General features: G+C 36.8%; 4 protein-coding genes across 4 annotated transcripts in view; 1 reads left to right on the top strand and 3 right to left on the bottom strand.

Moving 5' to 3' along the window:
* Nucleotides 1–21,128: 21,128 nt before the first annotated feature.
* On the bottom strand, nucleotides 21,129–41,276 carry LOC306639003 (olfactory receptor 10J1-like; the record flags this gene model as incomplete). Its single annotated transcript, XM_079102448.1, has 4 exons — nucleotides 41,238–41,276; nucleotides 23,329–23,477; nucleotides 22,200–22,421; nucleotides 21,129–22,075 (listed from the first exon to the last, which is right to left on the bottom strand). Exons 3-4 carry the CDS (start codon nucleotides 22,225–22,227, stop codon nucleotides 21,129–21,131), a joined length of 975 nt encoding a protein of 324 aa, XP_078958574.1. The 5' UTR covers nucleotides 22,228–22,421; nucleotides 23,329–23,477; nucleotides 41,238–41,276.
* LOC306639077 (olfactory receptor 10J1-like) lies at nucleotides 40,329–41,261 on the bottom strand (the record flags this gene model as incomplete). Its single annotated transcript, XM_079102512.1, has 1 exon — nucleotides 40,329–41,261. The coding sequence occupies one exon, from the start codon at nucleotides 41,259–41,261 to the stop codon at nucleotides 40,329–40,331; it is 933 nt and encodes a 310-aa protein (XP_078958638.1).
* Nucleotides 41,277–64,974: 23,698 nt separating the features above from the next.
* Nucleotides 64,975–65,916, top strand: LOC306639034 (olfactory receptor 10J3-like; the record flags this gene model as incomplete). The annotated part of the gene is made up of 1 exon (XM_079102478.1): nucleotides 64,975–65,916. The coding sequence occupies one exon, from the start codon at nucleotides 64,975–64,977 to the stop codon at nucleotides 65,914–65,916; it is 942 nt and encodes a 313-aa protein (XP_078958604.1).
* Nucleotides 65,917–69,614: 3,698 nt separating this feature from the next.
* Nucleotides 69,615–72,089, bottom strand: part of FCER1A (Fc epsilon receptor Ia) — a 5,988-nt gene continuing 3,513 nt past the window's right edge. Inside the window, exons 4-5 of the mRNA XM_079102561.1 lie at nucleotides 71,758–72,015; nucleotides 69,615–70,003 (exon numbers count right to left, since the gene is read on the bottom strand). Coding sequence (XP_078958687.1) covers nucleotides 69,816–70,003; nucleotides 71,758–72,015 — 446 coding nt within the window. The 3' untranslated portion in view covers nucleotides 69,615–69,815. The remainder of the gene's footprint in view (nucleotides 70,004–71,757; nucleotides 72,016–72,089) is intronic.

Raw genomic sequence — 72,089 nt, 5'->3', positions numbered from 1 at the left:
CATACATGTTTCATGTAGAGATGGAAGTTCTAGACACTAAGATAAGGCAATCAAAGGAAATAAAAGGCACAGATTAGAAAAAAGAAATAAAACTATCCCTGTTTGCAGATACCCTCATATTTTTCCATGTAGGGAATCATATTGTCTGCAAATAGAGAAAAACTCCTAGAATAAATAAATGAGTTAAACAAGGTCATAACATACAATATCAACATAAGAAATCAATTGCATTTCCACTTTTCAACAATGAGCATGAGAAATCTGTCAGTAAAACACAGTTTTAAGATTTCTCGAAAGAAAATGAAAACTTAGGTGTATACTTAACAAAATATGTACAAAGTTTGTGTGCTGAAAATTATAAAATGCTGATAAAAAAGGCCTTAATGATAATATATTAATGAACTGGTAGATACAAAATGGCAAAGATGTCAATTATTTTCAAATTGATCTTTAGATTTAGTGCAATTCCCAAATTCTAGCAAAATTTTTAAAAGACAGAAAAGTTTATTCTAAAATTTATAGAAAAACAGATCTTAAAATAACTAAAGAAATTTTGACAAAGAAGAATAAAGAGAAGTAAAGCAAGGGGATTTACTTCACTTACACTTACTACATAGCTACATTAGTTAAGACAGTAGAATCAATTAAACAATAGGCACCTAAATCACTGGAACAAAATAGAAACCCAGAAATGGATTCATAGAAAAATGCTCAAATGACATTTGACAGAGATGCAAATTGATCAATGAAGGATGACAATCTTTTTTATCCCACATTTTTAATTGGTGCATTATAGTTTTATCTATTGATGGAATTTGTTGTTATATATTCATACATGTACACAATATAAAATGTAACAATAAAATTTGGCCAATATCATTCTCCAGCAATTTCTCCCTCCCTCCCCACCTCCCACCCCTTGGTCCCTTTCATCTATTGATCTCCCCTTTTTTAATTTATAGTTTTTATTTAAAATTTTTTATTTGTTCTAATTTGTTGTACATGACAGTAGAGTGCACTTATACATTTTGGTAGATCATACATAAATGGAGTATAATCTCTCATTTTTCTGATATATTTTCATGAGATCTACCTCCATCTTTTTTTCCTTTTCCTTTCTAACTTCCACATATGAAAGAGAACATATGACCCTTGACCTTCTGAGTTTGACTTATTTCGCTGAACATAATGGTCTTGAGTTCCATCCATTTTCTTGAAAATGACATAATTTCATTTTTCTTTATGTCTGAATAAAACTCCATTGTGTATATATACCACATTTTCTTTACCCATTCAAAGGATGACAATCTTTATAAAAGATTGGCCTAAAGCAACTGAACTTCTACAGGAGAAAAATAAAATCTTGACCTAAGGCTCACAGCTTACACAAACTAATTAAAAATCTTAAATGTAAAAAACATAAAACCATGAAAAAATGTTTAAAATTTCATGGAAGGATACAAAATTCTTGATCCAAAAGGAGACTCAAACCAACAGAAGATTAATGCTGTTTTTTTATTAGGGAGATTCAAAAATCATTTAGATGTCAATTTTCCATGAATTAATTTATAAATACAATGGGATTCCAATAAACTACCACTGGAGTTTGGTTTGCTTGCAAGTATGACTGTGTTGCAAAAGGGAGCAGATTAGACAAGCTGCTTCTAAAAATCATATGAAAAATGTTAACAACAACAACAAATCCAAAAATATTCTGAAGAGGAATAATGACAGACAACTAACTCTATTAGATGATAAAACATTAAAAATTATGATAATTAATGTGCTTGACACATGGAATAGATATTTAAATGTAACAGAATAGATACTCTATGAATAGACCAAAATTCCCAGGAGAATGTAATATATGATATTACCAGCATTTTAATTTGAAGTGGAAACAAATGTTAAAAAAATCACAGGAAAAAAATGCCATCTTCAAAAAAGGTTTGAGTGTTGAGAAATACTCATATTTAGAGGCAAATAGGGGGAACTACAATGAAAAATTAACTGAGATAAATCTACATTTAAAAATTAAAAACCAGGCATGGTGGCACATGCCTGTAATCCCAGCAGCTTGGAAGGCTAAGGTAGGAGGATTGCAAGTTCAAGCCCAGCCTCAGCAACTTAGCAAGACCCTGAACAACTCAGTGAGACCCTGTATCGAATGAAATATAAAAAGGACTGGGGATGTGGCTTGGTGATTAGCATCCCTGGGTTCAATCCTAGTACCTGCCCCCTAAAAAAATTTTAAAAAGTGCTGAGCATGGTGGCACACACCTGTGATCCCAGCTACCTGGGAGGTAGGAGACTTTGATGTATGACAGCAAAAGTAACATAGATTTCTCTTTCTTTCTTCACAATTTAATAGATAAAAGATTTGTTCTTACAGTAGTTCTTAACAACTTCAGGTTCTTATTAGGTAAAAACTTTCAATTTTTCACAAACGGAATGCACTTTTCAGCTTTTTTTAAAACATAGTCTAATGGACAGAATCACTACTTTTGTGCTTAGGAATTACTAAAGGAACACAGCTGTGATGCTCTGAAGTTGATCTGGCAATTGAGATGGTTGCTAAATGACTGCTACTGTTTGGATATAGTCTGAGTATCTTCCAAAGGTCCATGGACTGGAAGCTTGGTCTTCAGTGTGGCAATGTTGATGTGGGCCTTTAAGAGGTGAGAGCCAGTGCAAGGTGATTAGGTCACAGGAGCACAGCCTCAGAAAAGTCAATGCTGGTCTCACTGAGTAAGTTAATTCTTGTGAGAATGAGTTGTTATAAAAGCAAGGCCACTCTATATGCTTGGTCCCATCTGAATACAGCCAGTTCCCCTCCTGTTCCTCTGCTATGTTGTGATGCAGTAGATAAGGCACACCAATCATTAGACATTCAACCTCCAAAACTGTGAGATAGATAAACCCTTTTTATTTATAAAGTACCCAGCCTCAGGTATTCTGTGATGGCAACACAAAATGGACTAAAATAGTGACTAACATGGGTACCTAGCATGGATAAAGGGATGGTTCATGTCCCAGATGGGAAGGAGCAGGATGCTACTGAGAACAGCATGCAATTCAAAACTTTTGACTTATTTCTGGAATTTTCCATTAAGATTTTTAGATAGACAGGCATGGTGACACATGCCTATTAGAATTCTAGTGTCTTCATATGAGTCTCCTTAAGCTCATTTTACTTGGAACTGTTGAACTTCCTGATGTGTATATTCATATCTTTAATAAAATTTGGGAAAATTTCAGTCATTATTACTAGAATATTCTCTTTACCCTTTCTTTTTTCTTCTCCTTCTGGAGCTCTACAATGCATATGCTGGTCTACTTGATGGTGTTCCATGGTTCTTGTAGGTTTTGTTCACCTTTCTTAGCTTTTTTCATTCTATTTTCAGTTCAGTAATTTTTTCTTCAAGTTTGTTGATACCTCTTCCTGATCATATCTGGCTTGAATATCACAAGTGAATTTTTCCTTTCAGTGTTTTTACTTTATAGCTCCAAGATTTCTTTTTTCTATTTTTTTCTCTTCTTCATTAATATTTCAATTTTTTTATGTTTTCTTAGCTTTGCCCACTCTTTTTTCTTTTTTGAAGGGGGAGGTGTTTATTGTCTTTTTTCTTTATTTTTAATTTTAAATTTAAAAATCATAAATTTACATAGGGCAATGTTGTTTGATTCATTTGTTTTTTTTCCCTTCCCCCCTCCCCTCCCACCCGTCTTTTCCCTATATACATTCCTTTCTTCCTCATTCTTACCACCCTCCTTATCCCTAACCCTAAACCTAACCCTAACCCTAACACTAACCCCTTCTACCCTCCACCCCCGTATGTCCTCATCCGCTTATCAGCGAGATCATTCGTCCTTTAGTTTTGAGATTGGCTTATCTCACTTAGCATGATACCCTCCAATTTCATCCATTTGCCTGCGAATGTCATTCCTCATTGGCGGAGTAATATTCCATTGTATATATGCACAGTTCTTTATCCATTCATCAACTGAAGGGCATCTGGGTTGTTCCACAATCTGGCTATAGTGAATTGAGCAGCTATGAACATTGATGTGGCTGTATCTGTAGTATGCGTTTAAGTCCTTTGGGTATAGGCCAAGGAGTGGGATAGCTGGGTCAAATGGTGGGTCCATTCCAAGCTTTCTGAAGATTCTCCATACTGCTTTCCAGAGTGGCTGCACTAGTTTGCAACCCACCAGCAATGTATGAGTGTACCTTTTTCCCCACATCCTCGCCAACACCTATTGTTGCTTATGTTCTTGATAATCGCCATTCTAATTGGGGTGAGATGAAATCTTAGGGTAGTTTTGATTTGCATTTCTCTTATTACTAGAGATGTTGAACATTTTTTCATATATCTGTTGATTGCTTGTACATCTTCTTCTGTGAGTGTCTGTTCATTTCCTTAGCCCATTTGTTGATTGGATTATTGTATTCTTGGTGTAGAGTTTTTTGAGTTCTTATAGATTCGGGATATTAGTGCTCTATCTGAAGTATGAGTGGCAAAGATATTCTCCCACTCGTAGGCTCTCTCTTCACATTACTGATCGTTTCCTTTGCTGAGAGAAAGCTTTTAGTTTGAATCTATCCCAGTTGTGATTCTTGCTTTTATTTCTTGTGCTATGGGAGTCCTGTTAAAGTCTGCTCCTAAGCCAACAAGTTGAAGGTTTGGGCCTACTTTTTCTTCTATAAGATGCAGGGTCTCTGGTCTGATTCCGAGTTCCTTGATCCATTGTGAGTTGAGTTTTGTGCAGGGTGAAGGGTTGAGAGATAAGGGTTTAATTTCATTCTGTGGCATATGGTTTTCCAGTTTCCCAGCACCATTTGTTGAAGAGGCTATATTTTCTCCATTGCATATTTTAGCCCTTTGTCTAGTATAAGAAAATTGTATTTATTTAGGTTTGTGTCCGTGTCCTCTATTCTGTACCATTGATCTACCTGTCTATTTTGGTACTACAATACCATGCCGTTTTTGTACTATTGCTTTGTAATAGAGTGAAGATCTGGTATTGCGATACCACCTGCTTCACTCTTTCTACTGAGGATTGCTTTAGCTATTCTGGGTTCTTATTCTCCAGATGAATTTCATAATTGCTTGCTCTATTTCTGTAAGGTACATCATTGGGATTTTAATTTGAATTCATTGAATCTATATAGCACTTTTGGTAGTATGGCCATTTGACAATATTAATTCTTCCTATCCATGAACATGGGAGGTCTTTCCATCTTCTAAGGTTTTCTTTAATTTCGTTCTTTAGTGTTCTGTAGTTCTCATTGTAGAGCTCTTTCACTCTTTTGTGAGATTGATTCCCAAGTATTTTTTTTTTTGATGCTATTGTGAATGGGGTAGTTTCCTAATTTCTCTTCTGAAGATTCATCACTTATGTATAAAAATGCATTGGATTTATGAACATTGATCTTGTAACCTGCTACTTTACTGAATTCACTTATGAGTTCTAAGAGTTTCTAGTGGAATTTCCAGGTCCCTCTAAATATATAATCATGTCATCAGCAAACAGGGATAGTTTGAGTTCCTCTTTTCCAATTCGTATCCTTTAATTTCTTTGGTTTGTCTAATTGCTCTGGCTAGAGTCGCAAGAACAATGTTGAATAGAAGTGGTGAAAGAGGGCATCCCTGCCTTTTTCCAGTTTTTAGGGGGGGAATGCTTTCAGTTTTTCACATTTAGAATGATATTGGCCATGAGCTTAGCATAGATGGCCTTCACAATGTTAAGGAATGATCCCACTACCCCAATTTTTTCTAGTGTTTTGAGTATGAAGGGATGCTGTATTTTATCAAATGCTTTTTCTGATATTGAAAATAATCATGTGATTCTTAACTTTTAGTCTGTTGATATGGTGATGACATTTATTGATTTCTGGATGTTGAACCAACCTTGCATCCCTGGGATAAAACCCACTTGATCGTGATGCACTCTCTTTTAATATATTTTTGTATGTGATTTGCTAAATTTTGATGATGAGAATTTTTGTGTCGATGTTCATTAAGGATATTGGCCTGAAATTTTCTTTCCTCGATGTATCTCTGTCTGGTTTAGGTATCAGGGTGATATTGGCTTCATAGAATGAGTTTGGGAGCGTTCCCTCCTCTTCTATTTTATGGAATACTTTGAGAAGTATTGGAATGAGCTCTTCTTTAAAGGGTTGTAGAACTCGACTGAGAACCCATCTGGTCCCGGACTTTTCTTTGTTGGTAGGCTTTTGATGACCTCTTCTATTTCATTGCTTGAAATTGATTTATTTAAGTTGTGTATATCCTCCTCATTCAGTTTAGGCAATTCATATGTCTCTAGAAACTTGTTGATGTCTTTGAGGTTTTCTGTTTTGTTGGAGTATAGATGGCTGTGTGTGGCATAGAATATGGTCTGTTTTAGAGAAGGATCCATGTGCTGCTGAGAAGAAAGTATTCATTCTTTGTTGGATGGTATATTGTATATATGTCCATTAAGTCTAAATTATTGATGTGTTGAGGTCTGTGGTTTCTTTGTTCAATTTTTTGGAAGATCTGTCCAGTGGTGACGAGGTGTGTTAAAATTGCCTAGTATTATATTGATCTCTGAGGTCTATTTGATTTCTGGAATTGAGAAGGATTTGTTTGATGTACATGAATGAGCCACTCTTGGGGCTAGATATAATGATTGTTATGTCTTTGATTTATGCTTCCCTTAATCGGTATGAAATGTCCTTTTTATCCCTTCTGACTAGTTTTGGCTTGAAGTCCACATTATCTGAAATGAGGATGGTACTCCAGTTTTTGCTGAGTCCGTGTGCATGGTATGTTTATTTCCCATCCTTTCACCTTTAGTCTGTGGGTATCTCTTTCTATGAGATGAGTCTCTTGCAGGCAGCATATTGTTGGATCTTTCTTTTAATTCATTCTGTCAGTCTATGTCTTTTGATTGACAAGTTCAGGCCATTAACATTCAGGGTTATTATTGAGATATGATTTGTATTCCCAGGCATTTGACTCATTTTTGTTTTTTGACATGATTTGGTTTCTCCTTTATTTGGCTATTCCTTTACGCTAGTTCCTCCCTTTGATTATTTACATCATTGCATTTCATCTCCTCCTCATAGAATATTTTGCTGAGAATGTTCTGTAGTGCCAGTTTTCTTTTTGTAAATTCTTTTAGCTTTTGTTATCATGGAAGTATTTATTTCATCGTCAAATCTGAAAGTAAGTTTGCTGGGTATAAGATTCTTGGTTGGCATCTATTTTCTTTCAGGGCTTGGTAAATGTTGTTCCAGGCCCTTCTAGCTTTTAGGGTCTGGATTGAAAAGTCTGCTGATATTCTTATTGGTTTCCCCCTGAATGTAATTGATTCTTTTCTCTGCAGCCTTTAAAATTCTGTCTTTATTTGTATGTTCGGTATTTTCATAATAATGTGCCTCGTGTGGGGTCTGTTGTAATTTTGCATATTTGGAGTCCTATAAGCCTCTTGTACTTGGTTTCCATTTCATTCTTTAGATTTGGGAAATTTTCTGATATTATTTCATTGAATAGATTGTTCATTCCTTTGGTTGTTTCTCTTGCCTTCCTCAATCCCAATAATTCTTAAATTTGTCCTTTTCATGATATCCCATAATTCTTGTAGATTCTGTTCATGATTTCTTACCATCTTCTTCTGTTTGGTCAATTTTGTTTTTCAAGATTAAATACTTTATCTCAATGTCTGAAGTTCTGTCTTCCAGGTGTTCTATCCTATTGTTTATGCTTTCTATGGAGTTTTTAACTTGGTTATTGTTTCCTTCATTTCAAGGATTTCTGTTGGTTTTTTTTTTTTCAGTATCTCTAACTCTTTATTGCAATGATCTCTTGCTTCCCGTATTTGCTCTTTTAAACTGTTGATTGGTGCAAATCATTTAATGCCTGCATTTGCTCTTTCATCTCCTCCCTCAATGCCTGCATTTGCTCTTTCATCTCCTCGTTTGCTTCCCTGATTGTTTTAATTATGTACATTCTGAATTTCCTTTCTGACATTTCTTCTGCTGTGCTGTCATTGGGTTTTCTTGATATAGTATCTAGGTTTGTTTGGGACATTTTCTTCCCTTGTTTTCTCATATTGGTCAGATATCAGTGGGACTCTGAGATATTGCAGATTTCCTCTATTGGCTTATAGTGTCCCTGTAGATTTCCAGTATATCTCCTCCCAGCCTTCAGTAGCCTGAAGTCTTGGAGGAACTTGATAATGCAGTGCTTCTGAAGAAAGCTGCCCCTAGCCTGCTACTGGTTCCAGGGCTTGAAGCTGGTTCTGCATGGAAATCCTCTTACTGGGCGGTCCTGCTCCTAGATGCTCGCTATAGACAGGCCTGTCCCTGCCTGAGGGAGCCGGGCTGCTCGGGGAAAGCCTTTCTCTGTCCTGCCTTGGTCTCAGAAGTCACCTGCGGGCCGGAGTCCTCCACTGGGTCTGGGGCTTGGGGTTGGCTCTGTGCGGAAAAGCTTTCACTGGGCAGGCCTGCTATGAGAACCTGGCTATGGACCGGGCCTCCTGTGGGAGGGAGCAGGGCTGCCTGGGGAAGTCTCTCGCGGCCCTGCCCTGGTCTCAGAAGCCCCCTGCAGGCTGGTGTCCGCCACTGGGTTCAGGACTTGGGGTTGGCTCTGTGCAGAAAAGCTCTCACTGGGCGGGCCTACTCCTAGAAGCTGGCTGTGGATTGCACCTTGTGCCAGAAGGAGCAGGGCTGCTTGGGGAAGTGTCTTGCTGCCCTGCCCTGCTCTGAGAAGCTGCCCACTGTCTGGGCCTGCCACCCAGGCCGAGCTTCACCTGGTGGGAGAGACTCACTCTGCGGCTCTATGTTTGTCCGAGTCTCTCAATACCTCCCCTTCTTGAATCCTGAGTTCTGGAGTGACAGGTGATGCAGTCACCTTCTAGTCTGCCATCTTGGATCTCCTGACCTCTGGTTTCCGACAAGAAATCTGATAATAATTTTGTTGAGAATAACTTGTCTAATAGTCCCCATTATCTGCAGATGATACATTGCAATATCCCCAGTGAACATCTGAAATTATAGGTAGCACCAAACCTTCTACATACTATGTCTTCTCTAATATATACATACATAAATTTAATCTTTCCTATTTTAACTAAGCTTTATCACTTGCTGTCTAGTAACTTCTGCACTTTGATGTATGACAGCAAAAGTAACATAGATTTCTCTTTCTTTCTTCACAATTTAATAGATAAAAGATTTGTTCTTACAGTAGTTCTTAACAACTTCAGGTTCTTATTAGGTCAAAAACTTTCAATTTTTCACAAACGGAATGCACTTTTCAGCTTTTTTTAAAACATAGTCTAATGGACAGAATCACTACTTTGTGCTTTAGGACAATTACTAAAGGAACACAGCTGTGATGCTCTGAAGTTGATCTGGCAATTGAGATGGTTGCTAAATGACTGCTACTGTTTGGATATAGTCTGAGTATCTTCCAAAGGTCCATGGACTGGAAGCTTGGTCTTCAGTGTGGCAATGTTGATGTGGAGCCTTTAAGAGGTGAGAGCCAGTGCAAGGTGATTAGGTCACAGGAGCACAGCCTCAGAAAAGTCAATGCTGGTCTCACTGAGTAAGTTAATTCTTGTGAGAATGAGTTGTTATAAAAGCAAGGCCACTCTATATGCTTGGTCCCATCTGAATACAGCCAGTTCCCCTCCTGTTCCTCTGCTATGTTGTGATGCAGTAGATAAGGCACCCAATCATAGACATTCAACCTCCAAAACTGTGAGATAGATAAACCCTTTTTATTTATAAAGTACCCAGCCTCAGGTATTCTGTGATGGCAACACAAAATGGACTAAAATAGTGACTAACATGGGTACCTAGCATGGATAAAGGGATGGTTCATGTCCCAGATGGGAAGGAGCAGGATGCTACTGAGAACAGCATGCAATTCAAAACTTTTGACTTATTTCTGGAATTTTCCATTTAAGATTTTTAGATAGACAGGCATGGTGACACATGCCTATTAGAATTCTAGTGTCTTCATATGAGTCTCCTTAAGCTCATTTTACTTGGAACTGTTGAACTTCCTGATGTGTATATTCATATCTTTAATAAAATTTGGGAAAATTTCAGTCATTATTACTAGAATATTCTCTTTACCCTTTCTCTTTTTCTTCTCCTTCTGGAGCTCTTACAATGCATATGCTGGTCTACTTGATGGTGTTCCATGGTTCTTGTAGGTTTTGTTCACCTTTCTTAGCTTTTTTCATTCTATTTTTCAGTTCAGTAATTTTTTCTTCAAGTTTGTTGATACCTCTTCCTGATCATATCTGGCTTTGAATATCACAAGTGAATTTTTCCTTTCAGTGTTTTTACTTTATAGCTCCAAGATTCTTTTTTCTATTTTTTCTCTCTCTTCATTAATATTTCAATTTTTTTATGTTTTCTTAGCTTTGCCCACTCTTTTTTCTTTTTTTGAAGGGGGAGGTGTTTATTGTCTTTTTTTCTTTATTTTTAATTTTAATTAAAAATCATAAATTTACATAGGGCAATGTTGTTTGATTCATTTTGTTATTTTTTCCCCTTCCCCCCTCCCCTCCCACCCGTCTTTTCCCTCTATACATTCCTTTCTTCCTCATTCTTACCACCCTCCTTATCCCTAACCCTAAACCTAACCCTAACCCTAACACTAACCCCTTCTACCCTCCACCCCCGTATGTCCTCATCCGCTTATCAGCGAGATCATTCGTCCTTTAGTTTTTTGAGATTGGCTTATCTCACTTAGCATGATACCCTCCAATTTCATCCATTTGCCTGCGAATGTCATTCCTCATTGGCGGAGTAATATTCCATTGTATATATATGCCACAGTTTCTTTATCCATTCATCAACTGAAGGGCATCTGGGTTGGTTCCACAATCTGGCTATAGTGAATTGAGCAGCTATGAACATTGATGTGGCTGTATCTCTGTAGTATGCTGATTTTAAGTCCTTTGGGTATAGGCCAAGGAGTGGGATAGCTGGGTCAAATGGTGGGTCCATTCCAAGCTTTCTGAAGATTCTCCATACTGCTTTCCAGAGTGGCTGCACTAGTTTGCAACCCCACCAGCAATGTATGAGTGTACCTTTTTCCCCACATCCTCGCCAACACCTATTGTTGCTTATGTTCTTGATAATCGCCATTCTAATTGGGGTGAGATGAAATCTTAGGGTAGTTTTGATTTGCATTTCTCTTATTACTAGAGATGTTGAACATTTTTTCATATATCTGTTGATTGCTTGTACATCTTCTTCTGTGAAGTGTCTGTTCATTTCCTTAGCCCATTTGTTGATTGGATTATTTGTATTCTTGGTGTAGAGTTTTTTGAGTTCTTTATAGATTCGGGATATTAGTGCTCTATCTGAAGTATGAGTGGCAAAGATATTCTCCCACTCTGTAGGCTCTCTCTTCACATTACTGATCGTTTCCTTTGCTGAGAGAAAGCTTTTTAGTTTGAATCTATCCCAGTTGTTGATTCTTGCTTTTATTTCTTGTGCTATGGGAGTCCTGTTAAAGAAGTCTGCTCCTAAGCCAACAAGTTGAAGGTTTGGGCCTACTTTTTCTTCTATAAGATGCAGGGTCTCTGGTCTGATTCCGAGTTCCTTGATCCATTGTGAGTTGAGTTTTGTGCAGGGTGAGAGATAAGGGTTTAATTTCATTCTGTGGCATATGGTTTTCCAGTTTTCCCAGCACCATTTGTTGAAGAGGCTATCTTTTCTCCATTGCATATTTTAGCCCTTTGTCTAGTATAAGAAAATTGTATTTATTTAGGTTTGTGTCCGTGTCCTCTATTCTGTACCATTGATCTACCTGTCTATTTTGGTACCAATACCATGCCGTTTTTGTTTACTATTGCTTTGTAATAGAGTTGAAGATCTGGTATTGCGATACCACCTGCTTCACCTCTTTTCTACTGAGGATTGCTTTAGCTATTCTGGTTTCTTATTCTTCCAGATGAATTTCATAATTGCTTGCTCTATTTCTGTAAGGTACATCATTGGGATTTTTAATTTGAATTCATTGAATCTATATAGCACTTTTGGTAGTATGGCCATTTTGACAATATTAATTCTTCCTATCCATGAACATGGGAGGTCTTTCCATCTTCTAAGGTTTTCTTTAATTTCGTTCTTTAGTGTTCTGTAGTGTCTCATTGTAGAGCTCTTTCACCTCTTTGTTGAGATTGATTCCCAAGATTTATTTTTTGATGCTATTGTGAATGGGGTAGTTTCCTAATTTCTCTTTCTGAGATTCATACTTATGTCTAAAAATGCATTGGATTTATGAACATTGATCTTGTAACCTGCTACTTTACTGAATTCACTTATGAGTTCTAAGAGTTTTCTAGTGGAATTTCCAGGTCCCTCTAAATATATAATCATGTCATCAGCAACAGGGATAGTTTGAGTTCCTCTTTTCCAATCGTATCCCTTTAATTGTCTTTGGTTTGTCTAATTGCTCTGGCTAGAGTCGCAAGAAACAATGTTGAATAGAAGTGGTGAAGAGGGCATCCCTGCCTTTTCCCGTTTTTAGGGGGAATGCTTTCAGTTTTTCACACTTTAGAATGATATTGGCCATGAGCTTAGCATAGATGGCCTTCACAATGTTAAGGAATGATCCCACTACCCCAATTTTTTTCTAGTGTTTTGAGTATGAGGGATGCTGTATTTTATCAAATGCTTTTTCTGCATCTATTGAAATAATCATGTGAGTCTTAACTTTTAGTCTGTTGATATGGTGAATGACATTTATTGATTTCTGGATGTTGAACCAACCTTGCATCCCTGGGATAAAACCCACTTGATCGTGATGCACTATCTTTTTAATATATTTTTGTATGTGATTTGCTAAAATTTTGTTTGAGAATTTTGTGTCGATGTTCATTAAGGATATTGGCCTGAAATTTCTTTCCTCGATGTATCTCTGTTCTGGTTTTAGGTATCAGGGTGATATTGGCTCATAGAATGAGTTTGGGAGGGTTCCTCTCTTCTATTTTATGGAATACTTTGAGAAAGTATTGGAATGAGCTCTTCTTTAAAGGGTTTGTAGAACTCGGCTGAGAACCCATCTGGTCCCGGACTTTTCTTTGTTGGTAGGGCTTTTGATGACCTCTTCTATTTCATTGCTTGAAATTGTTTTTATTTAAGTTGTGTATATCCTCCTCGTTCAGTTTAGGTAATTCATATGTTTCTAGAAACTGTTGATGTCTTTGAGGTTTCTGTTTGTGGGAGTATAGATTTTCAAAATAGCTTCTAATTATGTTTTGTATTTCACTCATGTCTGTTGTGATTTTCCTTGTTCATTCGAATTTTAGTAATTTGAGTTTTCTCCCTTTTCTCTTTGTTAGCATGGCTAAGGTTTATCAATTTTGTTTATTTTTCAAAGAACCAACTATTTATTTTGTTAATTTTTCCGATTGTTTCTTTTGTTTCAATTTCGTTGATTTCAGCTCTGATTTTTAACTATTCCTGTCTTCTACTGCTTTTCGTGTTGGTCTGCTCTTCTTTTTCTAGGGCTTTGAGCTGTAGTGTTAAGTCATTTATTTGTTGATTTCCTACTTCTTTTGTTGAATGTGCCCCATGAAATAAATCTTCCTCTCAGTACTGCTTTCATATGTCTCAGAGATTTTGAATGATGTGTCTTTGTTCTCATTTACTTCTAAGAATTTTTAATTTCCCTCCTGATGTCTTCTGTTATCCATTCATCATATAATAGTGTATTATTTAATCTCCAAGTATTGGAGAAGTTTCTGTTTTTTATTCTGTCATGTATTTCTAATTTCAGTCCATTATTATCTGATAGAGTACAAGGTAGTATCTCTATCTTCTTGTATTTGCTAACAGTAGCTTTGTGGCATAAAACATGGTCTATTTTAGAGAAGGATCTATGTGCTGCTGAGAAGAAAGTGTTCGTTCTTGTTGGATGGTATATTCTATATAAGTTGGTTAAGTCTAAATTGTTGATTGTGTTATTGAGATCTATGTTTCTTTTATTCAATTTTGTTTGGATGATCTATCCAGCGGTGAGAGAGGTGTGTTAAAATTGCCTAGTATTATTGTGTTGTGGTCTATTTGATTTCTGGATTTGAGAAGGATTTGTTTGACGTACATGGATGAGCCAATGTTGGGGGCATAGATATTTGTGATTGTTATGTCTTGCTGATTTATGCTTCCCTTAAGCAGTATGTAATGTCCTTCTTTATCCCTTCTGACTAGTTTTGGCTTAAAGTCCACATTATCTGAAATGAGGATGGATACTCCAGCTTTTTTGCTGTGTCCGTGTGCATGGTATGTTTTTTCCCATCCTTTCACCTTCAGTCTATGGGTATCTCTTTCTATGAGATGGTGAGATGGGTCTCTGTAGCAGCATATTGTTGGATTTTTCTTTTTAATCCAATCTGTCAGTCCTATGTCCTTTATTGACAAGTTCAGGCCATTAACAATTCAGGGTTATTATTGAGATATGATTTGTATTCCCAGGCATTTGACTCATTTTTGTTTTTTGACATGATTTGGTTTCTCCTTTATTTGGCTATTCCTTTAGGCTAGTTTCCTCCTGTTGCTGATTTACATCGTTGTTTTCATCTCTTCCTCATGGATATTTGCTGAGAATGTTCTGTAATGCCGGCTTTCTTTTAGTAAATTCCTTTAGCTTTTCTTTATCGTGGAAGGATTTTATCTCATCGTCAAATCTGAAAGTAAGTTTTGCTGGGTATAAAATTCTTGGTTGGCATCCATTTTCTTTCAGGGCTTGGTAAATGTTGTTCCAGGCCCTTCTAGCTTTTAGGGTCTGGACTGAAAAATCTGCTGATATTCTTATTGGTTTTCCCCTGAATGTAATCTGATTCTTTTCTCTCGCGGCCTTTAAAATTCTTTCTTTATTTTGAATGTTAGGTATTTTCATAATAATGTGCCTTGGTGTAGGTCTGTTGTAATTTTGCATATTTGGAGTCCTATAAGCCTCTTGTACTTGGTTTCCATTTCATTCTTTAGATTTGGGAAATTTTCTGATATTATTTCATTGAATAGATTGTTCATTCCTTTGGTTTGTTTCTCTAGTCCTTCCTCAATCCCAATTATTCTTAAATTTGGCCTCTTCATGATATCCCATAATTCTTGTAGATTCTGTTCATGATTTCTTACCATCTTCTCTGTTTGGTCAACCTTGTTTTCAAGATTAAATATTTTGTCTTCAATATCTGAAGTTCTGTCTTCCAGGTGATCTATTCTATTGTTTATGCTTTCTATGGCGTTTTTAACTTGGTTTATTGTTTCCTTCATTTCAAGGATTTCCGTTTGGTTTTTTTCAGTATCTCTAACTCTTTATTCAAATGCTCTTTTGCTTCTGTTATTTGCTCTTTCAACTGTTGATTAGTGCGTTCATTTAATGCCTGCATTTGTTCTTTCATCTCCTCGTTTGTTTCCCTGATTGTTTTAATTATGTACATTCTGAACTCCCTTTTGGACATTTCTTCTGCTGTGCTGTCATTGGGTTTTATTGATATAGTATCTAGGTTTGTTTCGGACATTTTCTTCCCTTGTTTTCTCATATTGGTCAGATGTCAATGGGACTCTGTGATATTGTAGATTTCCTCTACTTATAGTGACCCTGTAGATTTCCAGTGTATCACCTACCAGCCTTCAGTAGCCAGAAGTCTTGGATTAATTTGATAATGCAGTGCTTCCGAAGAATGCTGCCCCTAGCCCGCTACCGGTTCCAGGGAGAGAGACCTGGAGAGGTCTCTTGTTGCACAGCCCTGGTTCCAGAGGCTGGTTGTAGGTTGGAGATCTCCACTGTCTTAGGGTCTTGTGGCTGGCTCTGTGTAGACAGGCTCTCACTGGGTGATTTGCCCCGAGAAGCTAGCCTAGAGAGGCGCTTCCTGCTGGAGGGGGGCTGGGCTGCTTGGGGAAGTCCCTGGCGCCCTGTGCTGGTCACTGAAGCAACCTGTGGGCGGGCTGTAGCTGGTAGTGGGGCGGGCTGGAGCTGGCTGGGGCGGGCTGGAGCTGGCCGAGCTGCTTCTGTGCAGAAGGGCTCTCACTTGGGGGCCTGTTCCAAGAGGCTGGAGGATCTGTCCCTGTGGGCGGAGCCCACCGCCAGACTGCACCGAGCTGCCTGGGGGAGATGCTATCTGCCCTGTCCCACTCTACTAAGCCACTCAAATCCGGGCCTGCCACCCAGCTGAGCTTCACTGGGTGGGGGAGACTCACCCCGTGGTTCTATCTTAGTCCTAGTCTCTCAATGCCTCCCCTTCTTGAATTCTGCGTTCTGGGGCAACTGGAGATGCAGTCACCCTCTAGTCTGCCATCTTGGATCGCCCCGTGGAAAAAGCCTGCAGCTGGAGGGGGACAATGCTGCCTGGAGAGGTCTTTGGCTGCCCAGCCCTGGTCCCAGAAGCCACTTGCGTGTCGAATATCTCCACTGGCTTGGGGACTTGTGGCTGGCTCTGCGTCGAGAGGCTCTCACTGGGTGGTCTGCCCTGGGAAGCTAGCCTAGATAGGCGCTTCCTGCCGGAGGGGGCTGGGCTGCTTGGGGGAGTCCCTGGCGCCCTGTGCTGGTCACTCTGTTTATTGTCTTAAAGTCTTAATCTGAAAAATCTGCCATAATATCCCTTTCAAGGATAGTGAATTTATTTTTGTCCTTTGATTGGAATATACTATTCCATTTTTTTTTTAAATTGATTCACTGAACATAGGTAACTGTCATCATTCTGGAAACCAGATTCTTCTCATTCTCCAGTTTTCTGCTTTTTTCATCTTTATTTTTTTGTTGTAGAATCTGTGCCAAAGGTCAGACTGAGTATGCATCTTTCCTTGGAAAAGAATGGTAATTTTCTAATTTTCCTTGTATGTGCAATTGCTTTTGAATGCTCAAATCTTCAATGTCTTATTTCCAAAAAGGAAAAAAAAAAAGATAAATAAAATGGGTAAAGGGGGGTTGAACTTTTAAATTCCCAGGAAGCCATGTCAGCTGGAAGGTCAAGGCCCTTGCAACCACAGGAGAGAGATGAGGCAACAATGACTGTTCACTTCTTTGTTAGCATGTGTATGATCACAAGCAGCGATAAGTGATCAGAGCACAGATCCTTCATATTTAGAGGGCAGGGTCACCCTGGCTTCTGAAAACGGTGTGCAGTTTCTTCCAGCAACATGTGCATAGCTCTCTCTGGGTTGCTGGCAGAGAGGAATGGCTAGCTGCTAGTGTGCTAAGAGTTGATATTGATGGGAACTGACTGCAATTTACAGTCATGACTTCCCCTGGAAGTTGCAAGTCTTCAATAGACTCTGGGGTTCCAGAGAAATTACATCAGGCAGATTCTGTTGTTTAGGTCAGGAGACAGGTTCTAGTGCTCCTTAATCTTCCAACTTCACCTCACTCTGTCTCTGCTAATGCATTTTTAATTTGTAAAGTATCTTCATACATCTCAGAACTTGACTTTTATATAGCACTCTACTTTTATTTCACTGATATTATCTTGACATCCTTCTGAGAATGTGAAATGTATGTTTTTTGACAGACTTTAATAGACACCCTGCACTGTATCTGATTCTTCTATGTTGTTTTTCCTTTGTTATTTTTTATTATATTGATATTTCCTTTTATGTTAGTGACTTCAAATTTTTGGTGATCCCTATAAGTTGAATCATAACTAAGAGTGGTTCTGTAACAAGCTCTTTGGAAGCTCTGTGTGCATGTGTGTGTGTGTGTGTGTGTGTGTGTGTGTGTGTGTGTGTGTGTGTCTGGGGTGTAGAGTGTGGATGTTCTTTACTAGAGTGATAAAACTTGGCAATGTGATAAAACTAGTTTTTTAAGGATAAACTTGTTTTTTTTCCCAACATAGGGCATTGAACCCTCTAGACCTGTAAGTCTTTTCTCTCAAAATGCTAAGTTCCATAGGGGAAAATTCTGTATTCTCTGATTGAGAATTATAAGCCTTATTGGGAGTTTTACTGATATCCTTTTACCCACCCCCCCCACCTTTTAAAATAGTTATTGGTCCTAATCAATCTAACAACATTAATAATGAAAAAACAAGTCATTTGGACTTATAATAATATTTGAACACACATTTTCAAATGTAATTAGTCATTCTATCTGTGGTTTTGACTAAATTAGCTTTATCTACTTTTTATATTGAAATTTTATCAATTTAAATATACATTGTATTTATTGTAAGAGTAAAATTCAAGAATAATTTAATAAATTATTAGATTGTTAACTTTTTGGACAAATTTAAGAGTTTTAAATAGTTAAATAGGAAATAAATACTTCATGGTAATATTAAAGAAGAATATGTTGGCTATTGGATAGGTTTAGAAAAAACATCTTTGTAAAGCACTCAGAAATATTAAAGTTTTTTCAAGTACTGTGTTATTTTTAATTTCTTAATTCCATTTAAGCAATGAATCTTTTATAGATGAATTCACCGCCTGATTTTAATTTTACATCCCAAATCATACAGAACAATATCCACTGTGAATTATTTTTTTTACTGTGAATTATTTTTAATCTACATATAATAAAGAATATGAAGCAAAGAAGAAAGTGCTAAAGAATGATGAAATATTTTACCCAAGATATTCTGTTTCTCCACCAACCTCAGTTTCTCTGTTGAAAAATGAGCATCTACCTAATAATGGAAATGCATATTTTAGTGACTGCTGGAATGATTTAGAAGCTGACAATCATGTTTAAACATCTTTCTTCTAAAATGTCAACTGTTTCAGCATGATGAATAAATGTTTAATAGTAAAAATCCGTTTTTCTAAAGTAACATTTTAAATTTCATTGTAGTATCTCAGAAATAGTCTTTTTATACTGGACTTTAGTATTAACTTCAGTTGAAAACAGAGTTTAACTCTCAACTATTGAGCGAATAGTCAAAATGTGTAGTAGGTATGTCTCTATTCATAAAAAATTATTTAAATAAAATGAAATAGAAGGAAACATAATAGACTTGAATGAAAAACATGAAAATATGCTGCATGAGTTAAGGTTGACTACTGTTCTGTGACTGTTGTGCTTCAGTTTGTACATGTGTACACACACACAGATGAATACATATGTATTTGGTTGTTATAACATGCATTTTGTATTGGAGACCATGAGTCATGATAAAGAGTTTGAAATTCTTAAAGTACAAAGGGGAAAGTGCTTGATGTAGAGCAGGAAGACAGGCATTAACTACCGGGATTGTTAACAACACAAAAATGTAAGGTTTTGGAAATATTATTTTTGTAAGAGACCAAAAATATATGACCTACAGAGTTAATGACAGAGTGGAATAACAATTAGGACTTAAAAGTACATGGGAGGAAGATAAGAGTCAAAAGAGATCAGTAAAATAATATAAAATGGCTAGAAAAATTTGGAGATATAAGAGTGTGGGGATTTTGTTAGCTAATACTAGTGATGAAAGCAATAATAATACATTGTAGTTCTGAATACTTCCTGCAGTTCTCACAGCTGTTCCTGCTGTGTTTAGTCTAGTGTTGTTGATTCATACAACAATTCAATGGGGAAAACAGAGCAGGGATTGGTAACCCCATTTTGCAGATAAGGGAAGATGAATTTATGGGAAATATAGCTATTTTCTCATTCTAACAAGAATAAAGGATATTTGTCTTTTATTTCTCATTTCCAAAGGACTTTTGTGTTTGAGAAGAAACTTTGCATATAGGTTTCACATATGAGGAAACTGAGGTTCAGAGAAATTTAAAGATTCATTGAAATGTATATGGTGAATAAGAAGTAGAGTACAAAATTAAATCTTTTTATTTCAATGTTTGTGTTATTTCCACTTACTTCTGCCAACCTTTAAAAACTGCTACCTACCATTTTAGTAACAAAGTTTGTAAATATAGACTTATTACTGAGAAGGTTGAAGGTACAGGGCAGCATTTTCAAGGCTACCAAAAAACAAAAATAAAACATATTTATTTATTGAGTGAAAGTAAATGTAACCATTGGAAAATACAGGGTAACCCCAGTTTGGGGTTCTCTTGGATTTTACCAGAAATTTTCCAAAGTAAGTAGTTGAATCTATGTAAGACTAAACCTTAATGGGTTATTTAAAAATTTTAAATATTCAGATGTAGCATTAGCTTTTGCAATTAACATAAAGGAGGATGTGTCCTGTGAAAAATACATCACCTGGTACAAGTGGGCAGAATTGTCCTTTCAGCTGACTCTGGGGGATTATTCACTGCTCATTTCACCCTGTCATCCATAAAGAGCATGTGAGATGTTCACTATAGTTGTATGTATGACTTGTGTTCATTAGTAGATTATATTCACTCTGCCCGGATCTCTGAAGCCAATCACAATGATCCAGAACTTGTCTATACCCTTTCCTCTCCCTAAAAATAATTCCTTACATAGAGTATCATCAATAATATTTGCATGTTCTTACAACATAAATGAAGTTATGATTATATTTCTATCTCTTTAAATAGATTTCCAAGGAATTTTAATCACATTCCAAAAATATTTCTCTTATATGATCTTGAAAACACCTATGGAAAATAGGTATTTTCCTATCTGTCAACCTAGAACTTATACAAAAAAGATCCAAACTTTTTGCTGCTGAGTTTTATAGATGCTTATCTCTGTAATCACTTGATTTATGGCATCTAAGATGCAAAAAAAAAAAAAAAAAAAAAAAAAAAAAACCTATAATTGTCCATAAAGAAATTACTTCAGTTAGCTTTTAAACCTACGTGCCTCCAAATGGGTAAGGAGAAACTCCATGTCCAAAAAAAAAAAAAAAAAAAAGTGTTACATATTTAAAACTTTACCCCTGCTTCAGATCAGTCTCCCCTCATTAGTTCTTTCTACAGCCCTGATTTCATTCAATTCCTGGCTCTCCAGATAGCCATCCACCTCCCAATGCCAGTGAGTTCTTTATCTTTGTTCTTGTGAGATGCAGGCTTGTTTGATCTTTGGAGAGCTGCCTTCCATTCTCAAGTGTCTGGATTTGTAGTGTCTTTGTTCTCTCCTCTTCTCACCAAACCACAGCTTAATGGACTCCAGAATTTTAACTCTAGTGACTGTGGGCACTGCTCCACTTTTATGGCCTGGAGAATCTTGCAAGACTCTGTTTGAAACAGGACCATCCTGTCAGGAGAGTTTTTGGCCAATAGCCCTGCACAGAGCATTCTTGACCTCTTTGTTTCTCAGGGTGTAGATCACTGGGTTCAGGAGGGGCGTGATGACAGTGTAGGTCACAGAGATGAGCTGGTCCTCATCCCTGGTGTTCTCTGACTTGGGCTTAAGGTAGGCAATGGAAGCACAGCCATAATGGACGATGACCACCGTGATATGAGAAGCACAGGTGGCAAAGGCCTTCTTTCTGCCCTCAGCAGAGGCTATCTTGAGTATGGTGGAGATGATGAGGATGTAGGAAATGAAAACCAAGCCCATGGGAATCAAGATCACCAGCACACTGATGATTAAAGTCAGGATCTCATTAACAGTGGTGTCAATGCAGGAGAGCTTCATTACAGGTCGGATGTCACAGAAGAAGTGGGCCACCTTAGAGGCACAGAAGGGCAGTCTGAACACAGCTGACACCTGTGTCATTGCTACAATTAGGCCAATGCTGCAGGCCCCTCCCACCAGCTGGAAGCACACCCTCTTGCTCATGATGATTGTGTATCTCAGGGGATTGCAGATGGCCACATAGCGGTCGTACCCCATTGCTGTGAGCAGGAAGCAGTTGTTAATTGCCAAAGTGATGAAAAAGAACATTTGAGTGGCACAGCCAGCCAGGGAGATGGGCTGACGTGCACCCCTGAGGTTACAGAGCATCCTTGGTATAATGACAAGTGTGTACACTGTCTCTGAAGCTGACAGCATACAGAGGAAGAAGTACATGGGGGTGTGGAGGTGACGATCAAGGCTGATTATAGTCACAATGATGACATTGCCTGCCAGGGTTAATATATACAGTGCAAGGAACACAACAAAGAGTGTAAGCTGGTGTTCATGGAAGCTGGAGAACCCTTGAAAAACAAACTCACTCACCAATGTGTGATTCTCTTTCTTCATTACATTATGTATGGTATCTAAGAAAGAAAAAGGTACATAAAGATCCTGGATGGGTGGTTTCTGTCAAACAGTAGGCTGGGCAAACACTTATGGTTAATTCAACACAGGTTCCTGCTTATTTATATTCACATTCATACTTACTTCTTTGGGGAGTGGAGAGTGGAGACATGTTATCTTTTATTTTTTCTCAGTGAGACAAAAGTACATGGCCCTCAGAGGCAACTGTTGTAAACTCATTTCCTTCTTCTCTCATGTGCTATCTTATCTTGGGCAAGGATTGAACATCTCTAAGCCCAGTTTCCTCATCTTTATGTGGATGTAGTGATGATACAATCATAGAATTGTTGATAGAAGAATTTTATGCTGTTAAAATTAAAATTTATATTTGAAATTAAAAATTGAATACATTCAAGTTCAGAGGTGTCATGCTAAATTCCAGGTTCTGTAGGTACATACTAACTCCTGAACTTCTAGTGTTTGGGTAGAGCTTTTGCTTCTTTGGCAGAGAAACTGCTTTTTCATTCCAATCTTTTGACTGCTCCTCTCAACTCTGTCCTACATTCCTCTTCCCTAGATACCACTCATTTTACAAAGCCAAAACCAAGTCCTTTTTAATTTTTTTTTCTCCTTACCTCCCACCTCTCTCTCAGACCTACATGTCTGTGCACATTCAGTTAGCATAGAACTCTTTACTGACTTTTTAGCATTATAAGCCCCTGATAGAACATTTACAGTTATAAAACATATTCACATACATTATTTAATTTTATTAACACCCAATGGAGCAGGGAAAATAAGGCTTAATTTTTCTTCAGACTTGGGAACTGAAGTCATCTCTTCTTAGGGAATTGCCCTTGGACTTACAGGTGTCAAAGAACTAAACCAGGACCAGAACTCATATCTTCTGATCCCTTGTACTTGTTCCTCCCACCCCACAAAACTATAGCATAAACACAAAAATTACCCCAGTACAACTAGAAAGGGACCATGCATTCCTAATCCTTATGGTCACACAGTGACCACTACAATGTAGAATACAAATATATACAGGTCGGATCATTACAAATCATTTCTCCATCACACAAACTAGCCACCATGAAGCAAAAATGCTGGAGCATCACAGTGAAATTTCTTTTCAAAGAACCAAAGGCAAAAATGTTTTAACCTTTGTCTCGTTTTCCTGATGGCTATGCCTATGACAGCAACGATGAAATAATTGGGTTATATTTTAACATTGGAATTATAACATTATAACAGGAGAAAAGCACACCATTATTAACATATAATTGGCAAATATAGTCCAACTTCTCCAGTAGCCTTTACCCTCTTAGGAGCCAGCATACAATTATATAATAGGTTAGTTGTAAAAAATCCAAATTCAGTAATAGAAGGATGGAGTTGCTTCAAAAGTGCATTTTGCTAGAAGTAAAGCAAATAAATCACATTATACAATGGTTTGCTATTGGGCAGATTTCAAAGGTAAGCTTATTTTGCACTTTTAAAATTACATTTAATTTATCTATTTTTCAGAAATGCACCACTTTCTATAAAAAAAAAATCTACAAAAAGGTATTTACAAGGGATCAGCATACAGTTGTGCTTCAACACCTCAGAGCATTTCAGAGGAAATTAGATGGGGTTGCAAAAAATAAATTTTATGTTAGATGCCAGACACTACTTCTTGATAGGAAAAGTTGTTTGACCCTGATGTGTGGTTAGTAACTGTAAACATGCTTTATGAAGCTTTATAAACTTTCTCAGTGGACTATGAATTGTCTGAAGACAAGAATATAGACAAGGGAGCATAGCTTGTATGTAGCAGAGTCACATTGTTTATCACCATATCAGTTGAGATACCCTTTAATCCTGGGAAGCCATGATTTATTGGGATTAACAGAAGATCTCTGTAAGTAATAAATAAAGGAAAAAGAAGAACAGATATTCACAGACATTAGGATCATTTCTAGCTTAACATAATTTGACCCTTTCATAACAACAAAAGTCATACATGTATCTTATTCCTCACATGGCACCTCTGTTCACTACTAAAATCTTTCCCCATATCTCACTTACTTCTCTTCCTGTGAATCTGTGATTCAACAGAAAAATTGAGGTAGAGGTCAGAGAGGTGGCCCATGGATCACCAATGTTCACAAACCTGGGTCATGAAGAAAAGTCAGCTGAATGTGGTCATTTCACTTCCAAAAAGGATGGAGGTGGAAGGAAAGATAAAGGGGGCTCTCTGTACGCTACATATACTCTTTGGCTGGTGGAAGAGCTTCTGACACCAAGGAAAGGCTCTCTGAGGAGCAGTTTCCAGGGTCTCTAGGTGCTATTCACCAAGCACCTACAGAGTCACTGGGGGACTAGGAAGCCAACAGTTTATGCCAGGGGACCTTGTTACATGAGGGGCACATTCACTAGATTGTGCTCTGGGAATCTTGAGGCAGTTTTCACTGCAAGTAGAAACAGCAGTGGCTTAGTCGTCAGGTTTTATTTTTTAATAAATATTCTATTTTTATACAGCGAGGCCTTGGAAACCATGGTTACAAAGCCCAAGTGAGCTCCAGCTAAGAATCACTGTGTAGGATTCCAGGAAACCATGCAACTCTCCCTGCTGTATGCTAGAAGATTTTTGTTGGGTTAGTTGGTTTCTCTCTCCCTTAACTGAAAAGTCAATTTGGGCATTTTTTTGTCCTGTAGCAATCAGAAGCGGGAGATACATGCAAGTTCAAGGCCAGTCTTAACAACTTAACGAGGCCCTGTTTCAAAATGAAAAAATGAAAAGGGCTGGGAGAAGTAGTTAGGTGGCCCTGTGTTAAATCCCCAGTACAAAAAAAAAAGGAGATCCAAACTCAAAAGTCAATAGAAGCTTTAGAAAGCCAAAAGGGCGCTGAATATTCAGACTGAGCCAGGGCTTCATCCTCAGGGACCATCAGGTAAATGATTCTAAACACACTAGTTTTCAAGACCCCAGGTTTTTTGTTTTTGTTTTTGATTTTTCCCTCACTACTCCAGGTGCTATATTTTTCCTGAGAGCATTTTATTCTAATTTTCCTTTCATATCCATCTCCCCACCAGATCCTGCCAGTTCTCCCCAAAGTTAATTTTCACATGCTTGGCAAAAAATCAAGTGCCTGAATTCATATCATGATGAACTTGAAAAATGCCCCTTGGGCTCATCCTTTTTGTTTGCTTTTTGTATTAACTATTCTTCTTCTCTACAGAATTTGTGGTGACTGTTAAATTTAGAAAATTATACAAGGAAAAAAGTTTATGGCAATATAAAAATGTTAATAACATTTGCTCTTATCTCTATAAGTTTCAGCAACATAAAAAATAAAGTAGTAGCCAACTAGAGTTTCTTTAGAAGACTCAAACATTTTAATTAAATTATCGTTGACAGAGTTGGTATCCTGACTTCTTCTTGTTTGCAGCTCAGTAGTATCTTCATATGCACTGTAACCTGCAATTGGGGTAAGAGTATGATGGACAGTTTCCTGCTTATGTGCCACTGTTGATTAAATATAAGCTTTTCCACTGAGCATGGTGGCATATACCTGTAATCCTAGCAATGCAGAAGGCTAAGGCAGGAAGATTGTAAATTTGAGGCCAGCCTCAGCAACTTAGTGAGATCCTAAGCAAGTTAACAAGACCCTGTCTCGAAGTAAAAAATAAAAAGGGCTGGGGATATGGCTCAGCACTTTTTCTGAGGAGTCTTTTTTCCCCACTGATCTACAATTGTTATCTCTGTCATATATGTAATTCCATATGTATAAGCATAGATCAGTCTGAACACTTTCTATTCTGTCTCTGGTAATTTAACTCCCTGTACCCAAGCCACACTGCCTCAATAATCAGAATTTCATAATAAGTCTTAATTAGCAAGAAGACAAACTTTCCTTATTTTATTTATTTGCTTGTTTATTTATTTATTTATTTATTTATTTTTGTGGTAATAGGGATTGAACTCCAGCCCACCCTATCCCTGAACTATATTCCCAGCTCTTTTTATTTTTTATTTTGAGACAGGGTCTCACCATGTTACCAAGACTGGTATAGAATTTGCAATCCTCCTGCCTCAGCCTACAGAGTTGCTGGGATTATAGGTGTGTGCCACCAAATCCAGATGTACCTTGTTTTATTCTTTAGTAGTTGAAACTTCACTTTTTCATACAAACTTTAGAAACAGTTTTTTTTTTTTTTTCAGTTGCTTTAAATTAAAAGCTCACTTGGGATGAATTGATAAGGGTTCTCCAGTTATTTAAATCTTAATGTTTTATACATCAAAAAGATAATACACTATGATTAAGTGTGTTTCATCTCAGAGATACAAGGTAGGTTCAACACAGGCACATCAACAAATATAATTCACCAAATATATAGAATTAAGGATAAGAATCATATTATCATCTCAATTGATGCATAAAAGGCCTTGATATAATCCAGCACCCATTCATTTAAAAATTCTGGAGAAACTGGAGATTAAAAACCTCAACATTATAAAGACTGTATATGACAACCCCAAAGCCAATATACTAAATAGAGAAAAACTGAAAACATGTTCTCTAAAATAAGAAACAAGTCAAAGATGTACTCTCATCATCCTATTCAAAATAGTTCTTGAAACTCTAGCCAGAGCAATCAGACAAGAGAAGGAAATTAAGGGAATACAAATAGAAGAAGAATTAAAAATTATCTGTTTGTTGATGACATGATCCTATGTCTCAAAGATCCAAAATATTCCACTAGAAGACCTCCAGAGCTGATAAACGAATTCATCAAAGTAGCAAGATATAAGCTGATCTTGGTTATGGTTTAGATGTGAGGTGTACCCCAAATGCTCATGTGTGAGACAATGCAAGAAAGTTTAGATATGAAATGATTGGGTTACAAAAGCCTTAACCTAATCAGTATGTTAATCCATTGGTAGAAATTAGCTGAATGGTGACTCTAGTCAGGTAGGGTATAGCTGGAGGAAGAGAGTCCCTAGGGGTGTGAATTTGGGGTATATGCTTTTTCTTGCTGAGCAGAGCTCCCTCTCTCTCTGCTTCTAGGTGCCACATCCTCAGCTGCTTCCCTCTGCTACACATTTTGGTCATGATGTTCTGCCTTGCCTCAAGCCCTGCGTAATGGCCAGCTGTCTATGGAGTGACGCCTCTGAAACTGTGAGCCCCCCCAAAAGCTTTTCCTCCTTTAAAATTGTTCTTATCAGGTCTTTTGTTCACAGCAGTGGAAAAGATGATTAAAAAAACACTGATATATCAAAATAATTTTCCTATATTCCGATAATGAATCTGCTGAGAAAGAACTTGAGAAAATTACCCAACTCATAATAATCTTCAGAGAGAGAGAGAGAGAGAGAGAGAGACACAGAGAGAGAGAGAGAGAGACAGAGACTTGGGAATAAATCGAACTAAGAATGTGAAAGATCTCTATGATGAAAACTATAGGACACTGAGGAAAGGAATTGAAGAAGATCCCAGAAGACTGAAAGATCTCCCATGTTCTTGGATAGGTAAACTTAATATTATCAAAATGGCCATATCACCAAAAGTGTAATATAGATTCAATGTACCAAAATACCAATGACATTCTTCACAGAATTAGAAAACTATTCAAATTCATTTGGAATAACAGAAGACCCAGAATAGCCAAAGCAATACTGATCAAAAAGGGTGATGCTGATGCATCACAATCACTAATCTCAAATGATAATATAGAAGCAAGACAGCATGGTATTGGCATCAAATTAGATATGAAGAGCAATGGAATAGAAGACACAGAGAAAAATACACATAGTTACACTTACCCGATAGTTGACAAAAGTGCCAAAAATATATATTGGAGAAAAGAGCATTTTTGACAAATGGTGCTGGGTTGGATATTCATATATACAAGAATGAAACAAGATTCCTATTTCTTACCCTCCACAAAAGTCAGCTCAGTGTTGATCAAAGATCTAGGAAGTATACCAGATATTTTGCAACTGCTAGAAGAAAAGATAGGTTCAACAGTCCAACATATTGGCCCAGGCACTGACTGCCTTAACAAGACTCCTAAAGTACCAAAAATAAAATCAAGAATCAATAAGTGGGATGGCATCTAATTTAAAACCTTCTTCATAGCAAAGGAAACAAAAGCATGAAGAGAGAGAAAATTGTTGCCCGCTACTTTTTCAACAGGGGATTAATATTCAGAATGTATGAAGAACTAAAAAAACTTAACACACACACAAACACACAAAAGCCAAACAAATAATCCAGTCATTGAATGGACAAAAGAACTGAAGAGACATTTCTCAAAAGAAATGGCCAACAAATAAATTTAAAAAATGTTTAACATTCCTAACAATTAAGGAAATGCAATCTCAATCCAGTTGTAATGGCAATCATCAAAAATACAAATAATAATGATAAATGCTGGTGAGGATGTGGGTGGAAAGACACAATTAAACACTGTTGGTGCGACTGTAAATTAGTATAACTACTTTAAAAAGCAGTATGGAGAGTCTCAAAAGACTAGGAATAGAACCATCATATTATCCAGCTAGCTCACTCCTCAGTTTTTATCCAAAAGAACTAAAATCATTATACTACTGTATAGAGGGTAAAGAGGGGTGGGAGGGGTGGGGGGAAGGGAAAAAATAACAGAATGAATCAAACAACATTACTCTATGTAAATATATGATTACACAAATGATATGCCTTTACGCCATGTACAAACAGAGAAACAACATGTATCCCATTTGTTTACAATTAAAAAAAAAATCATTGTACTATAGTGATACAGGCATATCAATGTTTGTAGACGCACAATTCATAATAGCCAAATTATGGAACCAGCCTTGGTGCCTGTCAATAAATGGGTGGATTAAGAAAATGTGACATATACACACAAATGAAGTTTTACTTAGTCATAAGAAGAAATAAAATTATGGCATTTGCTGGTAAACGGATGGAACTGGAGAGCATCATGCTAAATGAAATATGTCAGACTTAAAAAGTCAAATATTGACTATTTTCTCTCATATGCAGAAGGTAGAGGGGAAAAAAAATGGGTGGGGGCAGATCCCATGAAAATAGAGGAAAGATCATGGCGTTGAGGAAAGAGATGGGAAAAGGGAAGAAAATAGAGAATGAAATTGAAAAAAATTAAGCTATCTACATATATAAATATACCATAGTGGATTCCACCTTTATGTGTATCTATGAAGCTCAACCAAAACACCAATTCATAAATGGAAGGAAAACCAGTAGAGTAGAGGAAAGGGAAGAGGGTGAGAGAGATTCCCTTTATATATAAGTTATTTGTAGGATGAAATAGATTAATATCTTACTCATCATCAAATTTTACCCTCTAGTTTTTGAATTCCTTAATAACTTTCTACAACATTCCTTCAATAGGTTCTTGACAATTGGTTGGCATTCAACTATAAAGAAGAGATGGAAAAGAGGGGTGGGGGGTGGAGGGCAAGGGAAAAAAATAACAGAATGAATCAAACAATATTGCCCTATGTAAATTTATGATTTTTAATTAAAATAAATAAATAATTAAAAAATTTCAATTTAGAGCTAAAAAAAAAGAATAGATGTTTACATGTTAGTAGATTTAGGTATTATCAATACTATGAACATTATGTATATTGATGTGTAAATCACCACAAAATTGGCCAGTGGAAATTGCTTCGGCCTGTTCCCTACATTCTTTTGACATGACTTCTTATTGTTTGAGCATTTGTTTATTTTTCATACCAGCAAGAATTCCAGGTTCCTCTTGTACTTCCCCTGTCCTGGTCTTGGACTTGGCTATTTTTCCAAGAAGTTCTAGCAGAGATGATATTTAGAAAGCAAGATCTGGGTGCCAGTTTCCCTCATTGCTACTGTTGTATAATTACTTTTAGACTCATTCAGTGAAAACAAAACAAAACAAACTAATGGAAAAAATGGTCTGTCTGTGTGTTTTAACATCTGTATCTTAAAAACCATGAGTTGATATAGTGGGATCTCCAATTCCAAACTCCTGTCTCAGAGCATACATTAGTGCTCTTGCTTTCTAAATTCTTTTCTAAGTTTCTAACCCCAGCTGTATAAAATGACAACTCACTAAACAGAATTTAGAATTATTACATGCACACATCTCTACAGGTAACTGTGTGTGCATGTGTGCCCTCATATTCTGTAATTCAAATTGACTGCATTCTCTATACTGTTATCCTACCTGCTTTTTCACATAACAGTACTTTCTGGGTGAATTCACAAATTAGTACGTGAAGATTTATCATACCAAAGCTTGTTATGGGGTACAAATAGAACTCAATTTATCTGGCCTACCTAAGTTTCAATGAATGTTCAAGATGTTTGTAGTTTTGGCATTTATTAGGTGTATAGTAAAGAGATTCATTTTTCATATATAATTGTGCCCTTCTGGGAGTATGTGTCTATAGGATACATTCTTGAAAGTAAAATTCTTTGGTCAGTGATTCATTCATTTAAAAACATAATAGGTATTGCCAAACTTAAACTGAAATAGAATGTATCCTTTAAATCCTCTCCGACACTGTTTGATGCTTCCTCATTCCTACTTCCATCAATCACAAGCATCACTACCTCTTTAAAAATCTGACAAGCTGATAGGTAAAAATGGTGTGTTATTTTTCTTTGAAATGTTATTCCTTTAATTATGAATGAGGCTGTGTATCTTTTTATATGCTTATTAGCCTTTGTACATCATTTGCTGTGAATGTCCATTTACATATCTTGCTCATTTTTCAAACTATTATTTTGTCCTTTTCTTATTATAAGAATTCTATGATAAGAAAATATGCCCATTATTATACATGTTGCAAATATTTTTCTAAATTTATCATTTTTACTGGTTTTGTGGATTTGATATTTTGCCAGTATTATATTTATGCATTTATCTCTTGATATCAGACTTTATTGCATTTGCATTTTGATTAGTGCTTGAAAGGACCTTCCTAACTCCAAGATTATTTTTTAAAAGTACCCATGATGTCTTCTATACTTCTTATGCTTCAATGTTTGATTCATCTGAAATTTAATTTTGTGAGAAATGAAATGGACTATCTTTCTTAACTTGAGTATAACTTTTTTAATCCCAATAATTAGCTTATTGTCTCAACAACATGTACAGAATAGTAAAAATATCTCATAATGCTAATACCTTATTCTACCATTGCTAGATTTCTGCCACATTATTCTACTTTGGAAGAATGATTTCTCATTGTATTCATAGAATTTTAGGGAGATTCACCATCTTTAGTCTTTGCAAAATGGAAGATTTCTATGCAAAGTTAATATTTAAAAGACATGCTTAATTTTTTTATATGTTCTAATAAAGGTTTAAAGTATTATCCATACAGAAAATGCACATTCCTTGTTCCTATGTATTTGATCTATTTTATTTAGAAATGGAGCACCTTTTTATATTTTCTAAAGAGTTATTGTCTCTGTCTCTTATCTCTTCAGCTCATTCCCTTAACCCAAATATTTTCTCATTTGTGATCTCTTATCCTGCCATCTTGATGATATTACCTTTATTTTTTATGTAAATTCATACTTTTTCTTTGTTTTATTTAGTATTTTGTCTGGTATACTGTTTATCATCCCTTGTTTTTAACTTATCTTTTGTTTCAAATTGTGATTAAATGCACTAAAAAAACATAAAACTATGCCTTCTAATGGAGAATGACATTGGTGGGTATCACCAATAAGTGGAGGTGGTCAGGGAAGGAATCTCTAAGGATTACTTCTCTTTTCAGTTGAACCTCAAATGATAAACAATGAATGGGAATGAATGAACGAACAAGAATCTGGAGAAGGAAATCACCTTAAATGGAAGGAATAATAAACATAAAGATACTTCATTGGAATAAACTTAGTAAGTTGGTAGTTACTGAAGTCATCAGTAGGGGGTTAGTTATCAGAGATGAGGTCAGTTTTAATGGCATGATTGGTGAGGACAGGAAGGGCTATACAAGCCATTATGAGGAAAGCGGACTTTATTCCAAGTACAATGGGAATCCACTAGAGAGTTTTAATTAGGGAAGGGCTTGATTTGATTTCATATTTAAGAGATAGCTTTGTGATGTAAAACATTGGAAAAGAACAGAAAGTAAACAAGGCGAGGATAGTGGGGAAAAGTTATTTTCTGGCAAGGATAGTCTTAGCAGAAATGGAAGGAAATGAGGCAATTCACGGTCCATTTTGTATGTGGAGTTGACAACACTTGTCAAGAGGTACCAGTACCCAAACTTGTTCTTTCTCTTTTTTCAGTACTTTGGAGAAAATCTAAGCGGTCCTAAGTTTCTTCAGTGGCACAATAAGCTGCTACTGGCTTTGAGATCTTAATGCTCCCTTTTTCTAACAATACTGCTTTAACCAGGAAGCACCTATTGTTACATAATCACTTGGGTGTCCCCTGCTCCTTTTATAAATATGCCATTGTTATGCTATAATCTGTCCATGTATGCAGAACCTAAACTGAAGATTAATGAGAGTCTGGGGAATCTGGCACACTTTGACACTTCTCTGAAGATTATGCTAATATAATCTTATTTTTTTTTATACTCTGTGGTGCTAGTAGTACTTGCATCTTTTTGTTCCTTTTTTACAATTATAATGCACTGATAGAGTGAAGGGTGGAAAAGGGAGAGAGAAAATCTCTCAAAAAGACTCACTGGCTTTCCATGGGAGCAACTGGGCAGGAAGAGTGTCATTAGATTCCTAGATTGAGGAATGTCCCTGGTCCAGTAAGTCCTTTTGCTGAAATCCTCCTCCCTTACCAGAAACAGTTGTGCAAAGGGGTGGTACCAGCAAGAGAGACCCCACCAAAAAACCCTGCTCTGGAGGCTTCTTTTGCCCCATGGAACTGACGCTTCTCTCCCCTATCCAGAGACACAGGGCCATGATGGGGATGGGGGCACTAGCAGGGTGATGACAGCACAAATGCCGGACCCAGGTAAGTCTCAGCATTCTCTACAGGCGGAGGGCATATGACCCTAACAGACACCTGGCCCAAGAAGGATCTTTGTCCCTTCAGGCTGAGACTTGCCTCCAGTTAGCAACGCAGCAACCTATTTATTCCCTTAGGCAGTACCAGCAGGGGACACTGGGAGTCCCAACAGCACCAGAAAAACCAAGCAAACCAAAATCACATTGAAAGTGCTGCAAAAATTAAACAGTGACTGGAGCCACAGCTTACAAAAGTAGGCCAGAAAAACTGGGTGAAACACTGCTAAAATAAATGACTTAAATAGAATCCAGAGTCTTCTAACATATTGACAAAAAGTCTAGGACACAAATTATAAACCAATAACAAAAGACAATAGGGAAACCTTTAAACACAGGAAAAACAAACAACATGCTTTTTAAAAAATCCACTGGTCAGTGTGCATGTACAAATATGTAACAACAAATTCCATCATTATCTACAACTATAATGTGCCAACAAAAAAAAAAAATGTGAAAAAAATCCATAGGTCAAGGACAAAGTCTCAAAAAAATAAAAAATGCATAGGAAAGAATTGAAAATGAACATCCAACATACATATTACAATATGTAAATATACCTAAAGTCATGCTAAAAGAAATTCATATCACGGAATTAGTGTATTATTAGCAAATATCTCAAATCAGTAATCTAAGCTCCCACTTTTAGAAACTAGAGATACAGTAGAAACATAATTCCAAACAAGCAAAAGGAGAAAAATAATAAAGATAAAAGTAAAAGAAACTAGAAAATATAGACAAAGTCAATGTAATAGAGCAAGTTCTTCACAAAAACTCAATAAAATTGATGTCTAATAAGACTGACAATAATAAAAAAAGAAAATCATCAGAAATGAAATAGGAAATACCCTACAGATTACGTAGTTATTAAAAAGATAATATGGAAATAACATGAGCAACACTGTGCTTGTAAATTCAACAACTTGAAAGAAATGAACTAATTTCTCAAATAAATTCAAACCACCCAAAGTCAACCAGATAAACTGCATAATTGTATAATTGTTAGATAGATTATCAGAGTAGTCCAATAACTATTAAAAAATCTAATTTACAATTTAAAAGCTCTGAAAAGGAAATCTCTAGGGCCTGATGGTTTCACTGAATGTTTAAGGAAGAATTAACAAGGTTAAAATCTCTTCTAGAAAATATAAGAGAGGAGAAAACCTATTGACACTTTAAGAAGCCAGTGTTACCCTGATACTCAAAATAGACAAAGGTAGATCAAACAAATTATAGACCCATATCTCTCTTGACTTAGATGAAAAACATCTTCAACAAAACATCTACAAAAAGTATTACAAACGCAACCATATAAAAAGAACTATACACCTTGAGCGAATTGGGTTTATTATGGAAATGCAAAGCTAGATCAATATTTAAAAAATCAAATAATAGTATCCACCCTAACAGGTTAAATGAGACCACATGATTATATAACTGACATTGAGAAAACATTTGACAAAAACCATACCCTTTTATAACAATAACTCAGCAAGTTAAGAATATATAGAAATAAACTCAGTTTGATAAAAAGCATATCACAAAAGGCTATAGCTAGCGTCATACATGTTTCATGTAGAGATGGAAGTTCTAGACACTAAGATAAGGCAATCAAAGGAAATAAAAGGCACAGATTAGAAAAAAAGAAATAAAACTATCCCTGTTTGCAGATACCCTCATATTTTTCCATGTAGGGAATCATATTGTCTGCAAATAGAGAAAAACTCCTAGAATAAATAAATGAGTTAAACAAGGTCATAACATACAATATCAACATAAGAAATCAATTGCATTTCCACTTTTCAACAATGAGCATGAGAAATCTGTCAGTAAAACACAGTTTTAAGATTTCTCGAAAGAAAATGAAAACTTAGGTGTATACTTAACAAAATATGTACAAAGTTTGTGTGCTGAAAATTATAAAATGCTGATAAAAAAGGCCTTAATGATAATATATTAATGAACTGGTAGATACAAAATGGCAAAGATGTCAATTATTTTCAAATTGATCTTTAGATTTAGTGCAATTCCCAAATTCTAGCAAAATTTTTAAAAGACAGAAAAGTTTATTCTAAAATTTATAGAAAAACAGATCTTAAAATAACTAAAGAAATTTTGACAAAGAAGAATAAAGAGAAGTAAAGCAAGGGGATTTACTTCACTTACACTTACTACATAGCTACATTAGTTAAGACAGTAGAATCAATTAAACAATAGGCACCTAAATCACTGGAACAAAATAGAAAACCCAGAAATGGATTCATAGAAAAATGCTCAAATGACATTTGACAGAGATGCAAATTGATCAATGAAGGATGACAATCTTTTTTATCCCACATTTTTAATTGGTGCATTATAGTTTTATCTATTGATGGAATTTGTTGTTATATATTCATACATGTACACAATATAAAATGTAACAATAAAATTTGGCCAATATCATTCTCCAGCAATTTCTCCCTCCCTCCCCACCTCCCACCCCTTGGTCCCTTTCATCTATTGATCTCCCCTTTTTTAATTTATAGTTTTTATTTAAAATTTTTTATTTGTTCTAATTTGTTGTACATGACAGTAGAGTGCACTTATACATTTTGGTAGATCATACATAAATGGAGTATAATCTCTCATTTTTCTGATTATATATTTTCATGAGATCTACCTCCATCTTTTTTTCCTTTTCCTTTCTAACTTCCACATATGAAAGAGAACATATGACCCTTGACCTTCTGAGTTTGACTTATTTCGCTGAACATAATGGTCTTGAGTTCCATCCATTTTCTTGAAAATGACATAATTTCATTTTTCTTTATGTCTGAATAAAACTCCATTGTGTATATATACCACATTTTCTTTACCCATTCAAAGGATGACAATCTTTATAAAAGATTGGCCTAAAGCAACTGAACTTCTACAGGAGAAAAATAAAATCTTGACCTAAGGCTCACAGCTTACACAAACTAATTAAAAATCTTAAATGTAAAAAACATAAAACCATGAAAAAATGTTTAAAATTTCATGGAAGGATACAAAATTCTTGATCCAAAAGGAGACTCAAACCAACAGAAGATTAATGCTGTTTTTTTATTAGGGAGATTCAAAAATCATTTAGATGTCAATTTTCCATGAATTAATTTATAAATACAATGGGATTCCAATAAACTACCACTGGAGTTTGGTTTGCTTGCAAGTATGACTGTGTTGCAAAAGGGAGCAGATTAGACAAGCTGCTTCTAAAAATCATATGAAAAATGTTAACAACAACAACAAATCCAAAAATATTCTGAAGAGGAATAATGACAGACAACTAACTCTATTAGATGATAAAACATTAAAAATTATGATAATTAATGTGCTTGACACATGGAATAGATATTTAAATGTAACAGAATAGATACTCTATGAATAGACCAAAATTCCCAGGAGAATGTAATATATGATATTACCAGCATTTTAATTTGAAGTGGAAACAAATGTTAAAAAAATCACAGGAAAAAAATGCCATCTTCAAAAAAGGTTTGAGTGTTGAGAAATACTCATATTTAGAGGCAAATAGGGGGAACTACAATGAAAAATTAACTGAGATAAATCTACATTTAAAAATTAAAAACCAGGCATGGTGGCACATGCCTGTAATCCCAGCAGCTTGGAAGGCTAAGGTAGGAGGATTGCAAGTTCAAGCCCAGCCTCAGCAACTTAGCAAGACCCTGAACAACTCAGTGAGACCCTGTATCGAATGAAATATAAAAAAGGACTGGGGATGTGGCTTGGTGATTAGCATCCCTGGGTTCAATCCCTAGTACCTGCCCCCTAAAAAAATTTTAAAAAGTGCTGAGCATGGTGGCACACACCTGTGATCCCAGCTACCTGGGAGGTAGGAGAATTGTAAGTTGAGGCCAGCCGCAGCAACTTAGGGAGACCCTGTCTCAAAAATAAACAAATTTTGAAAAGGTTTGAGAATATAGTTCAGTGGTAAAGTACTCCAGGGTTCAATCTCCAGTACCACCAAAAATAAAAAATAAATAATAATTAAAAGCTGTACAGAGTGTTTTCAATTATTTGAATACAAAGAAGATTTCATAGATAGAAGGAGAGGACAAATGAAATCTCTAAGTTTGCTTGTGTACTTACATTGCCCATTTATAGAAGAGGTAGGAACCAAGGACTAGATTACTTTAAATGTGCCTGTTTTTTATTTGGGTTTCTAAACTAAGCCCTTGGGGAAGATGAAGATATTCCAAATGTACAGATTCAGGGCCATAAGACCTAAAAACGAGTTATCCTTTCAAGAGGCACAGCAATTAATTTGCCTCTACATATGGTCTAGGACAGGTGTGCAGAGAGAGCTAATAGAACGAATAGAAGGGAGCACTTTAGGGAGGCCCCTGGGCACCTCCTGCTTCTTTTAACCAGGACTTTTGCTTACTTCTTCAGTCTGTAAACATCATAGGAATCTCATTCTACCCCATGGCTCTATCGGCTACTCTGAGGAGCTGGACCAGTGCAAGAAGAGGAAAAGCACCCTCCACCCAGGAGGAGGTGAACATTGCACCCTACGTGTAGGATGTAGATGCCGGTGGCAGACATAAGTGACATTCAGTCTAGGGAGGCAACAACTCCATCCTGATGAACACGTCCTCATTATTGGGAGACTGTATTTTTAAAATAGAATTTTCTATTCTGGGGAAAAGAATTTATGATAGAGGTTTTTTTTTTCTTGAAGATCTCAAATAACAAGTAAATGTTTTCTGAATTTCCACAAAAACATACTCTAAGGAGAAATACTGTGGAGAGTAATCCAATGTTTCCCCTCTTTTAAAAATTATTATTATTGTTCCACATTATTCCAGGAGACATTCATTTGCCCCCCGGGAAGGATGGACTCAAAGGAATCCAGAATTTTTAAAAAGCCAATTGAATTTCAAAAAGCCTTTTTAAAAAGAAATAATAACTGAAACATTTGTATTGAAAGCTGAAATCATTTTTTAAGGTTAGTGAACTTTTCTAGAGAGGAAAGCCTCTTTTCATTTACAAAGAATGATTTTGAATATCAAAAGCCTCGGTGCTAACTGTACACTGTATATGAAATGTATAAAACAGACTATAGAGTTGGGAAGAACTGAAGTTTCCTGTCAAAGTAAAATAACAGTTTTCAGACTTTGGAGGAGACAATATCATAGCTGGTTGGATATTGTGGAGGACCCACTCTTGCTCCCATCCTAACTAAACCCTGACAGGGGGCGAGGGAAAGGACTTGATAAAAGCAGAAGGGATGTGAGACCTGGTGGATCAGAAGTACATTAGCAAAGCACCAGGTGTGAAATTCAGTGAAATCACATGGAGTCCTGGTGACATGATAGGACTAAATGTGCAACTGAACGCCCAGGTGCCTCAGGAAGTGGCTGGCAGAGTACCAGGGGACCTGAGGGGTCTGAAGATCACTAGCAAGATGTGAAGTGCAGGGACCACACTGATTAAGAATAATGGAAATGCCAGAGTCCTCCTGATGGATGGCAACCAGAGTGGCCATTGGTGGGTATGTAGCTCTACACAGTACAACATGGGGAGGTAGAAATGACCATGAACCAATTACACCCAAAGTAAGAAAACAGGACATCTTGACCAGAACTTGCTTCACTCCAAGATTAGTGGGGGAAAGTGGAAGGAAGGAGAGGAGCAGAACTTTGAATGTTACTGTTTTTACTCATGTTGTGACTTATTAACCATTAACCATTAATTGCCAGAGTTTACAAAAAGAAGCCCAGATGACCTTTTCTCCACCAAGTGGATTAGAAACTCAGAATTATGGAAGTAGAGAGAATGGTGAAACTTGCTTAGATTTTATGCACCTGCATATGTACCCTATAAAATTCATAATTGGTTCATGCATTTTAGGTATTTTGAAAATATTTTACAAAGAGAATGCTATGTACTCATATTTCTTGTGCATCTTTTTATAAATTTCTGATTTGCTCAATAATTAAAACTGTTAATCTCCATAGGTTTATTTTTCACCTATTTGGTCTTACAAATTGAATCTGAAATTTACCCTCAATCTTTTTTCTTTTTGTCTTTTGAGGTGAGGAACAGTAAATAATCTCCTATTATTCCATTTCTACCTTGGTTGATTTAATTTTTTGGAAGTTTTTATGTCAAAATCTCTAACTATTTACTTTGTTCAGTTTTTCAAGAGTCATGAAATTATCTAATTTTTTAGAAAGGCATTGTGTTGACTCTTCCATATTTCTATTTAATTCTCTTCTCTTGCCTTTATGACTTGGCTTACAAAGGGAAGGAGAGGATATAATCTGAAGGACTTTTTCTAAATTCTTGTTCCTACTCTTAACCCTTATCTTTCTGCCTTTCACTTCTCCTGCTCATCTATCACTGAAAGCTACAATTTGGATGTTTCTAATTTTTCCTTCTTCTTAGCCAAATTCATAGCATCTTTCAGCAGTCTTCTCCCTGAGAGTTTCTCCTTTCTTCCTGGAGCTGTTGCTCTTGTCCTTGAAGAAGGCATTTTTTTTCCCCAAACTCACAAGACCTTCTCCTTCATATTGCTTCTCTTTAGCTAGAAGCAAAGAATCAGACTTGTCACTTGAGCTCTGCTCACATGGCCAGTGTCCTGTGGCTGTCATATGCTGATTAGAAATCTTCTCCAATCAACTTCCCTTCACTCCCTACCCCTATACCCTAGTTCCCTTTCACTTGGAGTTCCACAGCTGGCTGATAGAAATGTACAGAGTGTTGCTTGGAAATATTCTCTCTAGAAAGTTTTTAACTTGTTCCAAACCCAATTCTTAAAAATCATCTGTATTTTTTCTTTGCTTATCTTATTAAAACACAAGACAATTAGGCTTCTACACATATCCTCCTAGCAACTACTTATTAAAACATCCAAGAAGTTGTGTTGGGTAGTGTTTTTAATGTGGTTTATACTTCAGCAAAGTGGACTGGTCCCTTTAAATTTAAGCTTGAAAGGAACATCAGATCACACTTTGACCTTGTAATCATCTTCTGGAGTAGGGCTAATGCTGTCTGAGTACAGATCTGTCCAGTGAACTGTATTTTTATTATGTTAACCAAAAAGTTGAGGAAGTGAGAATTGAGAGGGTAGTTCCCCTGTCCCTGAATGGGATGTTTGAGATTTCACTAATCACATGAAACCCTGGCTCTGTAACTTTACCTATGAGACTCCCTCTGGAAAACTTACAAGGTCATATGAAAAGAGATGATCGTCTTAGGAAAGGGATTTCCTACCCACCACTCTGCGCAGAGCGTCCTGGACTTCTTTGTTCCGCAGACTGTACACAACTGGGTTTAGTAAAGGGGTAATGACAGTGTAGGTCACTGAGATCAGCTGGTCCTGATCCTTGGTATTCTCTGACTTGGGTTTGAAATAAGCAATGGAGGCACAGCCATAGTGGACAATGACCACAGTCAGGTGTGAGGCACACGTGGCAAAGGCCTTCTTCTGGCCTTCAGCTGAGGCAATCTTGAGAATGGTGGAAATAATGAGAACATAGGAGACAAACAGGAAAGTGGCAGGGACTGTGATGGCCAGGAGGCTGATAATTAAGGTCAGTATATCGTTGATGATCAGGGTAGCACAGGCCAGGTCCAAAACAGGTCGAACATCACAGAAGAAATGCTCAATCAGTGTGCTGCAGAAGGACAATCTGAAAATGGCCACAGTCTGAACCAGAGAGAACAAGAAGCCTGTGGCACAGACTGAAGATGTTAGCATGGCACAGACTCTCCAGTTCATGACAGTGGAGTAGTGAAGAGGGTTGCAGATGGCCATGTAGCGATCATACCCCATTACTGCCAGCAAGAGACAGTTGGTGATGGCAAAACCAAGGAAGAAAAAGAGCTGAGTCCCACAGCACTCCAGTGAGATGGACTGGTTCAGGCCCACCAGGCTTGAAAGCATGCGTGGGATAATGACCAGAGAGTAGAAAGTCTCTGAAGTGGAGAGGACACTTAAGAAGAAGTACATGGGGGTATGGAGATGGTGGTCAATACAGATAATGGTCACAATGATGACATTGCCAGCCAGAGTTAGCATGTACAGGGCAAGAAAGACCACAAAGAGTGTGAACTGATGTTCTTGGAAATTGGAAAAACCTTGGAAAACAAATTCTTTTACCTCTGTGCTGTTGGCTCTCTTCATTGAGGACATCAAGTCTGAAACATAAAGAGAAAGTCAAAACCAATTATTAACATCAGAAGCTGCCTTGACCTCAAATACATGCACAGAGCAAAGATGCAATACACAAAAATCCAGTTCAAAACTGGATGGATCAGCTTCCTTCTTCAGCAACATGGCAGACCAGACTCTTGGGCTGGAAACAAAGATACACAAAATTTAAGCAACATTATTTAAAAGTTGGATGTACAACATTCTTTCCAAGTACACCTGCATCTTTAGAAACATGATCACCTACGGCCCATGAAATTGGTCTCAATAATTTCTTAAAAATAGATATTCTTAAAAGATAACCCACCTCTTTAGACCATAATGTGATTGTTAGAAATTTCAAAAAGCATGGAAACTTGGGAAGTTGTAAATATCTGGTAATCTAACCCATTGTCAGAAGAGGGACTTATAATGATAATTGGAAAATATCTCAAACTAATAAAATCATATACCAAATCATGCACAATGTGTAATTAAACATTATTAGAGGTAAATGTGTAGTTTAAAATGCTTGCTTGTTGGAAAAGACAAAGCTGAAAAGTTAGTAAGTTGAGCATCCATTCTAGGAAGTATAAAAACAAGATCACAAAGAAAGTAGAAGAAAAAATAATAATGATAAAATAGATGTATAAAAGAAGGATAAAATAGAGAATATCAGCAAAGGTAAAAATTTGTAAACTTAAGATTAAACTACAAGGGAAACTGACCAAAAAAAAGAAAACAAGATATAAATAAACTACATTATGAGTTAATAAAGGGATATGGTCACAGCAACTTCAGAGAAAAGATGAAAAATAATGTTATGAGCAACTTTATCTCAATAAAATTTTAGTAATGAAATAGATATATTTATAGAAAAATATTCCCTACCAATATTGAATCAAGAATTAGAAAACCTAAAAATCCCTTGAGTGTTTAAAGAAATAAAGATGATTGTTCAAAATTATAAATAAACCTCTGGGCCAAGACAATTTTACCAAAAGTGTTATAAAACATTCAAGGATAAACTAATTCCAATATTACACAAACTATTTTAGGTAAAAGAAAAAAGAAAAAATTATTCTCCACTTCATTTTATGAAACTAGAATTATCTTGATACCAAGCTTTGAACAATCTCATTCACAAATAACAGATGTTAAATTCTTGAACAAAATATTTTCAAATAAAATCTAGCAATGTATAAAACAAGCACAAGACAGGTTTTATTTCAGAATGGAAAACTGTTTAAAATTAAAACAGCCCAGTTATATATTTCTTCAAATAAACTATTTAAAGGAAAAAAAGCCATATGATTATTTCAAAAGCTGTTCAAAAAAGCTTTTTAAAAATTCAATGTCTGCTTTAAGAAGAACCCTTAGAAAATGGAGAATAAAAGATTCTCTTTAAGCACATAAAGTCTGTATACAGCAATTCTACAGCCAACATCATATTCAGTGGTAAGATACTGAAGGATTCTGTTTAAGATTAAGGACAAGATAAGGGTGAATGCTTCATCCACTTCGCTTCAATCTTGTATTGAATATTCTAGCCAGCCCAGGAAGGCAAGAGAAAGGAAAAAAAGATATAAGAATTGAGAAGGAAGAAATAAAACTGACATTCTTTAAAGATAGTGGTCATAGAAAATTCAAAAGAAACTATTGGTAAATTATCAGAATTATTAAGAGTTTAGCAACCTTCTAGTACAAAACTCATACATAAAAATCCATTGCCTAGCTGTACTTCAACAAACTGATAGCGGATTATACTTAGAGTTATCACTTATAATAGCTTCAAAATACAAAGTAGTCATTACAAATATCATAATGAAGGTCACTAAAAAAGGCTGAAATAAATAATTATATTCTTGAATTGGAAGATAATAGTTTGAAGAGTTCAATTAATCCAAAATTGATTTGTGATTCAATGCAATTTGATCAGAATCCCAAATGGGTTATTTTGGATTTGTTTGTTGGATTGATGGTGCTAAAATTTAGATGGAAGTTCTAAGTTCTGAGAATAGCCAAAACACTCTTAAATAAGAAAAACAAAAGGAGAGGATTTGCCTTTCAAATGTCATTTCTCATTATAAGGCTATATTAAAAGGCTACAGTAATTAAGAAAATGTGGTATCAGCATAGGAAGAAGCAATCACATTACTGAAAGAAAATAGAGTTCTGAAAAATAATGAGTATATATTGTTTATGTAGTGGGGTGGAGAATAGCTTCATTTTTGTCTTCTCTCTCTTTTAAGGCTATCCTCACTACTGTCTTCACATCTATACATCCCTCTCATCTTGGTTCTTTTGGATTCTTTCTTTGATAGCACTTGTCATATTCAATTGAAATTATTTGTTAGCTGACTTTGTTTTTTGATGGTAGAGTTCACACCAGAAGTCCCCAGAGTCCTGCCCAATTTTTGCCTTTTAGGCTTTTGATAAGTATGTGTTAAAGGAACCAATGAATGAGGTACTTCTAGTCTAAAGGAGGAGACTCACACCTCCGCCAGACACACACAGAAGCACTTAGGCACACAGAAACCAGGACAAAGAACTTAAGTGAGAATCTAGACTTCAAAGATCCCAGGCAGTGAGAGGTAGAGAACATGGTTTCTTTTTTAGGGAGATTGCAGGCATGTGGAGCATATGAAGCACCCAAAGAAAAGACAGAAAAACTGGCATACAGATAAACAGGAAAGGATAAAATCTACGGAGCTCATTAAGTTGCAGAAGCTGAGAGCTGCTAGAGAAAATAGACCTGAAAGACAGTATAGGAAAAGATGGATAGATGAACTAAATGTCGCTCTGCCATTATCATTAAGAAGGGACATATGCGATTAATCTTGAGTTAGTTTTCCAATCCTCCATCTGCATCTTGGTAAACAGCTCTTTTTCCAGGAAAGCCAGTAGAATGTTATGTGAATCTTTTTTGCATATATCAGCTTCCTTTATTCCTCAAAGTAATAATGCTCATACTATTCAAAAATAGCTATGATAGAAATGTGAAGAAACTTAATTCCAAAAAGGATTAAAGAGTAGCCTAATATCACACATAGAGTTCATGACAGAACTAACTTAGAAAACCAGTTATCTTGACACTAAACTTGAGTCCTTTTCTACTGAAAAAAATCTCAATTCTGGAAGAAGAAATTCAATTTCAGCTGAGGCACTAATGGATGTAACACTGATACAAGGAAGTGAATGAAGCCTGGAATTTGGGAAGACATTAAAAAATAGAAGAGTTCATTGGATCTTGTTTAGGGTTGGTTTTGATGTCTCTGTAAAGAGACAGGGGAAATGGGTTAATGTAACACAATTTTGTTTAGCTCTTGACATAGCTACTAACACCTGGTGGGAGGGTGGGGCTCAGGAAAGAATGGTGTTCTTGCTTTGTTTGTTTGTTTGCTTAATTTTTTCCTTTTTATCTCTGTTGCTGCAATTCTAGCATCTGTATAGAATCCCCAGCTTCAATATAACTCATATGCACATCACACACACACACACACACACACACACACACACACACACAAATGCATGCACACATTATGACAAGTACATATTTCTGGAAGTTGTGATCCTGATGCTCTATGTTACCTTTCTGAAAAAGGTCAGGACAAGTCACCTAACTATGCTAATAAAATAAATAAGGTAAAGTCAAAATAGCCTATAGATGTCGAAAACTGATGGAATCATGAAGTTGACCCTGAGACTCTCAAATGCTGAGGTAGTTAGGAAATAAAATGCAGATAGTAACATTTGGTTAAAATATACTATATCCTCTCCTATTTAGACAGGCTACATAATTTAAAGTTGAGTAATAACTCTGCAAGGAAATAAAATACTCCTATTTTATTGATGGAAAACTCGAGACTCAGTGGGATAAGCTACTTGTCAGATTCACATGTCTACTAATCAGCAAGACCAGATGTGAAACAGGTATGTCTGACTACTAATCTCATGTATGCCCACTGAATCAAAATCCTATTGAATGAATATTCAGGCAAGGTGTTCAAGTTAGAGGGGGAAAGAATAGCTGTAGGAACAATGTCTACTTCTCAGCCTTGCTGACTCTAAAGATCCCTGGGACATCAGGAGTGGATAACAGCTCTGGGATTATAAAGGTTGCCTTATTTACTCTCTTACCCACAACTTACAGCAAATTCTTTCACTGTTCAAAAAGGAAAATTAGAGAATGTTGTATTTCACTTTATAAGCATGAGATCTCAATCAGCCATTGTGCAAGCTACAAGGAAAGTATGAAATTCTAATGTTAAGAATATCATTAGGAAACCAGAATGGGAAAAGGTAGAATATCAGAAAATTTATAAGCAATTCTCCTCCTCTTTGTTTCTACCGCCAACCATTTACTTCTTGCAAACCTGGCAGAGGAAATAAGAGAAATTCTCTTAGGAGCTGGTGTATCTGAACTTGAAAAGAAAAACAAGAACTGAGATGGACTCTCTCCAAGAGATCTGTTATGGGAGAAATTGAAAACCTCAAGCCGAGAAGGTCAGCATTTTCTGAGTGTCAGAGAAAGCTCCTAGTGGCTAATTCAAGGCTAGTACTTACACTTCTCTTGCCTCAGTGTCTTCCTGTGGGGTTGAAACCTTGGGAAACCCTACATCCCGGCACTCCGTCTATTTACTCCCGAAAGAGAAGCAGATTCACTCTCTCTAGGACACCAAAGACTTCCCCTCAAGCATCACTCCCAGGCACAGGAGTAACCAGAGAGTTTGAGTCTGTACCCTAGGGGCCTCATTAGACATTTAGGCAATTAGTAGAACAAAACTCTTTGCCTTTGGTTACTAATTTGTAGAAGTAGCTTGCATCCTGTAAACTGCAATGTGTTCTGTTAAAAATCCAGAAGAAGCGTGCTAAGTAAAATCATTCACTATTTTTCTATATCTGAGAATGATTTCTTCATCTATTGAATTAACAAGTGTTAATGAACATCTTCTTATGTGCCAGGCAGTAAGCTGAGTTGCTGGGGATATCATCAGGACGAACTTAGCCATGGTATTTGTTCTTACAGAACTGTAGAGGAGGGATACATATAGAGCTGTAACTGATCCATAGTATCTTTATGCAGATTTGAGAAGGGAGCCTCTTCTGGATAGATTCAGTCCATGTACACACTGCTTGGTAAACAGACAATGTATTTATGTAAAATGGCTTACCTTTCTATAACCAGATGGAGCTGTGTACCAAGATTTATGGCTTGTCAATAGACATTGGGCTGAATTTTGTTAACTACACTCCTTGATTAGGTGTCTTTGTGCAGTGTGCAGCCTACTCAACAAGGTATATTTCAAACAAATAATTTCACAAATACGTTGTTACAAATAAAAATGAACATACAAGGAAAAAGGTAGGATAGTATGAAAGCATATAAAATAGGAGAAGTTTGTCTATTGGTCTTGATTTTTCTAAGGAACGATGTTTGAGCTGGAAGGTTTAAGATAAATGGGAGTCGACCAAGTATAGTTAGGAGAAAATTTAAGATAGAGAATAAAACATGAGTGAAAGATTTGATGAACTATTGGCAACAACTCATTCCAAAAAGTGGAAGAAAGCCAAGTTGTGCACAGAGAACTTGAGGGAGAGATCATGTTAGAAGGTGAAAAGGAACGAGGACGTTCAGGACTTTGTACGACTTCAAGCTTATTGTCGGGCTGATGTGGAGCCAACAAAGCTTTTAAGGAAGTGAATAGCTCGATCAGATGTGCATTTCGAAAGGTCTAATTGAAATGTGGAAAATGAATTGGAGAAGAGCAAGTTCGGCAGCAGAAAAGTCAATTAAGGGGCTACATTATGTTCCCGGTGTAAACATAATGGGAGCTGGAACTAGGGTAGAAGACACAGAGACAACTTCGGCTTGTTGGGACATAAAACCAATTCATGATAGGCATCTTAGGGTACCTATCACATTAACAGACCTGCCTTTACTAAGCAGTGACTCAAAAGTCAATTCTCAGATGTTTCTCTAAAGAAAAACAGCCTGACATTTTTGCAGAAACCTGAAGGTTTTCTGCACTGCGATCTTCTTATTGCAGCTTGACAGGATACGGACTCAATTCATGATAATGGAGAATTGTCATAGCCTTTCTCCCAGTAGGTCAACTAGAATGCTTGAATAAAGGATTCACCATATTCCCATGAGAATAGATCTTGATATTGCCACAAATATATATTATAAACACACATACATATCTAGCATATAAAAAGGAATTCTGAATACACTGGATCTACTAGTTTATAAACCTTTAATGGTAGAGCTGTTTACACTTATTCTGTATTAACTTCAGAGCCTTCTATTATTCTTGGTCTTAGCTGGAAATGAATATCATGGGTTACTCTGGAAATTGGCTGAAGTAGCAGATGTGTGATATATTGCCATGTGTCTATCTCAAATAATACATTTGGAAATTGGAAAATAAACCAAGGTGTGTTTGGGACTCCCCGGGTCCACTCTAAGCTAAAATCAAGTCAAAATTCCATTTTTAATTTGACTTTCATGATCTTTCATTGTGAGATGTATTTGGTATCCAGGCATAAGTGTTACTTCAGAGGCACAATCTGGTAATAATCCTAAAGGATGTATGTATATATATTTATAATTCGTCACCCTCATGAATGAATGCAAGTTCCTTTAGGGAAGGTTACCAAAGAATTACAATGCTTATAAGACATCTTTCCCCAGTGTCAAGGGAGTTATCTTTAAGGAGATTTGGCTATTCATGAAGGTCTGGAAATAATAACTGCCTTTAGTGTGAGAATTGGGTGAGAATTCATAATGCTCCATTATGATAACTCAAGTTAGGATTGTGTTTATCATCCTAGAGATTTTTAAAACATATTACTATTATAGAGATCCATTTTTCACTCTCATTTAGTTTTAGGAATACCATGATCAATTAAAAAATGCCAAGGAGCTCTGCAAACAAATAATTCTAATTAAACAGCTAGCCATTTCATGAACCACATCTACTCTTGACTCTGATAGGTGCATGATGCCACTTGGCTCTTGATGCATTGGGATCTCATTTTTCCTATTGAAATCAGGGAGTCATTCAATGGCAACATCTCACCTATTCAACCACGATCTGTAGGGAATTAACTTTACCACTGTTGAGTCCACATTTCAGTTAATCAACTAAGCAAACTATAAGAGCTGCTCTAATCTTGAGCAGACACATTGAAATTGGAATCTCTGGTTAAGTACACACATCAATTCATGCTGCCTATCTGAACATTATGTTTCTTCCTTCTCTGTGCAACAAAGTCAGAATCAATTACTATGCACATGTTCTGGGTTCCTAATGCTATGAATTAGGGATCTTTTGGGATCTGATACTATTTGTGGATTAGGAGGCAATGAGAGGGGGTGGAACAGAGAGAACTTCCATTACTGCTGACAAGTAGATGGTAACAACTTCCTTTTGCAAAAGAAAAAGCAAGTGTAAAATTGAATTAGATTATCATAAGCAACCATTTAAGACACTGGAAGTTGTCTAAAGGCAAGAAATAAACTGAGAAACAATTATGCTAAAAAATTACCTAGAGTTTCAGGTTAGAAGCAAGAATCTGCAGCCATTTAGTGTGGAGAAGCTCCCATGGTCCTTTTCATCCCCACAGTTCAGTGGGCAGGACCTCTAGTTCTAACTGCTTGGTGTTAGCTGTACAAAACAACAGCTCTCCTCTCCCAGGGGTCAGTCTACATTTGGGGTGGAAAATTGGCAGATTTCCTAGCTCAATGTGGCAAACTCATTTAGGAATGGATAAGGGAAAGCCACAGCTCTGCTAACTGATGTGCGGTCTTGGTTCTGGGCAAGGAGCAAATAAGCCATAAATTTAACGTTAAGATCCTGGAAATAAGAGAGTCATAGATGGGTTAAAATAAATACCTCACACATCCCTGGATGCAAAGAAACAATGAATACACAGTGGAGACCTGGGAAATCATGACTAAAAGTGATATCAAACTGATACCCAAGAAGTGGCTGCAACTTTGAGTGCCATGATCTTCCACTTTTGGCAGAAGATGGCAAATTCCAGGCTCTAGGTGTTTGTGCACAATCTCTGACCAAACCATTGGCTAACTGCTAAACTAGGTAGTCACAGGGAAAGCCTGGGAGGCTAAAGCTAAATGATACCAATAACACCATCATCAATAATAATAATATGACAGAATCAGCTCCAAGTCCCAAAGCCAGCGGCGAGCTCCGGCCCACAGGCAGTTTCAGGGACCAGGGCAGGGCAGCCAGAGACTTCTCTAGGAGGCCCTGCCCCCTCCGGCCATAGGCTCTTTCCACGGGGTGATCCAAGAAGGCAGACTAGAGGGTGACTGCATCTCCAGTTGCTCCAGAACCCAGGATTCAAGAAGGGGAGGCATTGAGAGACTTGGACTAAAATAGAGCTACGGGGTGAGTCTCCATCACCGGGGGAAGCTCGACCTGGGCAGCAGGCCCGGATAGGGGCGGCTTATCAAAGCAGGGCAGGGAAGCTAGAGTCTTCCCCAGGTAGCCCTACTCACTCCGGCAGCGGGGTACTCCCATATGGCCAGCTTCTCGGAGCAGGCCACCCAGTGAGAGCCTTTCTGCACAGAACCAGCTCCAAGTCCTGCCAGCAGCAAGCTCCAGCCCACAGGCTTCAGGGACCAGGACAGGGCAGCCAGGGACTTCCACAACCAGCCCGACTCCCTCCGGTGGGAGGCGCCTTTCAAGGCCAGCTTCTCGGAGCAGACTGCCCAGTGAGAGTCTTTCTGCACAGAGCCAGCTCCAAGCCCTGGAACCAGTAGCGGGCTAAGGGCAACTTTATTCAGAAGCACTGCATTATCAAGTTACTCCAAGACTTCAGGCTACTGAAGGCTGGGAGGTGATACACTGGAAATCTACAGGGACACTATAAGCCAATAGAGGAAATCTGCAATATCTCAGAGACCCACTGATATCTGACTAATATGAGAAAACAAGGGAAGAAAATGTCCCAAAGAAACCTAGATACTATATCAATAAAACCCAATGACAGCACAGCAGAAGAAATGTCAGAAAGAAAGTTCAGAATGTACATAATTAAAACAATCAGGGAAGCAAACAAGGAGATGAAAGAGCAAATGCAGGCATTAAATGATCACACCAATCAACCGTTAAAAGAGCAAATATGGGAAGCAAGAGATCATTTCAATAAAGAGATAAAGATACTGAAAAACAAGCCAACAGAAATCCTTGAAATGAAGGAAACAATAAACCAAGTTAAAAACGCCATAGAAAGCAAAACCAATAGGATAGAACACCTAGAAGATAGAACCTCAGACATTGAAGACAAAATATTTAATCTTGAAACCAAAGTTGACCAAACAGAGAAGATGGTAAAAAATCATGAACAGAATCTACAAGAATTATGGGATATCATGAAAAGGCCAAATTTAAGAATTATTGGGATTGAGGACGGCTTAGAGAAACAAACCAAAGGAAGAAAAATCTATTCAATGAAATAATATCAGAAAATTTCGCAAATCTGAAGAATGAAATGGAAAACCAAGAACAAGATGCTTACAGGACTCCAAATATACAAAATTAAAACAGACCCACACCAAGGCACATTATTATGAAAATACCTAACATACAAAATGAAGACAGAATTTTAAAGGCCGTGAGAGAAAAGAATCAAATTGCATTCAGGGGGAAACCAATAAGAATATCAGCAGATTTTTCAATCCAGACCCTAAAAGCTAGAAGGGCCTGGAACAACATTTACCAAGCCCCGAAAAAAAAAAAAAAAAAAAAAAAAAAACGGATGCCAACCAAGAATCTTGTACCCAGCAAAACTTACTTTCAGATTTGATGACAAAATAAGACCCTTCCATGATAAACAAAAGCTAAAGGAATTTACAAAAAGAAAGCCGGCATTACAGAACATTCTCAGCAAAATATTCCATGAGAAAGAGATGAAAAACAACGATGCAAATCAGCAATGGGAGGAACTAGCCTAAAGGAATAGCCAAATAAAGGAGAAACCAAATCATGTCAAAAAACAAAAATGAGTCAAATGACTGGGAATACAAATCATATCTCAATAATAACTGTGAATCTTAATGGCCTGAACTCATCAATCAAAAGACATAGACTGGAAGATTGGATTAAAAAGAAAAATCCAACAATATGCTGCCTGCAAGAGACTCATCTCATAGAAAGAGATACCCATAGACTAAAGGTGAAAGGATGGGAAAAAACATACCACGCACGTGGACACAGCAAAAAAGCTGGAGTATCCATCCTCATTTCAGATAATGTGGACTTCAAGCCAAAACTAGTCAGAAGGGAAAAAGAAGGACATTACATACTGCTTAACGGAAGCATAAATCAGCAAGATATAACAATCATAAATATCTATGCCCCGAACATTGGCTCATCCATTTATGTTAAACAAATCCTTCTCAATTCCAAAAATCAAATAGACCACAACACAATAATACTAGGCGATTTTAACACACCTCTCTCACCACTGGACAGATGTTCCAAACAAAAATTGAATAAAGAAACCATAGATCTCAAAAACACAATCAACAATTTAGACTTAAAGACATATACAGAATATACCATCTAACAAAGAATGAATACACTTTCTTCTCAGCAGCACTTGGATCCTTCTCTAAAATAGACCATATTTTAGGCCACAAAGCTACTGTTAGCAAATACAAGAAGATAGAGAACTACCTTGTACTCTATCAGATAATAATGGATTGAAATAAGAAATAAATGACAGAATAAAAAACAGAAGCTTCTCCAATACCAGGAGATTAAATAATACACTATTATATGATGAATGGATAACAGAAGACATCAGGAGGGAAATTAAAAAATTCTTAGAAGTAAACGAGAAAAAAGACACATCATATCAAAATCTCTGGGACACTATGAAAGCAGTACTTAGAGGAAGATTTGTTTCATGGGGCGCATTCAACAAAAGAAGTAGAAATCAACAAATAAACGACCTAACACTACAGCTCAAAGCCCTAGAAAAAGAAAAGCAGACCAACATGAAAAGTAGTAGAAGACAGGAAATAGTTAAAATCAGACCTGAAATCAACGAAATTGAAACAAAAGAAACAATCAGAAAAATTAACAAAATAAATCGTTGGTTCTTTGAAAAAATAAACAAAATTGATAAACCCTTAGCCACACTAACAAAGAGAAAGAGTGAGAAAACTCAAATTACTAAAATTCGGAATGAAAAAGGAAATATCACAACAGACATGAGTGAAATACAAAACATAATTAGAAGCTATTCTGATAATCTATACTCCAACAAAACAGAAAACCTCAAAGACATCAACAAGTTTCTAGAGACATATGAATTACCTAAACTGAACGAGGAGGATATACACAACTTAAATAAATCAATTTCAAGCAATGAAACAGAAGAGGTCATCAAAAGCCTACCAACAAAGAAAAGTCCGGGACCAGATGGGTTCTCAGCCCAGTTCTACAAAACCTTTAAAGAAGAGCTCATTCCAATACTTCTCAAAGTATTCCATGAAATAGAAGAGGAAGGAACCCTCCCAATCTCATTCTATGAAGCCAATATCACCTGATACCTAAACCAGACAGAGACACATTGAAGAAAGAAAATTTCAGACCAATATCCTTAATGAACATTGACGCAAAAATTCTAAACAAAATTTTAGCAAATCGCATACAAAAATACATTAAAAAGATAGTGCACCACGGTCAAGTGGGTTTTATCCCAGGGATGCAAGGTTGGTTCAACATCCAAAAATCAATAAATGTTATTCACCATATTAACAGACTTAAAGTTAAGAATCACATGATTATTTCAATAGACACAGAAAAAGCATTTGATAAAATACAGCATTCCTTCATGCTCAAAACACTAGAAAAAATAGGGGTCGTGGGAACATTCCTTAATATTGTAAAGGCCATCTACGCTAAGCCCATGGCCAATATCATTCTAAATGGTGAAAGACTGAAAGCATTCCCCCTAAAAACTGGAACAAGGCAGGGATGCCCTCTTTCACCACTTCTATTCAACATCATTCTTGAGACTCTAGCCAGAGCAATTAGACAAACCAATGAAATTAAAGGGATACGAATAGGAAAAGAACAACTCAAACTATCCCTGTTCGCTGATGACATGATTATATATTTAGAGGAACCTGGAAATTCCACCAGAAAACTTTTAGAACTCATAAGTGAATTCAGTAAAGTAGCAGGTTACAAGATCAATGCTCATAAATCCAATGCATTTTTATACCTAAGTGATGAATCTTCAGAAAGAGAAATTAGGAAAACCACCCCATTCACAATAGCAGCGAAAAAATAAAATACTTGGGAATCAGTCTCACAAAAGAGGTGAGAGACCTCTACAATGAGAACTACAGAACACTAAAGAAAGAAATTAAAGAAAACCTTAGAAGATGGAAAGATCTCCCATGTTCTTGGATAGGAAGAATTAATATTGTCAAAATGGCCATACTACCAAAAGTGCTATACAAATTCAATGCAATTCCAATTAAAATCCCAATGATGTGCCTTACAGAAATAGAGCAAGCAATTATGAAATTCATCTGGAAGAATAAGAAACCCAGAATTGCTAAAGCAATCCTTAGTAGATAGAGTGAAGCAGGGGGCATCGCAATATCAGAATTCAACTCTACTACAAAGCAATAGTAACAAAAACGGCATGGTATTGGTACCAAAATAGACAGGTAGATCAATGGTACAGAATAGAGGACATGGACACAAACCTAAATATATATAATTTTCTCATACTAGAAAAGGGGCCAAAAATATGCAATGGAGAAAAGATAGCCTCTTCAACAAATGGTGCTGGGAAAAATGGAAAACCATACGCAACAGAATGAAATTAAACTCCTATCTCTCACCCTGCACAATACTCAACTCAAAATGGATCAAAGACGTCGGAATCAGACCAGACACCCTGCATCTTATAGAAGAAAAAGTAGGTCCAAATCTTCAACTTGTTGGCTTAGGATCAGACTTCCTTAACAGGACTCCCATAGCACAAGAAATAAAAGCAAGAATCAACAACTGGGATAGATTCAAACTAAAAAGCTTTCTCTCAGCAAAGGAAACTATCAGTAAAGTGAAGAGAGAGCCTACAGAATGGGAGAATATCTTTGCCACTCATACTTCAGATAGAGCACTAATTTCCAGAATCTATAAGGAACTCAAAAAACTCTACAACAAGAATACAAATAATCCAATCACCAAATGGGCTAAAGAAATGAACAGACACTTCACAGAAGAAGATGTACAAGCAATCAACAGATATATGAAAAAATGTTCAACATCTTTAGTAATAAGAGAAAAGCAAATCAAAACTACCTTAAGATTTCATCTCACCCCAATTAGAATGGCAATTGTCAAGAACACAAGCAACAATAGGTGTTGGGGGGGATGTGGGGAAAGAGGTACACTCATACATTGCTGGTGGGGTTGCAAATTAGTGCAGCCACTCTGGAAAGCAGTATGGAGATTCCTCAGAAAGCTTGGAATGGAACCACCATTTGAACCAGCTATCCCACTCCTTGGCCTATACCCAAAAACTTAAAATCAGCATACTACAGAGATACAACCACAACAATGTTCATTGCTGCTCAATTCACAATAGCCCGATTGTGTAACCAACCTAGATGCCCTGCAGTTGATGAATGGATAAAGAAACTGTGGCATATATATACAATGGAATATTACTCTGCCATGAACAATGATAAAATTATGGCTTTTGCAGGCAAATGGATGAAATTGGAGAATATCATGCTAAGTGAGATAAGCCAATCTCAAAAAACTAAAGGACAAATGATCTCGCTGATAAGCGGATGAGGACATATAATGGGGGTCGGAGGGGTTAGCGTTAGCATTAGGGTTAGGGGTAGTTTTAAGGTTAGGGATAAGGAAGGTGGTAAGAATGGAGGAAGGAAGGACTGTATAGAGGGAAAAGAGGGGTGGGAGTGGTGGGGGGAAGGGAAAAAAATAACAGAATGAATCAAACAACATTACCCTATGTAAATTTATGATTACACAAATGGTATGCCTTGACTCCATGTACAAACAGAGAAACAACATGTATCCCATTTGTTTTAAATTAAAAAAAGAAAAAAAACCAATAATAATATGATTCGTATAATCATACTTGTACACAGGTAATGTCTGTCTCCTTCCAACCATTTTTCTTCCCCCCCCCTCTCATTTCCCTCTATGTAATCTAAAGTTCCTCCATTCTTCTCTCATTCCCTGCCTGCCCACCCCCATTATATATCATCATCCACTTATCAGGGAAAACATTCAGCCTTTGGCTTTTTGGGATTGGCTTATTTCACTTACATGATATTCTCCAATTCCATCCATTTATCTGCAAGTGCCATAATATTATTCTTCCTTATGGCTGAATAATATTCCATTGTGTGTATATACCACAGTTTCTTAACCATTCATCTGTTGAAGGGTATCTAGGTTGGTTCCACAATCTAGCTATTGTGAGTGGAGCTGCTATAAATATTTATGTGGCTGTGTTACTGTAGTATGTTAATTTTAAGTCCCCTGAGTATAAACCAAACAATGGGATAACTGGTTCAAAAGGTGCATCTATTCCAAGTTTGCTGAGGATTCTCCACACTGCTCTCCGTAGTGGCTGCACCAATTTGCAACATCGTGTACAAGCATAGAAAGGAAATGATATACCCTGTTTGTGTACAAGGAATCAAAATGCAGTCTGTAAAAATTTAAAAAATTTAAAAAAAAGAAGACATCAACACAAATGACTAGATATGTGTGTGTATGTATGTGTACGCATGCACACCTGTTTATGTTTCTGGGAATCAGAGCCTTGTATGTCTAAAATGGGAAGTTATACTCCATATATACATAATATGCCAAAATACTTTCTACTGTCATGTATATCTAAAAAGAACAAATAAAATTAAAAAACAATAATAATAATCTGAGAATACATAAGCATTTTCATAAAGCAGTTTTTGCATTTAAGTTGAAGAAGAAACTAAAAAGGAAACAACATTTGAAAATAATTAACAAAATCCAGAGTTACTGAAGCATATTCAGTTTTTAACCAAATATTTCATGTAATGAAATAGAAAACTGTGCCCAAACTAAAGGGGAAAAAGCAGTCAATAGAAATCTGATTCTGAACGGGAACTTAGATTTAGCAAACTAAGAAATGAATATACATCTTATAAATATGTTCATAGAATTAAGTAAAACTATTTTCAATGTAAGCTTTCTAAATGTAAATATTTATATCATATAAATATGTATTTTTATTACATAATACATTTATACTACATATATTTATACTACATATTTATATATTATTAGCATATTAGTTGTATTTGTGTACAATAAGTATTAATTTACAGTTCCTTATGAGTTTCTTTTTTTTTCTTAGGAGTTTCTTTTATGTTACTTTTAATATATTTTCATTATTTTTCATTACTGTTTCCTCTAAGGATATATTTTCCTTCTATATAACAAACTCCAAACTCCTGTTCACGTTTCTCTTAATTCATGTCTGCTGATGATACTTTCTCTCTCTCTCTCTCTCTCACACACACACACGCCTGCACACACATGAAGCCATTTTTGCTCTGTTTTCCTTCTTAAAGGTCATTTTCTCTGAGTGTAGAATTCTAGGTTGGCAGTTACTTTCTTTAAGCTCTTTGAAGATGTAATTCCATTGATGGCTATTCTCTATTACTGCTATTAAAAGAAAAATTAATAACCTTGTTTTAATTCCATGGAAATAATGTAGCTTTTTTCTCTATCTTTGCTTTTAGAATTTTTTAATCTATTTTTTTCTATTTTCCTAGATATGCCTACATGCATTGTGTGTGTGTATTTATCTGCTTGTAATTCAGAGTGATTATTAAATCTATATCTTGATGTTTTCCTCAAACTTGGAAAATTCATAGCTATAATTTTTCATATATTACTTCAGATACATTCTATCTCTCCTATCAATCTTGTACTCCAATTAAATATATACTTATATGTTTACACGGGGGTTCTATATGCTTCTGTGCTCTTTTATACATATCATTTTATGCTTCAGTCGGGACATTTTCTTCTCATGTCTTCTAATTCACTGAATTTTATTCCAATGATTTCTAATGTGCTATTAAAACATTCTACTAAGTTCATAGTTCCAGTTAGTGTACTTTTTACTTCTAGTGTTTTCACTTAATTTTATTTAATGTTTTTAAACTTTCTGCTGTGATTTCACATCTATTTTCTTAACCTAATAATTATTAGTAGTTTTCTACTGATGCATAACAAATGCTATGAGTTCAGTAGCTTAAAGCAACATATATTTATTATCTTGCCCTTTTCTGGGCAGGTGTCTGGGTGTGGCATAACAGAGTCCTCTGTTCAGATTCTCACATACCTGTAATAAAAGTTTCAGGAGTATTTTCCTTCCTGCAGCTTGGCATCAACTTCCAAACTCAGGTCATTGTTCAGAGAATTTAGTTCCTTGTGATTTTAGAGGCTGTTTTAGAGTTTGTTTCCTTTTTCTTGCTGTCAACCATAACTGCTCTCAGTTCCTAGAGGTTGCCCACATTTTTTTTTTTTTTTTTTTTTTTTTTTTTTTTTTTTTTTGCACAAGCCTCTTAAGTCCTCTTCTTAAAGCAACTTACTTCTTCAGAGCCAGCAAGGAAATATCTCTCCCTTGGATACATCTTACTACATAAGAATACAGCTGAGCATCATTGCTGAGATGGACTCATGTAACATAACGTAAGGGGGTGATGTCTCATTGTCTTCTCAATCTTCTGTTGGATAGAGGTAAGTCACAGTTCTGGCCACACTCAAAGGAAGGGGACGATATATGACTGATTCATTGTGGATCATTTTAGGAAAAATCTGTCACAATTACAATCACCTTAGTTGTGTCTTATAAATGCATTATATTTATATGGGTCTATTTCTACTTAGTACTTTTAAAAACTATTTCTTGATTTTTAATCCTTTGGTGGTTTCTCTTATATGCCTAGTGTAAATTAATGCATCTTGAAAACTGTATATCAGGAGTCCTTAAATGTTTTAGAAAAGGGTCAGAAAATCAGTCACTTAGATTTTTTAGATCATCTCTCATTTAGATCACCTCTGTTGTAACTATTAAATCTTGTCACAGTAGTATGAAAGCAACCATATATAATACATAAGTGAAGAAATGTGGTTATGTTGTAAAAGAAGACTTGAGATTTGGATACCAAAATTTTGAATTTCATAAAATTTTTACATTTCACAAAATGTTATCTTCTTTTGAATTGCTTTTAATCACTTAAAAATGTAAAAGCCATTACACAGCTTGCAGGCCGCACAAAAACAGGTGGTGGGCTCATGAGCTGAAGGGCTGTAGGTTGTGCCTCCCTGTTATAAATGAAAAAAAATATAAAGACAAATTGAGGCTCTGGATTATATTATCTTCCTCAGTAAAGATTTTATTTTACTTCCTGGCAGGTAGTTAGACTAGGGACACAATCATATTTATCTAACTAGAGACTAAACTAATTTGAAGTGAGTTTCAGTCTCTGTGAGGGTTAATTTATTTCTCATTTACCTCTTTGAGTAGGATGTATCCCTAAGCATATGGAGAATGTCAGCCGATCTGCTCAGTTTGTTAGTTCTTTTGACCAAAAACCACAAAGAACAATTTATACTTCCTCAAGGAAACTACAAAGCAATGAATATCCGGCTAACATTTCTGCATACCCCCTCTGGAATCTGGACCTCTCAAATACTTTCTGCCTTTGTAGACAAATTCACGTATTACAGTCATTATAGTACCATTCTAGGAATAAAGGATACCTAATTCCCTTCTTTGGTTTTTTAGCAACATGAAGAATAGCAGGATGGAAAGAACTCTAGTAAGTACTTACTTATTTTCTTTCTTTTGTATGGCCTTGGTTTAAAATTTGTAGAGACACATATACATGCACTTTACCATGTTATTGGAAGGTGATATATTGGGATGCAAAATCTAGCAAACCTTCTCCTCCTCATCACAACCACCACATTATCATCATATCACTCACAAAAGAATGAAAAAGGCCCAGATAAGAAAATTTCCATCTAAACACTCATGAAGTTAGCAGCAAATATGAAATTAAGTTCAGGGTAAATCATGTCACTAGTCTAAATTTTTTGACCATTACCAAAGCAGCTCCACAGGGTGTTACCACTAGCAGGACAACCATTAAACAAAATTTCAATTTGCTTTCAGGCTTACCAATACACACAACTTATATAGCTGGGTGTCCTGCATTTTATCCTGTTTTTCCATTTTTCAACTCAGTGTCCTGTGGAAAATAATATCTGTTATACCTGTTTTATCTTCTGAGAAACAAGTGTAATTATACTGCCTCAAGTTTATTGTTAGGTAAAATGAATGAATATATGTATATTCCACAGCTTTGTACCTACCATATGATAACATAGAATGAGTATAGCAATTATTGTTTAGAATGCCCAGCTCTAGGTACAATGAGAGAACAACAGATGAATGAGAGAGTCTACCTAAATGTGCTCATAACTGAGTTAGGAATATAATAAGATCAATACTAAGAAATGATTAAAAAGTGTGATGATTGAGTGCCAACTTTTACATACTTTGAGACTATAGACATATTACAATCTATTTGAGCTATAGAAAATGAGATGGATTTTGTATATGGAGGATGACCTGTCATGACTGAGACCTGGAGCCAAACTGAACTCAAAACTCCAAAATAAATGTAAGGGGTGTGGTAATCAAAGCAAAATGAGAAATATCAGTTTAAAAGTCTAAAAACTCATACAACAGAATTCAGAAACAGAACTGATGAATCTACCCAGAAACTTTAAATTGGTTTCAAGTGTCAAAGCACCTAAAGGTCAGCCCTGTATGTACCCGGTAGTAGGAATCCATACTTAACCCCACTGGGCAATTGTCACTTCTCTTGTCTCAAAATGAAGAGTCATTCCACAAGGCCTTAAGTTCCCCTTCCCTTGGCACAGGAGAAATGGAAAGAAAACATGACATGGATCCTAATAGGACCAACTTAGAGCAAAGACGAGCCTTTTCACCCCAGAGATTGGTTCTAATAGCTTAGCTAATTCCATTCTCCTAAGTGGTGTTCTCTGGATTGGGAAATGAGCTGCCTTGGTAATGAGGTCTCCAGGCATTCTGCTGTTTGGATTGAGGCTTCTGCCATTGAATCACTTGAGAGTAATAACTGCTTTTTGGAGAGAGAGAGACCCAGAATTTGAGACAGAAGATCAGTACATTATGAAGAACTTCCAATCAGGGCTACTACTTTGTAACCCAAAGACAAGCTTCTTTCAGTGGGTGGGGCTATGAAAATCTGGAGAAACTGTGACATTTTTTGTCCTTCACTTTGGTCTCAAACACAGGAAGACTGAGATAGACCTTATTTCCTTCTTCTCTAAACAGTTGTTTTTAGTTGTGACATTTTGGGTGGTGCCTAGAGATTTGCCAGCAAAGGGGGAATTTTTCTAAAACCGTCACTCTGCTCAGTAAGACTACTAACCCTGTCATAAGAAAACTTATAGATGATTCAGTAAAATAGCATAGCTCCACAAAGTGTTCTAAAGCTAAGTAAGAACTGGGTTTTAAATAATTTTATGAAGGACATTGACAAAAATTTTGGAAATATTTTATCACCCTAGTAAAAATATGTATAATCTATTGTTTTAAGTAGTCAAATTTCCAGAATGGTAGATGTGACTCAGACATGAGCATAAGTCTCTAGAAGACCCAAGAATCAGGCTACCTGGTGAGTATCATTTCCTTGGGTACCAGGATGGGGAATGTTTATTAAAGCATAAACTTGGTTGTCACATAGCAGTGACAGTTTATAGGGGAAAACATGATGTCTCCTGGGGAAGATTTTGGAAATTCAGTGAATAGTGTAATGTAGAGAAAAGGGACATAAAACACTTGAAAGGTCTTTAATTGGGTCTTATACCAAAAGTTGTTCAAGAGTCTAAGCCCCAAGGGAGCAAGCACCATCTTGCTGGTTTTTCCTTTCTTAGCACTAGCATAGTACTTACGCTTTGTGACCACTGAACACATTGATCTGCTGGAAGAAATGATTTTGATTAGTAAAATCAAGTCAAATAGTGGTTTAAGTAAATAAAAACTACACAGTAAGTCGTATGTTTTGTTTTTGCTTTTTGTTTTGAGGTCTGTTTGATGGTTTGCAGTCCTGGGGATTGAACACAGGGATGCTCTATCAGTGAGTGACGTTCCCAGTTCTTTTTATTTTAGATTTGAGACAGGCTCTCACTAAATTCCTGAGGTTGATCTCAGCCTCCCAAGTCACTGAGATTATAGGTGTGCACTACTTGTACCCAGTGCACAGTGGATTTTTAAAAATTCAGAAAACAACAGGATAAGATTTATTCTCTGGGGAAACATAATAAACAGTATATTCAGTTAGGATTTGGTCAAGGACCAGCCTTGTGTGACTTTTCTTTTATTTGAAAGACAGGAAAGGCAATAAAATTGCCGAAGTCAAAGACAGTATCCGAATGTGGTTATTTCTGTCCATCTGAACCTTCCCTACAATTTCTTCCTCTTATCTTTCACTTCTTTCCTATATTTCCTAGATCCTAGATAAGTAATCCTTCTTTTTCTAATTCTTGGATCATACCACCCCATTTTGCACCCCTTTACTGATTGTTGTATCTGCTGGATTCTCACATATTGGTGCTGATGGAGTTTCAGAGGTATTAGGAACTTAGAGTTGACTAATAGTCTGGCAGTAGAGGGAATCAGAAATACTTCAGGCCACAAGTATGTGTGAGGTCTGCTTGACATGAGGAATCTTCTAGTGAAGAGTCACAGGTCTCCTAGTGAAGAGGAATCACATGGTAAGATTTCTGTGCATGAATTTAAATGTCTACAAATATAATGGAAACTGTGAGTTAACATTGATAGACTCTGAACTATCAATTACAAGATAACAAGTGATCTGGATATCACTTTAGGTCATTCCTACATATATTGGTTGGATGGGCTATTCTGATCCATGGGAAAAGTAAAATACTAGTTATTATCCAGAGGGGATTAGAGACAAAACTGAAAATTGCATTCTTCCTAATCCATGGCTATGTTAAAAATGTGTGTGTAGCAGTATATTAATCCAATCAATGTACTTCAGAGGTTTTTAAAAGGAAAAAATCCATATGAGCAAGTGGAAGGTAAATGATGAAATTTATAAAACCAAGGCTCAAGTAATCAAAGGACTGTTTACAATCTAGGAGTGTTAAAATGAATCCCTTAACTCCACTTCTGTTCTTCTCCTATTACAAACTTCAACTGGATCATTTGTGAAAAATAAAAAGGCATAACCACTCATAAAACTTACTATTTTATAAGGACTTCCAACATGTTCAGCACTAGGTCAAATTCTTTAACACATTGACCTATTTAATTCTCTTAGCAACTCTGTATTTTATTACTATAATCAATTTACAAATGAGTTTGAATATTGTGCTTAAAATTTTGAAGAGCTATTGAAAAAACTCACTCAGGGGAGGTCCATGTGCTGAGTTTTTCTGAAAGATTACAATGACAACAGTTGGTAGAAACATACCCAAAGTGACAAGTGTGAGTTAGGGGACCATCACATTATCATAGGGTATGATGATGGTCATCAGAAGTTGGGTGTTGGTAGATAGTACAGAAAGAAGGGGACAGAGAGGAGAGAGTTTCAGGAGGGACTGCCACTGAGGGGTTTGGAAAAGAGAAGGGAGGTAATTCCACTGACTCTCAACCTTCTGAATGGTGAAACCTGGTTAAGGGTCAAGGTGAAACCTGACCTAGTACATTCGTCCTGTTAGGTTCACTTGGGGTAAGACAAAATGTAGATGTGCCAATTCATTTCTATCCTCACCATAGCTTGGAATTGTAGTAAAACATAGGGCATCTGGACCTTGTCTGGTTAAATGAATTTATCTTTGCTGTCACACTAGGAAAGTCTATTTTCCTACTTGAGGGGACATCTTCAGGTTCACTCTGCTCCTTTTCCCTCTTTTGATTAGAATTCAAGGAGATAAGTTACATTTCTACAGTGCCTTATAAAATAATTTTTCATGGCCTTAGAGGATATTGGTTGCAGGATCTATGGGAAGACTAGTCAGCTCCCTTTTCTAGTTTTCCAGGATCACAGGGGATGTAGGTGCAGGGCTCAGGGAAGTGAAAATTAGGACTAGACTAGGGCTCTGGGAAAGTAGTCATTGTGGGGACCTTGCAGGGCACATGGTAGTGAATGCTGCAGACACTGTTGAAAAAATATCAGTCCCAGGAATCATTTGTCTTTCACTAGGTCACTGTTCTTTGGCTCCTTGGGGAACTAATTTAGGGGGGTTGAGGAGGAGCTAAAAAGCTGGGTGCAGTCTACATCTCATTGGCTTCTCCCTTCACCAAAGGCCAGTTCTTAAATGGCAAAAAGTCTGTTTCTTTCTTTTTAAGCAGCTTTATTGAAGCACAATTGATATTCAATAAGTTGAACATATTTAATGTATTTGATGAGTTTGAACCCATGAAATCCACCAGTACAATCAAAGAACAAACATTACCTTCAAATCCTGCATCACTTGATTTTCTGTTTCATTTGTGTCATAATAAGACACTTAACATGAAATCTACCCTCCAAACAGATTTTTAAGTTTACAGCTCCTTAGTTCCTTTATCCTGGATCCTGGTAAATACAAGTTTCTGCTTTTATCAGTTTGACTAGTTTAGGTACCTTACATAAATGAAGTCATGCAACTTTTGCTCTTCTGTGACTGGTTTACTTCACTTAGCATAATATTGTCTAGTTTATCATGTTGTTGCAAATGGAAGATTTCTTCCTTTTTAAAGCTGAATAATATTCCATTCTATTTATGTACCACATTTTTATTCACTAATTAATTCATACTAATTCATTAGTTTGTCTCTTGACAACTTGTTTCCATAAGTTGTCTATTGTGCAGAGTGCTGCAATAAACATGGGTGTACAAATATCTTTGATGTTCTGATTGCAACTCAGGTAACTGAAAAACTGATTAACATCACTAATCACTGGGAACTGCAAATCGAAACCACAATATCACCTCCCAACAATTGTCATGGATAATATTTTTAAAAACTCCCCAAAACTATTCTCAATAGATAACAAGAGTTAGAAAGAATTTGTAGATATTGAAATCCTTTTACACCTGTAGTGGGAATGTAAAATGGTGCAGCCACCATGGAACATAGTAGGAAAGTTCCTCAAATACTTAAAAATAGAACTACTGTATAATCCAGGAATCCAACTTCTGGGTGTATAGTCAAGAAATTGAAATCAGGTAACTGTTGCTACAAATCTATTTTATTTTATTTTATTATTTTATTTTTCTGTCTTTCCTATCACCTCTGTCTCTGCTCTTAATCCCAAGGCAGTAGGGGAAACCCGTCTATAGTATCAAGGAAGAAGGTGGGCAAAGAGGCAGACTGAACAGTTGGTCAATAGGTGAACATTGATGACCTCTGGGGTCTGAGGCTTTGCCCAAAGGCTGGGCACACTTTACTAAAGGCTTGGGCTCAGCCAACTCTGTTTCGTGGTTCACTCATCACACCTTACTTTCCTTTACCCAGCTCTTTCTGACCTAGGCCTGCCTGAATGCCAAAGCCAAATTCTACTTTTGTGACTGAATTTCTCTTTGAAGGCTTCTCCAGCTTTGGGTGGCAGCACAGGCTTATCTTCTTTATTGTTTTTCTAACCTTGTACCTGCTGACTCTGTCTGGCAATGTGATTATCGTGACCATTATTCACCTGGACCGTCACCTCCGTATACCAATGTACTTCTTCCTGAGCATGCTCTCTGTCTCTGAGACCTGCTACACTGTGGCCATCATTCCCCGTATGCTTTCTGGCCTCCTGAATCCTCATCAGACCATAGACATCCAAAGCTGTGCCACCCAGCTCTTCTTCTATCTCACCTTTGGCATCAACAATTGCTTCCTGCTCACAGCCATGGGATATGACCGCTATGTGGCCATCTGCAACCCCCTGAGGTATTCAGTCATCATGGGTAAGAGGACCTGTGTCCAGTTGTCATCTGCGTCACTGGGAATTGGTCTGGGCATGGCCATTGTCCAGGTAACATCTGTGTTTGACCTGCCCTTCTGTGATGCCTTTGTTATTTCCCACTTCTTCTGTGATGTGAGACCCCTTCTGAAGCTTGCCTGTATAGACACCACTCTCAATGAGATAGTCAACTTTATTGTCAGCGTCTGTGTCCTTGTCCTACCGATGGGCCTGGTCTTCATCTCCTATGTCCTCATCATCTCCACCATTCTTAAGATTGCTTCTGCAGAGGGTCGGAAGAAGGCTTTTGCCACCTGTGCCTCCCACCTCACAGTGGTCATCATCCACTATGGCTGTGCCTCCATCATCTACCTCAAACCTAAGTCCCAGAGCTCCCTGGGGCAGGACAGACTCATCTCAGTGACGTACACGGTCATCACCCCCCTGCTGAACCCTGTGGTGTACAGCCTGAGGAATAAGGAAGTCAAAGATGCTCTCCGCAGAGCCATAGGGAGAAAGCCCATCTCCCCTTAAGCAGGACAGATTGTGAAAGCTTTTTTGTCTTTTTGTTTTCTTTTCGTGTATAATGTACTACTTTTTATTCTATTTCATACATATCCATACATATAGGATCAAAAAGAGTTGAACTAAGAGTTGGGCTAAGCTGAACTAAGTCAAATTGGGTGCTAAAACTGGGGTAGTCTTGCTTTTCCATGTCCTGCTTTATAGGATGAGAAAATGACTTGGCAGACAGGTAAGAATAGAGTAGGAAGATCTATATGCCTGTGTCACTCATACCCAGGTGCATCCATGCACACTTGCACATAGCAACACACATCCTGAGAATATTTTTGGTTACTTATACAAATCCAGTTAGACACAAAGTTCTGCAGGGTCCTAAAAAACTGATGAATAAATAGTTTGGAAACCGCCTCAGAAACAGTTCTTTGTTGTTTTTTGGTGTTGTTTAGAGTTTCAGAGTAATTTTTGCAGTCATCAAAAAGAGTAATTTGGAGAGGGGTAGGGAGGAATGAAGGAACTTTGTGCAGAGAGAAGTGAGGGGAGGGGTGGGGCAGTGAGGATGGAAGAACAGTAGAGTGAGACAGACATTATTACCCTATATACATGTATGATTACACCAGTGGTGTGACTCAGCTCCATGTACAGCTAGAGGAATGAGAAGTTATGCGCCATCTGTGTACAATGTGTTGAAACGCATTCTACTGTCATGTATAACTAATTAGAACAAACAAAAATGAAAAAAAAAGTAAATGAGGAAACACACCTCTTTGTTAAAGGCTTTCTCCTGTTTTGTTTTTGCTACCTGCTAATATTCCATCACAACGTAGGAAATCTTCAAAGATTGGAGACATATCTGTCTTAACTGACCTGGGAATAAGGAGTGCCAAACTATCAGCTACAGATGACACAGACGGTAGCCGTTCCCAGTCCTGAGATGCCCAGATGAGAAAACTCAGACTGAAAAGGAGGCCATGCTGAAAAGTTTAACGTTTTTCTTTCTTTCAACACACAAATAAAGAGGATAGAGTTCAAAAGAAGCTAAGCAAAAGTAGAGTTCCCTTTGCATGGTAGACCTAAACTCTCTGAAATAGTGTTAAAAACACAAGCACTTTAACTACTACTATGGAAAATATTTATTAAGGAATATAAATCTTAAGTTTGACTTAAAACATTTTTACAGGAAGCTCTTGAACCTAATGCAGTTAATTTTTCACGAGTCTCTTCTTGAATACTCTCAACTTTAAACCTGAGTTCCCAGGGTTTCAAGTCACAGGTGAAAGCGAGATGACCTGGTGCAAGAAAGGATCCTCTATCTCATCCTTCCACTCAGCTCTGGCCTTCATAGTGCATTGAAGGTTTGCACAGTAGCACAGTAGAAGTGCGACAGCAGAGCAAATATACCCTAAGTTTCTAATACTATTCCTGTAACATCCAAAATCCATCTGATCTTGAGGCATGACCCTGCAGAGGCAACCTATCACTTGTGAAAGTGTTTTCAGATCTTCTGGTGCTGAGAATGGGGCACGTTGGTAGAAATGAACCCATTCCTTAACTCAAATGAACATAGGTCTCTCTGCAAAAAGCCCTGCACATGAAGTCTGACTGGGGATACAAGATAATCTTTGCTTTTGTGTCCAGATTCCGAGAACTGATAGAGTGAGTTCATTCCTGTGAGATTAATCAAAACATAATTCAAAAATTTTGCTTTGTAATTCTGTTTAATCTGGTCAAACCTACTGAGTCTGTTGGTCAGTGTAACACTGTCTCCTTTCTGAAGTTGAGTTTGGTGGATATTGTGGTATGATGCCCAGATTGCATCCATCAGGACCTACACATCCCACACATACATTATCATATCACCCCAGGTTCTGGGAGAACCATGGACTGAGGGAACTCGGTGAGTCCCTCTTCAGGAAATGTCTTTGCAAAGGAGCTGCCTCCTACAAATTCATACTACCTTGTAGGGATATATTGCTACCAGTGATTTGCCTGGTTCCGACTATTGCATCTCCTTGAGACAATTAAGAAGAACACCCCCAACTCCCAACTCCAGAGTTCTCATCTGCAAAATGGTCTGAGCGTTTTGCAGTGCTCACATGACATCTTAGCTTCTCCTCTTTTTACATCCTGCTTCCTTCACTCCCACACAGGTATAGCTGCTGAGAATGCAGTCTAATAAACTTGCTGAATTTAAATCTCTGTCTGAGAGTCTGTTTCCTGGGGTTGCCAACCTGCAATATTTTAGGATCACATTTCTAGATCAGTCATTGACATGAGGTGAGAGCTCAAATTCTTAGCCATTATATATTCTAGTGAAGGCAGAGGTCAGTAATGCCTATATTTGGATATATGTAAAATGATTGCATCATGTTTATTGAACTATATTTACTGTGACTCAATTTAGTTGTCAGCAGTGCAGTATTATGTTCTTAGAAACTGGTTAAAAATAAAAATCTGAATTTTTCTCCAAATCCACAAGGAGTCATTTTATTTTTGTCTCCCCAAAATTCTTTATGAGCAATTTCATTTTCTTTGCAGCCCAGGGCCTCTACTTTCCAGTAAGATCACTGCTGCTTTGAGAGGTGTGATGAAAATCAACAACAACAGAAAAGACTAAAAGTGGACCTCTGCCTTTCCAATTTTTAAAAAAGATTGTGGGTTCTGTAGGGGATGTAACTAGTGAAGCTGAAGTGATCCTGGGTAATTTGTAGAGTAGAGGTTTTTTGGTGTGAATATCATGGAAGTTGATGAAATACCAGATGGGGACATGAACTTGGTAAGTAACTGCACAGAGCTAGGCTGATAATCCAGGGCTGGAAGATTGCTCCACTCTCTGAGGTCATGAAGGGACCTGGGCTGTCAGGTGCCTCTGCCTACCACGACAGGAAGCTTCACCTTCAGTTTCAAAGAGAGGCACCTACTCTCTTCACCCACCTAGTGGAAAGAGGGAAGAACACAGATTTTCCTCAAAGATTCAGTTCTGCAACATACTAACCTGGTAGATCTTTCATATGAATCCCTATCCAGGAGGCAGCCTATAGAATTTGTCTTCCATTGGCCACAAGATAAGAGTTGCTGCCTTGATTTTCAGAAAACCAATCCTAACTGGGAATTCATGATGATGTGTGGTGGCCTATCATGAGAGAACAAATGTGGTATGTTTTTACCTAGACTCATTTGGTAAGAGATCAGAGGTGACAAGAGGATACCGCAAGGGCAAATTTGGGATGAATTCTTCTAAACATCTGTATTACATACTTCTTCTCTGGCATTGAGAGAAAATATTTTATATGTATTAAAATGAGAAGACCTCTTGGCAAATGGTGTGTTTTGTAAATCCACATGATATTCAAGTTCTAACTCTATGCTTCACATTCCTTTTGGAAAATGAAAGTATTAGTATGACGAAGAAAATGGGAAGAAAGAGATGATAAACACAGGTCTGAAACAGGAATTTATATACATGGAAGAGCCAGTGAAAGAAATGACCAAAGTGAGGAGCATCAATCTCAACAGCATATTCTAATTGCTTGCTCATACTTACAATGGTCAAGAGAGAACTTTTAAATCTATATTTTTATGGTTCTTGATTCTGGAAGAAAACAAACAAGCAAATGAACAAGAATCCCTAGAAGCATCATGTTACATAGTTTCATAATTATTCTATTCAAATTGTACTTCTCTTTTATAAATGCTGTAAATGAATATACTTATTATTCCAATTATTTAAATAATATTTATTGAGCACTTAACTATTACATGCCAACCAGTTGCAGTTGGTTTAATGAAATAATTCTGAAAATCCTCAAACATAGACTTACATGTACATTGTAAGTTGTGTCTGACAATTGAGAAACAATTGCTGATGCAGTAAAATATTGCTGTTGCAAATTGTCTCCTAAGCAATGACATCAATTCTTTTCAGGGTCTGGCTTAGGAAGTGGGTTCCCAAGTTCGCTGCCTTTTTCAGCTTCCTTAATCTTCAAGAGAAGTTTAAACTGCTGCTCCATGGAGAAAAACAGTCCTGTGTCTACAGCAAACAAAGTCACCACCAAAAATGGGATAATAATTTGCAGCCACATATACTTGGTTTGGTGAGCTGTATATAACACAAATGCAACAAGAAACATATTAGATTCAGGTTAGAACTTGAAAAATCATGTTCAGAGTTTTGCTTCCTTATCATCTTTAGCATAATATGGTACTAAGGAACAGAGAAAAAGCACTTGGGGGATTAAGTTCCACAGACTATACTCCCTGGAAACTTAAAGAGGGCTAAATATTTGCTAAGAATCCCTGTCTAGCCATTCCTCTAGCCAGTGTGACCAATGAGAAGATCATTGGAAAAATGACCTCTTTCTTGGATCTGACATGACCAGCATCCACATATGATTTGGAAGTAGGAAGGAGAGAATGAAACTAGGGTTCATCAGTGCCTGATTTCTTAATCAATAAACCATGGTTTCTTGCATGGGTAAAACAGAGATACTGGAGTGGTCATAATGCCTTCCAATTCTACTATTTCTTAACTTTGTGATTTTATTTACACAATACTGATTTTGTGGTTATTCTGGAATTTTAAAGCTGCAAAATATTATAGCTAGAAATTACTTGGAGATCACCTAGACCAGTGGTTCTCAATGCTAGCTACACATAATTAATACCTGAAAGAACTTTTAAAACTACTGACGCCCAGGCCTCACACAAAACCAGTCCTACCAGAATCTTAAAAAGGTAAGACAGGGACACCAGTCTCTCTTTAAATTCTTCAAGTGATTTCAGTGGAGTCTAGACCAACCCCACAACTTACACATGAGGATAATGGAAGTCCAGGGAAATTGGACAACACTTTGCTCTTACGTTAGCAGAGAACTGCCACTAGGATTTAATTCTGACCTTTGGCCTCATTTTTTTTGGACATAATTATGAACATGCCAAGGGGGGGAAAAATCTAATTTCCACCTTTCAAGGAGAATATTTTAGTTTCCTCCTGGTGTATAAAGTCTGGAAAGGGCTGTTTTTCTTACAGGCATGAAGACAGCTCAGCTGCCAGCTCTGTGTCCCTCAAGCCTTTCCCTCTAGGGTACAGGCACAGGCACAATGTTAAGTCGCGGGGTAAGTTGTTGTGAGCCAGGATACAGGCATACCGACGGGTGGTTTCATTTCCTAGACCTTGTAAGCTAGAATCAACTCCTCCATTTTTCGCATCCTTTGTTTCTTCCTTCAAACTGGAACTCTCTTTCAATTTGGAATATTTAAAACTGAAATATTTAAAATCCCAATCTTAAATATAAGTTCTTTCCTCAGGAGCAACAAATCGATTTGAGATCAAAATAATCTTCACAACCTGTTAGGTCTGCCTTATTTCTTAATCAATAACCTATCATTTCTTGCATGACCTCTGGATAAAATAAAGATTTGGAGTAGTTCTATGGCCATTAGACAGCACTTCGGTCCCATGTTTAACAGGTGACTGCCATCAGAACTTAATTCTGACTTTTGACATTTTTAGACATAATTATGATTATGCCAAAGACAACAACAAAATAAAAATCTAAACAGCAAATTCCAGGTTACAAAGTTGTTGTTTTTTTTTTTTTTTTTTTTTTTTTTTACGAAGTCTTTTAACAAATATGACCACATTATTCATAAAAATCCCATGGTGGGGGCAGTTATCACTAATGAATCTGTGACTGAGATGCATGCCATGTCTCATGTCTCCTCGTGGCAAATCTAGTAGCCTTTCTTACCTATCACAGCTGATCCCATTCTAAAAGCTACAGACACTTCAGGCTCAGATGTTCTCTCTTCCTTCCCTGCTGTGGACTATTTCTTTTTCCTTTACCAACTCACCTTTTATTACAGTAATTTGAAGGGACTCAGAGACACAGAGCTGCTTCTGAAGTAGGCCCTTACAGAGATAGCTGCCACTGTCGTTAAGTGAAGCATTTGTAATGGAGTACTCGCGGTTCTCGTAGAAGTACTTGAGGGCCGTGTCATCCTTGTAGTAGATCACCTTTCTGATCTTCCAGTTTTTCCAACCATGGCACCTGAGGAAGAGGGACTCCCCTTCTACCACCACCTCAGCAGAGGCCTGAAGGAGCATCCAGTCTGAAAAACATTCATTATCTTATTTATTTAAAAGTGAATGGAAGAAAGGGAATTCGGATTGGGGGACAGAGATG

Source organism: Sciurus vulgaris, assembly GCF_902686455.1.
Source record: "Sciurus vulgaris genome assembly, chromosome: 1".
Classification (NCBI taxonomy): domain Eukaryota; kingdom Metazoa; phylum Chordata; class Mammalia; order Rodentia; family Sciuridae; genus Sciurus; species Sciurus vulgaris.
This window is presented reverse-complemented; position numbering and strand designations above follow the sequence as displayed.